The sequence below is a fragment of the Moschus berezovskii genome, chromosome 21 (genome assembly GCF_049115385.1).
Source record: "Moschus berezovskii isolate FMDL1 chromosome 21, NW_MosBer_1.0, whole genome shotgun sequence".
Lineage (NCBI taxonomy): Eukaryota > Metazoa > Chordata > Mammalia > Artiodactyla > Moschidae > Moschus > Moschus berezovskii.
Window position 1 is genome coordinate 70043208 of NC_142480.1, and position 72089 is coordinate 70115296.

The 72089-nt window shown below is 46.3% G+C and overlaps 1 long non-coding RNA gene and 1 pseudogene across 2 annotated transcripts; one reads left to right on the forward strand and one right to left on the reverse strand.

Moving 5' to 3' along the window:
- Positions 1–4459: 4459 nt before the first annotated feature.
- LOC129550195 (uncharacterized) lies at positions 4460–23094 on the forward strand. Of its 2 annotated transcripts, none has more exons than XR_008684778.2 (3): positions 4460–4851; positions 13726–13841; positions 22805–23094. It is a non-coding gene; the product is annotated as an uncharacterized LOC129550195 (long non-coding RNA). The 2 variants fall into 2 exon arrangements; XR_008684779.2 differs by lacking the exon at positions 4460–4851 and adding an exon at positions 13048–13130.
- Positions 23095–25914: 2820 nt separating this feature from the next.
- LOC129550738 (sodium- and chloride-dependent glycine transporter 1-like) lies at positions 25915–42369 on the reverse strand (annotated as a pseudogene).
- Between the last annotated feature and the right edge of the window lie 29720 nt (positions 42370–72089).

Genomic DNA, 72089 nt, shown 5'->3' on the forward strand with positions numbered 1-72089 from the left:
CCAGCTACTGTGATGGCCACTCCTCAGAAAATGCCAGTCACTGAAGGGACTTGAGTCAACAGAGCCACCACTCCCTCCACTCCAAATTCCTTTCTGGTGAATTGACACTCTGAGCGCTGGATGTTAGGAACCCCAGAGATCCAGACATGAGGTGCTCTGGGCATTTAGAGCCTCTGGGTGCTGTGCTGGGAACTCTAGGTTTTGGGTTCACTGTGATGTTCAGAGTTCTGGCACCCTTGGCGTTGGAATCCTGGGTTTTGAGAGCATGAAAGTATTTAGAAATCTGAACACTGAATGCTCTGGACATCAAGGGTGTACCCCCAGACAGGCCAAAGTCAATGTTTCCAATCTCTCCTTCTAATTATACCTGCAGCTGCCGAGATCCAGCCTGGGCCCCTGCTCTGATTCCTGTCATTAGCTCATGCTGCCCTCCTGCACCAGGGCCAGAGTATGGCCTGAAGGGGACATGGAGGCCCAGAGGCAGCTCTTGGATTTGGAACCAACCTAGATCCCTCCCTTGCATTGGGACAGGATAGGGAAGGTGCTAGGCACTGACCACTAGGCATTCAAGGAAGGAAGAATCTGAGAGCAGAGCCCAGGTGGGTTTCTGAAGCTCCTAAGGCTGGGGCTTCAATCCTGGTCAGGTCAGGCTATAACTCAAAGCTATGTCCACCCTCCCCCAACTTCTTTGCAGGGTCCCCCAGCACCCCTCCACCAAGTGCCCAGTGCCACCAGCTCCGACAGTGCCTTCAGAAGTGGCCCATGTCTGGCCTGATCCCTCATCCCACCAGATACACACCTAAGCACACTCTGTGCATCCCAAGAGAGGGCTTGCTTCTTTGGGCTGATGATGAAAAATGAAACCAGTCAGCACAAGGGGATCTGATGTGGACCCAGCCCTCCCAGGAAATAGCACTGCAATGGGAGGCTCCTGAGACATGCCTTAGACCACAGTGGGTGGTGCCCAGCCGCTGCCTGTCCTCTTGCTGCCCTGCCCAGGAAGAAGCCAGCCAGCGAGATGTCTGACCCCATCGGTCCTCCCCTCTGTCCTCTGGCCTGATCCCCCTTCTCTCCCCACGGTGGCTCAGGCTGGCCATGCCCTTCCCACCCTGTGGGCCAGCGGTCTGGGGTGGGGAGCTCATGGTGGGAGTGAAGCCATCTCAGCTCTGACCTAGGCTAGGCCCAAACTTGCCTCCCTTGGGGTCTTATTCTGGTTGGAAGAAAACAGCCACTTTAGTCTCTGATTCGTGGAGATAGGCAGTTTTTCAAATCAGAATCTGTCTCCTAAGCTTTTCCTCAGGACTCAACTCATTGTGCATCTGCTTGAAGCCCTTTCTAGATCAAAATGGACAAAATGCACAGATCTATAAGTCTCTGTATGTATGTAAATATATTTTGGGTGATGTCACCCATCTAGCAAAACCCATGTGGGCAACATCTCCAACTTCCCCAAATCTACAGGGAAAATCTATTTCCCCCACCCCATGGGCTAAAGTGTGAGACTGTCTCCCTGTCCCAGGATTCATCCCAAATGCACCTTCTTCCTGACTCAGGACTGAGCCCTGATCACTCCTCCCCTTTGCTTCTTCCAACCCCAGCCCACTCCCCACCCCCCACTTCACATGAAGTCCTTAGTGGCCATGTTGGTTCCAGAAGCTCACTGACACTCAGTGCTCTCTTCTCAGGTGCCCTCAGCCCCAGTCTACTCCTTCAAGGTGAATGGAGGCCATTGTCCCACCCCCCTATTCTTCCTTGTCCCCAGTCCTCCATGGAGGATCTTCCAGCTACCTCCACCCTGTCTTCCTTGTGTGATTGTCCTTTATGACAAGCCCCAGCAGGAGGGAGGGAGGGAGAGAGCAGAAAGAGAATTTATGTCCCAGCAGGAGAGGCAGAGGGAGGGAGGCTTGGATCACAGGGGCCCAGTCCCCAGTGTTGGGCACACATGCACACTGAGACCCAGAGCTGCTTCAGTGCACAGTCACTCCCGCCCAAAAACAGACCCATCTACACAAACTCACACGGGCAGGGGGCATGGTAGGCACAGATGCTCAGGAGGGGAAATGCACACGTAAGACATCTGAAGTTCATTCACAGAATACAAATCATAGACGAGCTGTAAAGCACAGTCACAGACAAACTGCAGAACACAAACCACAGACAAGCTGTAGAGTACAAACCACAGACAAACTCTAGAACACAATCACATACAAGCTGTAGAACAGTCACAGACAAGCTGTAGAACACAGTCACAGACAAGCTATAGAACACAGTCACAGACAAGCTGTAGAACACAAACCACAGACAAGTTCTAGGACACAAACCACAGACAAGTTCTAGAACACAGTCACAGACAAGCTGTAGAACACAGTCACAGACAAGCTCTAGGACACAAACCACAGACAAGTTCTAGAACATAAACCACAGACAAACTCTAGAACACAGTCACAGACAAGCTGTAGAACACAAACCACAGACAAGCTGTAGAACTCAGTCACAGACAAGCTGTAGAACACAAACCACAGACAAGCTCTAGGACACAAACCACAGACAAGTTCTAGAATACAAACCACAGACAAACTTTAGAACACAGTCACAGACAAGCTGTAGAACACAGTCACAGACCTGCAAGGATGGGGACAGAGGGAAAACAAAAATAATCTTGCTGATTAGAAGAAGGTCTCCAAATCTTCCTGGTTCTGACCAAGACTCTAGTGTGAATAGGTTGTAAGTTCTGAGTGATTAAACCCTGGAGAAGCGTGGTGGAATGGACTGGCGCTCCTTGGCAGGAAGTGTCTGTCCCTGATACCTGCTATCTTGCTCAGAGCCCATGTAAATTAATAAAGTGGAATCTCACTTGTAAACTGATCTTGTTTGAGTTTGGCATGTGTGAATCAGCTTCTTGGAGGCTGACTATCCCCAGGGAACAAAGAAAACTGGTTTCCTGGGCAGACAACAGTGAGGACAGACTCAGGGTGCAGAGAAGAGACTGGTCCCCTTCCTGAGCATATGCTGGGGTGACAATAGTCCCCTGACAATCAGTACTAACTGGCCCTTCTTGAAAGCTGGTGGCCTCAAAACAAACAAATATGGGAGCCCCTTTCCACCAACTGCCAATCTTTGCTGCTCAGAGGCAGCCTGGAGCAATGTATTTTGTTTATTTTATAGGACAGGAAACTGAGGTTCAGCAAAGCTCCCTTTTGCAAAATCTCCTTTAGCTAGGATTGGAATCTCCTCATGTTTTCCCAGGGCAAGAACACAGGGCCCAGTTTGGTGTCTGCAGCCTTTGTCATACAACAACCCCTGTGTGAGCTAAGTCATTTCAGTAGTGTCTGACTCTTTGCAACCCCATGGACTGTAGCCCACCAGGCTCCTCTGTCCATGGGATTCTCTAGGCAAGAATAATAGAGCCGATTGCCATGCCCTCTTCCAGGGGATCCTCCCAACCCAAGGATAGAACCCCAGGCAATGTAGGTTTGACCAAACCAATGATAGGGTCGTTGGAGAAAGGACCCTCAAACCCTCCAGTTCCAAGGAGTCGGACCCAGGCCTTACCCAGCTGTGTCCACAGTCCCCAGCGGCACTGATCCAAAGGGGATGGGATTTGCTCAGACTTCTCTCTAGGGTGAGGGCAGGAGCAGAAGGTTAAGTGCCCCAGGCCTTTCTGGTTTCATTCCACCCTAGCCCAAGGGAATGACATCTACTTCCCCCAAGGGCCCCAGCTGGAGGGCAGCGAGGATGGGGTGGAGCAGGGGGCTCCTTTGTGGAGCTCACTCCCAGGTTTTCATGGGGCTCCATCATTGGAAAGCTTGGAGCAACTTGTAAATTTATTCCCTGGGAGGAGGTGCCTGAGAAGTCGGCCTGGGGTGGGGATGAGAATGGGGTGAGGGTGGAGGGGGTGTGCAGGGCGGCCAGGGGAGCTGCTAGGAGAGGGGAGAGACTTGGCTAGGCCTCCCAAGCCTTCTTCACTCTCCAAACTTTCACCAAACTCTTGGCCCCCGCCTGCGCGAAACCAAAACACAACAAGCTCAGGAGGAGCAACAAGCAGCACCTAGGGGCTAGCCGACTTGCGGTGGCACAGGGCCTCAAGAGGCTGATTCAACTTTCCCTTTAAGAAAGCCAACTGGGCACACCGCGGTGCGGACCCAGCTCGCCTGGGCCGGGGGCTGCAGCATGGGAAGGGGTCTATGGGAAGGGGACACTGTGGCCTGAACCTCTCTATATCCTGCCGTGGGTCTGGGTGTTTGGTGGCTCCACGGGGCTGAACCTCAGGAAGAGCGAGAGAGAGAGCAAGTGTGTGTGTGTGATCATGCATGCGGGCATCTGTGGATGAGTGTGGGTGCACGTGTGGGGATGTCTGTCTGGCCGGAAAGGTTGGGTAGGTGTGTGCTCCTGGGTGTCACCACTGTCACCAAGGAGCTGCAGCGGGCGGAACGGCGGCAGCGGCGGGGGTTGGGCGGCTGGCTGCTCCTGAAGGAAGGGAGCTGCGTGCAGATGACGCTTTGGTCCCCACGGCGGGCGCGTGGCACTACCGGTAGCGCCGGAACCAGGGCGTCCGTTCGAGGCTCCAGTTGGGTCTGTGCGCTGGGGGCCTGCAGACGGCGGGAACCTCCAGCCGGCCTGCTTCCATATCTGCCCGCTAACTCGCCGGTCGGGTGCGGGTTCCTGCGCGCCAAAAGGTCGGGAACCCGCGCCAGGGAGTCTCGGTGCCCTCGGACCCTTGTCTCTGGCTCCCGGCTTTGGACAGGGGTTAAAGCAGCGGTGTTCTCGGGCGTTTGCTCTCCCGGGAAGAATCCGCGCGCTCCTCACCCCATCCGTCATTCCAGGTGCACTTAGGCGGGCCCGCGGCCGCAGGTAAGGGTAGGGGCCTATCAGCCCGGGGCGCCCACCTCCAACCAGTGTCCCGCACCCCGCAGACAAGGCCGGCGGGAGCTGACCGCAAGGCTGGGGCCCGGCGGGAGGGCTGCTTTCCCGGAGTGCCGGGAGGGGCCCGAGCCGGGCCGGGGGCGGGGACCTGGGCGCCTCGGTATTTTTCAAGGCCGGGGCTGCCTCCACACCAGCTGAGAGGCCAACTCGTGGCGGTTGATGTAACGGCCGCTCCCAACACCTCGCACCCAGATTAAGGGCAAGGCGCCGGATTCGAGGAGTCGGGGCTCTCCAGGCAGTGCTTCAGTTTAGAAAGCGACCTCGCCTTTTCCTGCGGTTTAAGGGCCTCTTCTCAGCGGACCGGCCGCTTCTTAAAGGAGCCGCGCCCCCTTTCGGCCAATTCTCCGTAGGCCACGCCCACTCGCTGGCCACACTTAAAGGAGCCGCGTCCCCGTCTCTCTGAGGCCTAGGTCTGTTTCTTTGCTCAAACAACCTTGATGTGCAGCTGCAAGAAGATAAACGCTGGGGGGGGGGGGAGGCAAAGAGTGGAGGAGAGAAGGGCCTGAGAGGTTAATGAACCCCAAAATGAGGGAGTGTCAGAAGATTGAAGGGTAGTGAATGAGGGGGACTGGTTCTAGGAAGGGAATAATGGGCGACACTAAGCATGCCTAAATCATTCCAAGAACCGCAAGAAAACGTCCCCTTAACTCGGCCTACACTGTGACTGAGGCTCAGTACCCAGTTCTGAGGATGCAGAAGAATCACACCTCTGCCCTGGGGTCTCTCCAGCTGGTGGGGAAGGCAGATTTGGACACAAGTAACCATGCTACAATGGCTGCGTGTGAGGAACGTGTGGATCAGATGTACACTGCGTGCATTGGGTGTAACCGGGGGCACAGTGGAAAGACTAATGCAAAAGCAAGAGAAAGGAAGGCTTTTTGGTTGTAATCGTTTTGGAACAGGTTTTGAAGATGGGTTGGGTATATACAGATGGAAATGGGGAGAAGGGTGCTCAAGGAAGAGGGAATTTCCTAAGCAAAGGAATGAAGGCAAGAACCCTCTGGGGATGCTGGATAGTCCCACATGGCCCACAGGTGGCCATAAGTGGCTGTAGGTAGCTGAGTTTGGCTCTAGGCAGAACTAAGGGCCCTTCCCCACTCCCACAGCCCCTCCGCTCTCTCCATCGCAGTGAATGGGATATTATGCTTTATCTTCTATCTTTCTCCTGAACTGTGAGGTTCTTGAAGACAGGGACAGAACATTGTCACCTTTCCATCCCCAGTAAGGACTTCAAGGCTTGGCCCAGATGGGCCCTTAAAATTGATTGACCTTACAGTCCTCTTTGGAGGAGAGGAAGATTGAGCAATGAGACAGTAAAGATGGACCAGGTCCTGTGACTATCCTCTCCCTATCCTCCCTTGGGTGGCTCACAGGCAACTTGAACCCAGGTCACCCAACGTAGCTCATCCTCTCCCAACTCCAAACCTGCAGCATCCCCAGCATTTATGTCTCTGGTCTCTGGGACAGGCACTGGCTTCTTCCTATTATACCATAGAAACCAGATACCCCTCCTTATCCCTAACCCCCAAGTCCAATGCATCACCAAGTCCTACCAAAGTTACCTTCTATATTCTTCTCAAATCTGTGCACCTCTCCGCACCCTTTCCCTACCTTCCTGAGTGAAGCCCCCTCATTCCTGTCCTGGCCTATTCCTAATCAATTTCCTTTCTTCCCCTCTTTGCTCCCTCCAGTTCTTTCTCCATACTAATCTAGGGTGGCGTTTTCAAAATGCACACACCGCCAATTGCTCCTCCTCTCAGTTACAGCTCTGATTTAAAGACCTCAGTGGTTGTCATTGTCCTCAGGATAAAGATCAAAACAAGGCCCCAAAGACCCTGACCCTGCTTATGCATCCACCTTCATCTTTGGCCACTTTCTCCCTCACTCTCTGAGCCCCAGGCTCCTGGTCTTTTTCTGTATTATTTCATTTGCTTGAATGTCTCTTCCTCTTCTGTTGCTCACTGTTGCCTAATCATCCCCCTCTGACTCTTAAACATCACTTCCTCAGGAAAGTCCTCTGCAACTCTAAGACAAGGCCAGGCCCCACTGGTGTAGACTCTGGTTAAAGAGGATCTTTCACTTTCCCACCCTTTATTGTAGGCTCTAATTATATTCATTTGAGTCACCTGTTTCACTGGTTTCTTTTTCCACCCGATCTGTAAGCTGCAGGAGGCCAGAGACTGAAGAGTTCATGGTTCCCAGCACAGGCCTGGCCGGGTGCAAGCCCAAAATAAATATTTGTGGGATAAATGAATTGAACTGTGGCCAGCTCTAACTGCCTGCTGAACGATTTAGGCCATATCCTGTTGTCTGTGGAAGACTATTGCAGGGAATCAGGGTTTTAGGACTTTGGAAGAATAATGGATTGGAGGGGAGGAGAAAGTGGAGGGCATGTAGAGTCAAAATTTAAGTGGAAACTTCAGAAGGTACAAAGGAAATATAATTAGCCCCATCTTCCAGACTGAGGATACCAAGGGTCAGAGAGGTTAAGTAATTTGCTTGAAGTCACATACCTAGTGAGTTGGCAAAGTCAGTTCCTCCTCCCAGGTCCCAGAGTCCAAGCTCTTCATCAAAAGCTAACCTGACTCTGACCCTCATTGCACAGACAGCATGTCAATAGTGGTCCATATATGGGTGATGGGCAGGTCTGGTATCTGGGTAATGTGGATGCGCAACCCCTATCAGAGGGCCTGACCTATCATAGGCTTTCAGGTGGTACTTTTTGAATGGATGGATAGGGCCAGTTAACAGAAACAGTAGAGGCAGGAGAAGTAGCAAAGCTTTACACTCAACTCACTGACTGAGAGCAGATGCCAAGCAGCCTTTTTGGCACCTTGAACACAAGGGCCATATTGCATTACTCAGTGGTATAAGCCTGTAGCCCAAGTTCCAGGACAGAGTGTCCTCAGTTTACTCATCTGACCAGCAGGCATGATGTCCAAGCCATGAGGTGGCTCTTCTTCATTACTATCATCATTGGCATTATTATTTGTTAGCCAAGAGTGAGAGCTTTGAAGACAATAAGTCTAGAGTTTATAGCTTGGAGGGAGGGATATGGTGAGTGAGAACAAACGTATGATCACATTTCCTCTTCTCCTGACTGCCCCCAGAAGACTAAAGCCAGGAGCAGGGACTTCTCTCGAGGGGCAGGAAACCTGTCCTGGGTGACCAACCAAAGGGAAATGGTCACAAGTCACACCCTTGCCTGGCCCTGAGTTTATGCATGACACCTGCTGCGCAGTGGAAAGGTCAAAGATAACCTAGGGTGGGATTTGATTTAGGTCATACTTGAATCGTCTAGTGCTTTTCCCCACTTTCTTCAGTTTAAGTCTGAATTTGGCAATAAGGAGTTCACGATCTGAGCCAAAGTCAGTTCCCGGTCTTATTCTTGCTGACTGTATAGAGCGTCTCCATGTTTGACAGCAAAGAATATAATCAATCTGATTTTGGTGATGTCCCTGTGTAGTCTTCTCTTGTATTGTTGGAAGAGGGTGTTTGCTATGACCAGTGTGTACTCTTGGGAAAACTCTGTTAGCCTTTGCGTTGATTTACAAAAAAGCAGAGAAATCACTTTGCCAACAAAGGTCCGTCTAGTCAAGGCTATGGTTTTTCCAGTGGTCATGTATGGATGTGAGAGTTGGACTGTGAAGAAAACTGATCGATGAAGAATTGATGCTTTTGAACTGTGGTGCTAGAGAAGACTCCTGAGAGTCCCTTTGATTGCAAGGAGATCCAACCAGTCCATTCTAAAGGAGATCAATCCTGGGTGTTCATTGGAAGAACTGATGCTGAAGCTGAAACTACAATACTTTGGCCACATCATGCAACAAGTTGACTCACTGGAAAAGAATCTGATGCTGAAAGGGATTGGGGGCAGGAGGAGAAGGGGATGACAGAGAATGAGATGGCTGGATGGCATCACAGACTCGATGGACATGAGTTTGAGTGAACTCCGGGAGTTGGTGATGGACAGGGAGGCCTGGCGTGCTGTGATTCATGGGGTCGCAAAGAGTCGGACATGACGGAGTGACTGAACTGAACTCTGTACTCCAAGGCCGAATTTGCCTGTTACTCCAGGTGTTTCTTGACTTCCTACTTTTGCATTCCAGTCCCCTATAATGAAAAGGACATCTTTTTTGGGTGTTAGTTCTAAAAGGTCTTGTAGGTCTTCATAGAACTGTTCAACTTCAGATTCTTCAGCATTCCTGATCGGGGTATAGACTTGGATTACCATGATGTTGAATGGTTTGCCTCGGAAATGAACATATATCATTCTGTCATTTTTGAGATTGCATGCAAGTACTGCATTTCAGACTCTTTTGTTGACTATGATGGCTACTCGATTTCTTCTAAGGGATTCCTGTCCACAGTAGTAGATATAATGGTCATCTGAGTTAAATTCACACATTCCAGTGCATTTTAGTTGGCTGATTCCTAGAATGTCCACCTTCAATCTTGCCATCTCCTGTTTGACCACTTCCAATTTGCCTTGATTCATGGACCTAACATTCCAGTTTCCTATGCAATATTGCTCTTTACAGCATTGAACCTTCTTCTCTCACCAGTCACATCCACATCTGGGTGTTTGTTTTGCTTTGGCTCCATCGCTTCATTCATTCTGAAGTTATTTCTCCACTGATTTCCAAGAGCATATTGGGCACATACCAACCTGGGGAGTTCATCTTTCAGTATCCCATTTGTTGTCTTTCCATACTGTTCGTGGGGTTCTCAAGGTAAGAATACTGAAGTGGTTTGCTATTCCGTTCTCCAGTGGACCACATTCTGCTTTGTGACATTGTAGAGGAGACAGGGATTGAGACCGTCCCCAAGAAAAAGAAATGGAAAAAAGCAAAATGGCTGTCTGAGGAGGCATTATAAATAGCTGTGAAAGGAAAAGAATCGAAAAGCAAAGGAGAAAAGGAAAGATAAAACTTTTTGAATGCAGAGTTCCAAAGAAGATCAAGGAGAGATAAGAAAGCATAATAGAATGGGAAAGATTATACATGTCTTCAAGAAAATTAGAGATAGAGGTACCAAGGGAAAATTTCATGCAAAGATGGGCTCAATAAAGGACAGAAATGGCATGGACCTAATAGAAGCAGAAGATATTAAGACGAGGTGGCAAGAATACACAGAAGAACTGTACAAAAAAGATCTTCACGACCCAGACAATCACTATGGTGTGATCACTCACCTAGAGTCAGACATCCTGGAATGTGAAGTCAAGTACGCCTTAGGAAACATCACTACGAACAAAGCTAGTGGAGGTGATAGAATTCCAGTTGAGCTATTTTAAATCCTAAAAGATCATGCTGTGAAAGCACTGTACTCAATATGCCAGCAAATTTGGAAATCTCAGCAGTGGCCACAGGACTTGAAAAGGTCAGTTTTCATTCCAATCCCAAAGAAAGGCAATGCCAAAGAGTGCTCAAACTACTGCACAATTGCACTCATCTCACACGCTATTAAAGTAATGCTCAAAATTCTCCAAGACAGGCTTCAGCAGTACGTGAACCATGAACTTCCAGATGTTCAAGCTGATTTTAGAAAGGCAGAAGAACCAGAGATCAAACTGCCAACATTTGATGGATCATCAAAAAAGCAAGAGAGTTCCAGAAAAAAACATCTATTTCTGCTTTATTGCCTATGCCAAAGCCTTTGACTGTGTTTATTGCAATAAACTGTGGAAATTTCTGAAAGAGATGGGAATCCCAGGCCTGGGATTCACCTGACCTGCCTCTTGAGAAACCTGCATGCAGGGCAGGAAGCAACAGTTAGAACTGGACATGGAACAACAGTTCAGTTCAGTTCAGTCGCTCAGTCGTGTCCGACTCTCCGCGACCCCATGAATCACAGCACGCCAGGCCTCCCTGTCCATCACCAACTCCCGGAGTCCACTCAAACTCATGTCCACAGAGTCGGCGATGCCATGCAGCCATCTCATTCTCTGCCGTCCCCTTCTCCTCCCGCCCCCAACCTTTCCCAGCATCAGAGTCTTTTCCAGTGAGTCAACTCATCGCATGAGGTGGCCAAAGTATTGCAGTTTAAGTTTTAGCATCAGTCCTTCCAATGAACACCCAGGATTGATCTCCTTTAGAATGGACTGGTTCCAAATAGGAAAGGAGTACGTCAAGACTGTATATTGTCACCCTGCTTATTTAAGTTATATGCAGAATACATCATGAGAAATGCTGGGCTGCATGAATCACATGCTGGAATCAAGTTTGCCAGGAGAAATAACAATAACCTCAGATATGCAAATGAGACCACCCTTATGACAGAAAGCAAAGAGGATCTAAAAGCCTCTTGATGAAGGTGAAAGAGGTGAGTGAAAAAGTTGGCTTAAAAACTCAAGTTTCAGAAAACAAAGATCATGGCATTTGGTCCCAAAACTTCATGGCAAATAGATGGGGAACAGTGGTAATAGTGACAGACTTTATTTTCAGTTCAGTTCAGTTCAGTCACTCGGTTGTGTCCGACTCTTTGAAACCCCATGAATCACAGCACGCCAGGCCTTCCTGTCCATCACCAACTCCCAGAATTCACTCAAACTCATGTCCACAGAGTCGGTGATGCCATCCAGCCATCTCATTCTCTGTCGTCCTCTTCTCCTCCCGCCCCCAACCTTTCCCAGCATCAGAATCTTTTCCAGTGAGTCAACTCATCGCATGAGGTGGCCAAAGTATTGCAGTTTCAGCTTTAGCATCAGTCCTTCCAGTGAACACCCAGGGTTGATCTCCTTTAGAATGGACTGGTTGGATCTCCTTGCAGTACAAGGGACTCTCAAGAGTCTTCTCCAACACCACAGTTCAAAAGCATCAATTATTCGGTGATAAGCCTTCTTCACAGTCCTTTTGGGGAGCTCCAAAAACACTGCAAATGGTGATTGCAGCCATGAAATTAAAAGACACTTGTTTCCTCCTTGGAAGGAAAGTAATGATCAACCTAGACAGCATATTAAAAATCAGAGACATTACTTTGCCAACAAAGGTCCATCTAGTCAAGGCTATTTTTTTTTTCCAGTAGTCATGTATGATGTGAGAGTTGGACTATAAAGAAAGCTGAGCACCGAAGAATTGATGCTTTTGAACTGTGGTGTTGGAGAAGATTCTTGAAAGTCCCTTGGACTGCAAGAACATCCAAATAGTCCTTCCTAAAGAAAATCAATCCTGAATATTCATTGGAAGGACTGATGCTGAAGCTGAAACGCCAATACTTTGGCCACCTGATTCGAAGAGCTGACTCATTTGAAATGACCCTGATGCTGGGAAAGATTGAGGGCAGGAGGAGAAGGGGACAACAGAGGATGAGATGGCTGGATGGTATCACCGACTCAGTGGAGATGAGTTTGGGTAGACTCCAGGAGTTGGTGATGGACAGGGAGGACTGGTGTGCTGCAGTTAATGGTGTCGCAAAGAGTTGGGCACGACTGAGCTACTGAACTGAATTGAACTGAACCTAGGGTGGATTTGCAATAGGGAAAGAAAAGCTGCTCCCTTCTCTTTTCCAGCTTTCCAATCACTTCCTGGGCTTGAGAACTCTTGAGGTGGCTGTCAGTGGGGCCGAGTGAGTCAGAATAGCCTTTGTGGTAGAGTCCACTCCCTGAGAGTACCCAGAGAAGACCCCAGTCCTTCCTGTGACCACATGCTATGAAGGGTGACTGTCCTTGTCCATCTGACCATGGGTTTTCCTCACATGAGAGCATTCCTTTCAGCTCTTGAAGTTTGGTTCCATTCCTGTGGCTTGATTCCATTCCTGTGGTGTGTCAAAAAGTACCTTGTCTTCCATCTGCATCTGTCCAACATCATATCTTCAGACACCAACAGACACATGGCCATGCCTCCTGTCAGTCTCTCTGCGCCACACCCCCGACTACCAGTCCTACTTAACTGTGAAACATCTCTCCAGCTGACCTGGATCCTGATTCCACAGCCTCATTGTTATCCATTTCCCTTCAACTCAGTTCCACCAACACTTCCTGCAAGCAGCGCTGGACACAGAGGGGTCAATAAAACACATCCAATCCTTCAGGGAAAGGCCCAACCCACAGTTGACAGACATAAGCAAATATGTCTAGAGTGAGCTTATAAGAACACTGATAACACAAAACACAAAAGAGGAAGCAATTTGTTCATTCTGGAGTGGAGTGGGGGCCGTGTCAGGAAAAGCAACAGAGGAGAAGTGACACTGAAGCAGGGTCCCAAAAGGTTTGTAGAATTTCACCTGGGGAGCAGGAGGGAAGGTGTTTGGCAGGGGCCTGCCTGAGCAAGGTCATGGAGGCGTGCCTGCACATGCTGTGTTTGCTGTACCCAGAGCTTCTGTTCCAAGCTAGTGATGTAACTCCAGATGCCTGGGGCCCAGGCTAAGCAGCATCAGGATAGGGAAGGCCCATCCTGGCCGCCTGTCTGGGGCTAGGTTGGGGAGCATGTGCTGCTCCAGGCTGCTTCCCCTTCAGGGGAAAGGTTGAGGCCATTCACACAGACGATGAAGGAATGAGACTCTGTCCCAGTTCTATGTTCATGGTTTTTTTTTTTTTCTTTTTTATAGAATTGGGGCATCTGGAGAGTCAAAAATAAACTTTTGCCCATTAGGACAAGAAGCCTGGAGACCAAGGGTTTCAGGGGAAGGGTTGGGAGAAGAGTTAAGTAGGAACTGGATTGAGGGTCATCCAGAAAGGAACAGGACTGCAGGGAAGAGTGGCAGGTGGTCCGGGCCCTGCACTACCTGTTCTGGAGAGCCACACACATCCTGCCCTGCCTTGTCCAGGCCAAATCCTCACCTCATTCTCTGCTCTCTCCACAGCTCTGGCGGCCTGAACTCTGAAAGGTGCTAGAAACAAAGCCTGTGAGTGTGATCCAAGACTCCAGAGCCCCTAGCCCACCACCACCATGGTAGGAAAAGGTGCCAAAGGGATGCTGGTGAGTACAGGGACCAGACTGCAGCGAGGGGGTGGGGAACATGAGCACCGTCTGTCCCTTCTGGGGCCTGCTGTCAGCTGCTGGCCCCAACAGGAGGGCCTAGGAGGCTCCATGGGACCCCATGTCTGGCACTGCCAGGACTCCTGAGCGCTAGGGCTATTGCAGGCCCAGGCAGACAGCCCCTCACACAGCAGGTTAGATACTGCCGCGGTTTGGAGCCCACAGCAGACGGATTCTGCGACAGAGCCCGAAAGTCATGCTGGAAAGCAGGAATCATACTCCCCACCCTCATCACAAGATACCCGGGAGAGCAGGTGACACCCCGGCACCCTCATCCTGTGCTCTGCCTGCTCTGGGGAGCATTCAGTAGGGGCTGATCAAGGAGTTCTCAGAGACTGATTTTTCTCTTCTTCAACTTGAAAAATAGCATAGGACATTTCATGTTGAATCCTTTAGTGAAGTCTTTCAGGAAACATCCCTCTCCCCTTTCTCCAGGTCACAGCGCTTCACTGCCCACTGCCTCAGAGCACAGGAGAGGTGGTACAAAGCAGAGGGCAAGAGCAAGGCCAGCTCATGGATGGGCAGAGCAGGCCAGCTCTGGAATCAGAAGCCAGGAAGATACCCCAAGGGCAATTGTTGTATTTCTTCTCTGGGGATATTGCCTCAAGAACCAGAGAGACTGGGCAGTTGCCTGGGGGAAAGCCAGTGGCTAAGCATGTCCCTTCCCTTGGCTCTTTTCTTCCCCACATGGATTCTCCTGTTGCTGTTCTCACTAAGTGAAAGACTGATTGACCTAGGGTCTCTTGCTGAGCCCTCCCCAATCAAGCCCTGTCTCTCACTGGGGATTTCTGGGACTCTTAATTCCTCAGTCCAGTGAAATGCTATTGAGGTGGGAGCCAAACAGTTTTGCTCAAGGCTCAGGACCCTCTATCCTGCCTGGTCCTGAAATTCCAGCATCCAGCCCCTCAGGCCCACTCTGGTCTTGCCCACTCCTGATTGGAACAAGTCTGAATGAATTGGGCTTCTCAAAGTATTCCTGAGCCAGACTGTGCTCTTGAATGCCCAGATGTGGGTAGAGATGGAGGTCTCAAGACATGCATACTTGCTAGGGGGGGTGTAGATTTCATGATAGGATCAAGACTGGCTTCCTTCCTCCTAGAGGTGTTGGAATTGTGATGGGCCTGTAGCAGAAAGTGGAGTGCGGCTCTGCCTCTCCCTCTAAGGAGATTCTGAGTCCCGCAAAACTTAAGAAACATTCTGAGTACTCGCTGGCTGCTCTGTTTTCTCTGGAGTGACCCTGAAAGGACTGGGGTGGGCAGGCAGGGGTAATGTGGGACCCACGTGGGCAGCAGAGACAGACTGAATCCCAAGGTCCCAGAACCTCTGCTGGCACTGAGCTTCCCAGACACCAGGCTCTGTCAGCTAACCCGTCAGTGGAAGGGAATGCCGCTTTGGGACGCCTGTTTCCAGCACCAGGATGTGCCTAAAGATAGCCAGAGTGTTGTTTCCTTTGTGCCCTTTGACATCTGCCCACTGCTGCTGTGTCTGAGGCTGCATAGCAGGTCCCCCGGGCACCTCCAGTGGTTGCTCGAGATCCTATTCCTGCTTCTTTCTCAGTTCTGCTTATGACCCTGGCCTACACTATTCTCAGGACGCAGTTGGAACCAGTGCTGCCTCCATGTAGCACTTGTCTCTGTGGAGTGCCATACCTGGGCAGCTGTACCTGGACTTCATTAGCTGCCCTGCCCATGGTCCCTTAAGGACGGATCATTAAGGATGCTCCTTCTCTAGAGGCCACAGTGGGGCAGAACAGAGGGAGCTGAGGGCCATGCGTGTAAACCAGGGGCACTTGGACCCTCCCAGGTCTGTAACTTCTTTTGCCATTTGTGTCCTGGTATGCAGGAGTACGCAGCTGGCCCTGGCCATGAGGTCCTCACTTCCATCCCCCTTTGCCCCAGACTTGAGTGTGAAGACATGGACCCCCTGGGTCTCCTCGGTGTCTACGATGTGTCATCCTTGGAGTCTCTGCTGGGATCTCCATGCGGCAGGTGCCCCTTGGAGGGCAAGCCACTTCCCAGCACGTACCAGGCCCACATGCCTGCCACACGTGTTCCTCCCACCCCCCACTCCAAGATGGCCTCTGCAAAGCCAGCTCAGTTGCCTCCCTCAAAGCCTCAGCAGCTCCTAGGACAGGGCTGTTCAGGAACCCCACTGGCCAGGGTGCTTCCAAGCCTGGGAGCAGCTGGGATGCTTGGCAGCACCAGGCGTGGGGGTGGTTACTTTCATGGAGACCTAGTGTCTCTATTTATACACATGTAGGGCCAGTTTGCCTGGGGCTCAGAGGGCAGGGAGCTGGTAGAGAGGAGCCTAAAACAGGAGAGCTCCACTGGGTCAGCTTTAATCCTATTGTCTCACACAAAGACCAATTCAGTTCCCTTCCCTGCGGAAATGGAGGAGCTCCTGGTCTGGGACTGACACTTCTACAGCCACCTGTGGTAGAGGTCAGCCCATGAGGGCTGCAGAAGACCAGGAAACATGTGCCAATCTTGGGAGCTTTGATTGAGCCCGGTTTTAGAGTACGAGGAACAGACTTCCAGACAGATACAAAGAGAAGTGCTTTTCAGGAAGAGGGAGAACTATTCACAGATCTACGTGGAAGGAAAGAACTCATCCAGTGGCCAGTTGTCCCTCAGGCTGGGATAGCCAGTCTGCAAGGACTGGCTTAGAAAATTCTAGGGACTGAATGAGATAAATGAGCAGCAGCATGTTCATCGGTGAATGGTAGCAACTTATGAAGGGGATGATGTCCCCATTTTGCAGATGAGGGTACTAAAGCTCAAAAGAGATGATTGACTTTCCCAGACTCACACACAGTAAAGGGTGGCAGATCCCATGTGCAATCCCAGGTTCCAGATCTCCTCCTTTTAGTACCATCTTGTGTTGCCTTTGTGAGAAAGCACAGAATTGTCTAGGAGATATGGTGCTTGTGTCCTGAAGGCCTGGGGTGAAGCAGCATGGAAGAGTGAGGTTGACTTCATGTTCCAGCAGCTGTCACCAGGACCTCAGCATCATCAAAGACAAGCTGAACATGTCCCACCCTGACCAGGTTGCTGGACACCTGCGGTGAAGCCCCCAAGTGTATGAAGTGGGGGTGGAGACAGGAAGGGTGGAACTGCGGATGGACCTTGATGTACTGAGACCACTGAAAGGAGAAGGGAGGGAACACACCTGGCCGGGAGACCCAGGAGAGGGGCTGAAAGGTGTCCCCCTGGAAGACCCAGAAAAAGCGCAGCAGCAGCTCAGAGACAGGGATATCTATGGACTTTAAAATCCTAGTGGTACGCTGTCATGGTCTTTACAGACTAGGAGCTGGGGACTGGACTCAACAAGAAGAGGGACGTGGGGACCCAAGTCTCAAGTGAAACAAGGGTGCTTTACTTGAAGAAATGCATGTTTTTATGTCTTCATACAAGGCAGCTTTAGGTAGTGAAAAAAATTGAGCAAAAACAAAGCCAAGCAAATAACAATCTTCAAAGGGCCAGAAAGCATTCCATATCCTGAGTAAGATGGGCATAACTGAATAGATTACATTTAAGTAAGGTCACTTAAGGGAGTCACTGAAAGGAATCCAAACAGGTGCCCTCTCTCATGATCTCAGTCCTGAGAACTGGGTCTCTCGTTCTGGGTCTCTCTCAACTCTGCTCGTTCCTGTTTTCCAGGAACTGATAAGGAATAGAGAATCCTTGAGAAATGGCACACAAAAGAAAAGAATAATATATTGATCCCTTAAAGCTGAACATCCCCTGACAATTTCCCCTTTTTTATTTTTTCACAATTGGGGGTGACAGTAGATACTTTCATGGGGTCACAAAGAATCAGACCTGACTGAGCGACTGAACTGAACTGTAGATAATTTTGTGAAGAAGGCCCTGACCAATTGAGTTTGTTTACTTTGAACAATTTTAGTTGAAAGGCATGGGTATACTACAGATACAATCACAAGGACAATTATCAGCATTATAGTTCCAGATCCAATACTATGTGTAATGCTTTGAAACCATCTTCGAGGGTCCATCCCAGATATTGATCAGTTAGCTGTTCAGCTAATATTTCCTAATTATTGGAAGAGGGTAGACTCTTAGAGAAGGTTTCAAATATTTTCTTTTGCAATAATTGTACATTTAAGGAAGGGTTATTATGTATATCTTGCAGATGAAGTTTGATTTGTTCCCAATTGTAAGCATTATGATTGAACCGAACAGGAGTGATACAAAATTTGAGTAGAAGTCCAATCACAATTTAATAATATTTGTTTTATTGTAAATCTATCAATTGGTCTCCAACCCATTGGATGGCTGATTTTAATTTCTGAATTTTATCTTGAACTGTTTCATCTATCTGAACCTGAGTGACCCATATAGTATGAGCATCTTTGGTCCAATTTTGAATAAAGTTTTGTGTTTGAATTAAAGTTTGAAGAGCAATGTCTGTGACAGCAGCAGTGGTGCAAATGGCTATTAATCTCAAAATGCCAAGAATTAGCCATCTAATGAATCACTTAGACTGTCTGAGTAATTTAGTGAGTAATTGGGAGGCAAGTCCTGTGATGGGACCCTCTTCTCAGGATCATCAGAGATCTACTGGCAACCACAGACTACATCGAGATCAAAGAAAAGGGATTTGTTTTTTAAAGTAATAGAGGGATTAAGACAAGTGTACAATCTGTAATCTGTACAAGTCACAGAATGTAAAGTCTTATTAAATTGTAAGTTTTCTATGGCTATAACAAAAGGAAGGGGAACACAAGCTTGTATAAAATATGAATGATTATAATGGAAGGAATAGTTACTATGATTATTACTGGTCTCTGTGAAATATCTAGTTCACGTTTCAAGTTTTTCAGTATTCACAGCAAGTTTCCAGATGTCCCATTGTTCAGGTCCAATCTGTTTATTGAGGACGATTTCAGGGCAAGGAGGTGCCATTCCATTGTCAAGCCAGCCAAGGAGTCCTTTGTCATGGAAGTGTTTCATTGAACTGTTGGTAACCCTCTATGTTACTTGAGTAACATAATCACACATAGTACTATTAATATCATCTGAGCAGTTAGATAACCATATACCATAGGGTCCCCAATCAACAATTGTGTAATTGGCCATAAACATTAATTTCCCTGATTTAGCTTGACATCTTTCCCAATAAATAGGAGTATATTTAACGTCCATATAAGTAAACCCCTTACATTCCAACTTTTGTCCTTTTCCTAGAGTTTTGGTAATATTGACATGGTTCTCATGAAAGGACAGGGCAGTAAACAGTCCAAGCAATGTGTGGAAGCTCTTTTTTGGAGGCAGGATGAAAGTCTACATTTGTTGATGAGCATTAATACATAATTCTGTTGGGCCCATGCATAAAGGAAGGATTTAATAGCCTAAAGAAATGTTAATTATTCTTCCTTCTTTCTCAGGATGAGAGGGTCCCTTCAAGTTCCAAGGAGGAGGATTATGCACTGAGTCATTAGTGGGTACGATCGGTCCTATGTCTGTCCATTTTATAACCTGCAATAAAGGGTGATTAGTTATATAAGCCCAATAAGTGTGATTAATCAAGTCAGCCTGAGCGGGGAAAGCAAAAACAAGCAAAGCAAGCACAGCAACAAAAATATTTTCAGGATTCCAAGGCATTCCCTGTTGAGAAACCAGATTTTCAGCCTGATTAGTAAGGGTTTTTATCTGTCCCCCAGTAGGGAGATCATAAGGTTGATGACGTTGAGTGCGGCTTTTCTTGGAAATTTTTAAAGCCGCCATGGTTTGTACTGGAAACTCCTTCTCCTGGGGATTTCGCCATTTCCTCTCTGTCTTGAATGCCAGTGACTCCCCTGAGGCGGATCTTATGAAGTGGGAACCAACTGATTTTGTTGGATCCATCTGGAGAAATACAAGCATACCCCTTTTCCTGTAATATTAATTTTACAGATTTCCATTGTTTAGTCAACCTGTCTTGATACTAAATGGGTAGAGGAAGGGAGGTGTCTTTCAATGCCTTGAAATGTTTTTCTGTTTTTGTTAAAATGTCTCCTTGCAGTAAGTTTAAAAAATTTAAAACAAATAAAGCTGTATTAACAATATTTATAGGCTTAAAGAATATATTGCATTGGAATCTAGTAAAGTCTGCTCTAGATAAGGAAGATTGAAGTGTTCCTGTATATTCCCCCTTTTTAAATTTTTTTTAAGTAATTAATTTATTTTTTATTGGAGGCAAATTATTTTACAATATTATATTGGTTGGTTTTGCCATATATCGATATGAATTCGCCCCAGGTTTACATAAGTTCCCCCTCCTGAACCCCCTTCCCACCTCCCTCCTCCCTTTATCCTCCCTTTGGATCATCCCGGCGCGTCAGCCCCGAGCATCCTATAACATGCATCGACCCTGAACTAGTGATTTATCTGTAGTTTCAGTGTGTGATGTGTTCATTCAACTATGCCCTGTGTTTGTGGATTACAAGGATTACTTGTAATACGTTTAATAGAAAATGATCGTAAAAAATGAATTGTCTAGAAATATAGGTAGGGCCATTGTCTGTTTTTATAGAATTAGGTGTTTCCATTAGTGTATATCTAATTAACAGGTGGGTTATATCATGTCACGTAGTTTCACCTCGGAGAGATGTGGCCCATATAAAAGAAGAATTTGTATTGATTGAGACATGTAAGAAGGAAAAAGAGAAAGTTCAGGGCAATGAGTTACATCCATTTGCCATAGTTCATTGGGCTGTAATCCTCAAGGACTGATACCCTGTGTAATGGGTCGAAGATGTCGGGGACTACAAGTGGAGCGATTATAAATGATTTCTTTAGCGTGTCGGTGTGGAAACTTCCAAATTTGATGTAATGAGCCAGCATTATTGTGTTATAGAGCATGTTGTTCTTTAGGAGTACCGAAAGAGACAGGTTTATCAGCTTGTTTATTGCCATGAGCGATAGGGCCAGGAAGACAAGATGTGCTTGAATATGGGTAATATAAATGGGGGAAGTGTGGTTCCTAATAATAGATTGTAGTTCGAGAAAAAGTTGTTGGATAATAGATTGATTAGAATTTATGGCAGAAGTTTCTATATTTCTTAATACAAAAACTGAATATTAGAAGTCAGAAACTATATTAATAGGATAAGAATGTAAGTGAATAACCTGAATGAGAGCATATAATTTGTTTTGCTGAGCAGAGTGAAATTTAGTGCAAAAGACTTTATATTTTTTCAGTGACCAGAATGAGGTTTTGGCGTTTTTATTCCTATCTATATAGAAAACATCAGTTTGAGGTATAGGTTGTGATGTGACAATATGAGAGATAATAAATTCAGTATTCTTGACGAAATTTCAGAGTTTGTTAGAAGGATAATGAAATAAAATTTTTCTAAAATATTTCAGAAAGGCTATTTGGAAACCAGTAGAAGTTGTAATGTGTTCTCGAATTAAGGTTTATTAATAGGTGTTAAAATTTTATGAGGACCTCAGTCAATTAGAGACTAAGCTCTATTTTTTCTCTTGATAATGATTAGAGCGATCAAATCAAGATAGGATGTAAGTGACATTGTCTCTTTAAAATGGGTATAGATCAATTTTATTGGGTGTTCTTGTTGGGCAAGATATCTTGTGGGAGAATGGAGAGAGGGGAGTATAAATAATTTTAGAGGTAAATCAAGTCTAATACGAGTAAGAAACTGTTTTTGTAATTTATTTTGTACTAAATAGAGTTTTTCTTGTGTCTTTTGTGAAAGTAAATGAGGGCTACTTAAATTGGTTTCTCTTTTTAAATTCTTAATTAGTCAGTTGATAATTTGTTATGTCTAAAGAGGGTCTAATCCAATTTATATCATCTAAATGTTTTTAAAAATCATTTAAGGTTGATAATTTATTAACATGAATCTGTGTTAGTGGGGGAATTATATGTTGTACAGTAACAACAAATCCTAAGCAATAGTAAGGTGTAGAGGTTTAAATCTTTTCAGGGACAATAATTAATCCAGAAACTTTTAAGCATTGTTGAGCTATGTCAAACATATGTTGAGTTTCTAATACAGATGGAGCTGAAAACAATATATCATCCATATAATTAAAACAAGAAAGTCAGGAAATTGCTTTTTCTTCAGGCTCAAGGGCTTTGGTTACATAATACTGAAACATGGTGGGAGAATTTATCATTTCTTGAGGCAACATAGTCCATTGGTACCATTTACCCAGATAATCACGATGGTGTGATCACTCATCTAGAGCCAGATATCCTGGAATGTAAGTCAAGTGGGCCTTAGAAAGCATCACTATGAACAAAGTGAGTGGAGGTGATGGAATTCCAGTTGAGCAATTTTAAATACTGAAAGATGATGCTGTGAAAGTGCTGCACTCAATAGGCCAGTAAATTTGGAAATCTCAGCAGTGGCCACAGGACTGGGAAAGCTCAGTTTTCATTCCAATCCCAAAGAAAGGCAATGCCAAAGAATGCTCAAACTACTGCACAATTGCACTCATCTCACACACTAGTAAAGTCATGCTCAAAATTCTCCTAACCAGTCTTCAGCAATATGTAAACCATGAACTTCCAGATGTTCAAGCTGGTTTTAGCAAAGGCAGAGGAACCAGACATCAAATTGCCAACAACTGCAGAATCATCGAAAAAGCAAGAGAGTAAAGGAAAAACATCTATTTCTGCTTTATTGCCTATGCCAAAGTCTTTGACTGTGTGGATCGCAATAAGCTGTGGAAAATTCTGAAAGAGATGGGAATACCAGACCACCTGACCTGCCTCTTGAAAAACCTGTATGCAGGTCAGGAAGCAACAGTTAGAATTGGACATGGAAAAAAAAAAAAAAAGAATCGGACATGAAACAACAAAATGGTTCCAAATTAGTAAAGGAGTATGTCAAGGTTGTATATTGTCACCCTGCTTATTTAACTTATTTGCAGAGTGCATCATGAGAAACGCTGGGCTGCATGAAGCACAAGCTGGAATAAAGACTGCCAGGAGAAATATCAATAACCTCAGATATGCAAATGACACCACCCTTATGGCAGAACGCGAAGAGGAACTAAAGAGCCTTTTGATGAAGGTGAAAGAGGTGAGTCAAAAAGTTGGCTTAAAACTCAACATTCAGAAAACTAAGATCATGGGATCTGGTCCCATCACTTCATGGGAAATAGATGGGGAAACAGTGGAAACGGTGTCACAATTTATTTTTTTGGTCTCCAAAATCACTGCAGATGCTGATTGCACCCATGAAATTAAAAGATGCTTACTCCTTGGAAGGAAAGTTATGACCAACCTAGATAGCATATTAAAAAACAGAGACATTACTTTGCCAACAAAGGTCCGTCTAGTCAAGGTTATGGTTTTTCCAGTGGTCATGTATAGATGTGAGAGTTGGACTGTGAAGAAAGCTGATCACTGAAGAATTGATGCTTTTGACTTGTAGTTTTGGAGAAGACTCTTCAGAGTCCCTTGGACTTCAAAGAGATCCAACCAGTCCATTCTAAAGATCAGTCCTGGGTGTTCATTGGAAGGACTGATGCTAAAGCTGAAACTCCAATACTTTGGCCACCTCTTACTAAGTGTTGACTCGCTGGAAAAGACTCTGATGCTGGGAGGGATTGGGGGCAGGAGGAGAAGGGGATTGCAGAGAATGAGATGGCTGGATGGCGTCACCGACTTGATGGACATGAGTTTGAGTGAACTCCGGGAGTTGGTGATGGACAGGGAGGCCTAGCATGCTGTGATTCATGGGATCTCAAAGAGTCAGACATGACTGAGCGACTGAACTGAACTGAAGCTTTTTTTGAACTGTGGTTTTTGAGAAGACTCTTGAGTGTCCCGTGGACTGCAAGGACATCCAGTCCATACTAAAAGTGATCCGTCCTGGGTGTTCATTGGAAAGACTAATATTGAAGCTGAAACTCCAATACTTTGGCTACCTGATGGGAAGAGCTGACTCATTTGAAAAGACCCTGATCCTGGGAAAGATTGAGGACAGGAGCAGAAGGGGACGACAGAGGATTAGATGGTTGGATGGCATCATCAACTCAATGGACATGAGTTTGGGTAAACTCCGGGAGTAAGTGATGGACAGGGAGGCCTGGAATGCTGCAATTCATGGGGTCACAAGGAGTCAGACATGACTGAGTGATTGAACTGAACTGAAGTATTTTTTAAATGTTTCCTCCAGACCTGGGAGCTCCTGGGATTGCACCAGCTCTAGGTCTCCAGTGTCCAGCACAGCACCTGGCAAAATCTGATGTGCTGATCTGAACTGACTTATTCAGGGAGGTGGGAACAATGGGGGAAAGGAAAGGGAGAAGTCCTGCTAGTCTATGGCTGCAGAGATGGCAGTGGACCGGGTGGAGGCTCTGAAGCCTAGAAACCATGACATGTCCTCTCAGAAACCACTTTGGAAAGAGCCGAGGGACACCAGAGATAAAGCCTATGTTTGCAGCAACACAAATACTACAGGAAGCAGAAAGATGGGCAGGTGGCTCATGGGCCACCTGGAAGGCCTGGGGACATGGGTGCTGCTTGACAGGAGGCCTCAGCATCCACCTGCCAAGCCTTCAGCCACATCCTGGAGCTCAGGCCCCTCCAGCCTTTTTAGTGACTAAATTCTAGAAGTCAAGAACCGCATCTAGGGGACGCTGCACTTAGAGGAGCTATAACTAGTTTCCTAAATGGAACTATAGCCTGATCTAACATGTGGACAAATTCTTTATTTGAGCTGATTCCGGCCTGGCTTTCTGAGCACAGAGAGGATGCTGTGGGCTTTGTCTCAGTTTCCTGGATACACCAGACCCAGGTTGCCTTCTGCCTTCTACTCAGCCTGGGTGGTGCCCTGGGTCTCCCCAGGGCAGCAGCTTTTTGGGAGCACTGGAGGATGAACTCCCCCAAGGCAGGTCCTGGGCCAAAGCCATAACCCCTGAGGGCACAGTGCTTGGCGGTGGTGACTGCCTTCCCCTGCCTCCCACCGCTTACAGGACATTCCACTCCTCCTGTTTCAAAGCTGGGCCAGTGGCCAGAGCTGGTGCCTGTGCCAGGCTTGGGAAGATCCCACACCCCATGTGATGGAGGCCTCAGCCCTAAGGGGCCTTTTTTTTTTTTTTTTTTTTCAGAAACATGAGCCAATCTGGAAATCTGGTGCTGTCCTCTCTATTCAACGGGGAAGTAGCATGATGGGAGGCATGACTCCAGACACTGCCCTGACCATCGGGATGACCCCTCTGTCACTCAGAGATGGCCCTGTCTCTTCTCTGTGGAGGGACCATTACACTAGCAAATCCCTCCCCCCACCCCCACCCCAACTTCTCACAAAATCAGAAGGTTTGTAGTCCACAGACCACTCCTCCTCCTAAACTTGTTTCTAGTGCAGCATGGGCCCAGCACACACGCTTCAGATCAGATCACCTGCTTCGCATGAGGGCTCTGACTCTTAGAAGCTATATAACCTTGGGTCAATTACTTAACATCTCGGGGCCTCAGTTTTCTCATCTGTAAAGTGGGGATAATAATGAAACCATGGAGAGTTGTATCACGAGCCTTAGTATATTGTTCCTTGTCATGGTGGACTTTCCCTCCACCAATTCCACTCCCTGCTGAGGGGTCTGTCTGTCTTCCAGGTGTTGAATACTGGTGGAAACCCAGAACGTCCCCTCCCAAGCCAGCCTATGCCAGGGTGGCTTAGGAGGGTGTCCCGGATCCTGAGCTGATACCTGACTTGCAAAGCCTGCTTCTGGAACATGCATTCACACCACATATCCTGAGCACCCCAAGCACCTCGGCTATGAGGGACTAGAGACATGAGCTCAGTGAGGCTGGCAGAGGCCAACGCCAAGGTCAGTCATGATTCCCGAGGCTCCTCTGGGGGGATGCCAGGTGGAAATACCAGGGCGGGAGGGCCGGCTTTCAGCTACTGCCAGCCTATTTTCCCCTTTTGAAGCTGGGCACTGTCTTCTGTCAGATACACTTGCTTTCTACCCAAGGTCAGGGCTTGGGTCGTTCTGAGTCTCTGCACCTATCTGACTCTATACAGCTTTGCTCAGACTTCTAGTGACCAGAGCTGTGGGTGCGGAGCCCCCAGGGGGAGCTCTGGTCTAAGGGTTGGGCTCATGCTCTTCCTTGGCTGGTTCCCAAGAGAAGGACGTTTTGCCACGGGGGCAGCATGGGAGGGACCAGTGAAGAACTTACAAAGGTGATACTTGGTGAGATGAAGTGCCAGAAGAAGCGGGGCAGTGGGAAGCCCAGCATCATCTGCATGTCCTCAAAGTAGTTCTGGTGCCCTGCAGAGAGGGACGTCAGCAGCCCACAGAACAGCGTGAGCAGGCGAGGGGCTGGTACATGGGAGGCCGTGGATGCTTGGGCACTTACTGTAAATGTACATGATGGACACACACATGACACAGGAGATGACGACCAAGGAGTAGCTGGCCACATAGTTGTCCATCAGCAGCAGCCAGTAGATGCCTGCCTACGGGCCAGTGAACAGCTGAGTCGGGGGTGCCTGAGTCTATGGTCCCCTTCTCTCTGCTGTCTTCTCCCCCCTCCCATTCCCTAGCAACTCTGGCCCAGTCTTTCCCATGGTTCTTACCTGGCTGGTAAGAGTGATGCCCGGAAGGAAGCCAGCCACAGCCATGGCCAAGGTCACATAAGTCTTTTTCTGCAGGATCCACTCATTCCCTACCTCATCCACAATGGCTGTGACCAGCATCTCTAGGAGGCAAAGCTGCAGGATATGGCCATCAGAGCAGGGGCCTATTCTTGGCCCCGCCTCCTCCTGCCCCAAGCCACACGCCTGAGTCCTGCACCTCGTACCCGAGTGCCCAGCCCCAGCCAGATGAGCATGAAGAAGAAGAGCAGGGACCAGAGTATGGAGATGGGCAGCAGTGTGAGGGCCTCTGGCATGCCATGAAGGCCAGGCCCGGGCCGTGGTCTGCCATGTGGGAAACGTCCACACTCAGGTGACTGGCCATGAAGTCCAGGATGGAGAAGATGATGAAACTATCATAGACGCTGGTGGCACAGTTAATGATACTGATGACGACATTGTCTCTAATGGGGAGGGAAACACGCGGTCAGGACATGCAGCTCAGTTCCTCCCTCCCAATGTGGGCCAGCAGACTTGGAGACAGGGAAAGTTCTAGGAAAAACAGTATCCCCAATCTCCTCTCTGGTCTGTTCTGGGACTCTTTAAGTGGGCGTGAGACTCTTGAGTCCTTACAGACCCCTGGGAGATCACTATCGTCACCCCTTCTCTCTTCTGCCTAAGTGTTCTCTGTTCTGCAGTGACTGGAAACAGACCTGGCATTGGTAGGATCTCAAGGCTGTGAGCGGAAGGGAAGATGCTGGTGGGCCAGAAGGCTGCACTGGATCTGGGGGGTCTGGGTGAAGCAGGGTAAGACTGCAGAAAAGGCAGGAACAGGGGGCAGCCCCAGCGCTGGTGGAGAGACTCTCACCAGTAGCAGTTGTTGTGGAACTTGTTGTAGGAAGCCACAGTCACAAGGCTGCCCCATGCACAGCCCAGCGAGTAGAAGATTTGAGAGGCGGCATTCCCCCATGCCTGCAGAAGGAGCTGCACTCAGAGACTGGTGCCTAACTGCCCTTCCCCATCCCTCCAGGTCATCTTCCATCCACAGCCCACCTTGGCCTCCAGGATCTTGTCCCACTGTGGGGTCAGGTAGTACTTGATGCCCCTGGAGTCTCCTTCCAGGGTCACGCCATGGACAAACAGGATGGTCAGCACCTTGCAGGGGATTGTGGCCATAAAGTAAAACACCTGGGAGTGAGAGGGGCCCCACTGGACCCCTTTGGGCTCTTCCCACTCCACCCCCCAACCTACCTGGGTCCTCTGGTCCCTATTTCCCTCCTACATGCTTTCATCACACCCCAACCGACCCCACCACACACAAAACCCAGGCGGGGAGGCAAGATTTTTCTGTGTTGGCACAGATCCTGGAGGAAGGGGGACTTAACTTTCCCTGAAGACCCGACCCCTCGGATAAGGCAGAAGAAGATGACCACCCAGGAGACACCGAGGCAGTTTCCAATGTCATCTGACAGCTTCAACACGGAAAGTCTTGAAGGGGATACTCTTGTCACTGAGGGCCAGCCACAGCATCCAGCAACACATTCCCAAGGCCCAGGGCCCAAACTGGCAGCTCCTTCCTTTCTCACGGAGTCCTAGTAGCTGGCTTGTCTGAGATAGGAGCGTTGGTGGGGCCCCAGCCCCAGCCTGCCCAGGCCTCTCTGCCTGCTGCCTCTCCCAGGATACTCGAGGGTGCCTGAAGGCCACACCCCAGGCCTGGGCTAGCTTCCTCAGCCCCTGGGGTGTGGAGGTCTCCCTGTCCCTGCTCAGACCCAGCCCAGGCTTTTCCGTTAGGAAGGCCCTCTCCTCCAGACTGGAGAAGGCACTGGCGACCCACTCCAGTACTCTTGCCTGGAAAATCCCATGGACGGCAGAGCCTGGTAGGCTGCAGTCCATGGGGTCGCTAAGAGTCGGAAATGACTGAGTGACTTCACTTTCACTTTTAACTTTCATGCATTGGAGAAGGAAATGGCAACCCACTCCAGTGTTCTTTCCTGGAGAATCCCAGGGATGGGGGAGCCTGGTAGGCTGCCGACTATGGGGTCACACAAAGTCGGACATGACTGACGCAACTTAGCAGCAGCAGCAGCTCCTTCAGACTGGATACACCCTATCTGGCATCACCTCTTCCAGGAAGCCTTCTGTGACCTTTTCACCCACACTAGTCCCCCAACTCTGATGAACAGAGGGAGGCAGTGGAGTACTGAGAAAAGATGGAGGCTTCCCAGGTGGCACTAGTGGTAAAGAACCTGCCTGTCAATGCAGGAGATGTAAGAGATATGAGTTTGATCTTTGAGTTGGGAAGATCTTCTAGAGGAGGAAATGGAAACCCATTTCATTATTCTTGCCTGGAGAATCCCATGGACAGAGGCACATGCAGGGCTATAGTCCATGGGGTCACAAAGAGTTGGACATGACTAAAATGAATTAGCACACACACTGGAGCACACAAGCCTAGACTTGAACCTGGATTCCTCTCCTGAGTATGCAGGACTCTCTCTGGAGCCCTGTGCCACGCCAGCTGTATATCTTCAATCTACTGGATGTTGATGTGCCAAGCCCTTGCTAGATGCTGGGCATATTGGCCTAAAGTAGGTATTGTGGGCACTGCTAGGAGTGTCTTAACCCCATGGGGAGGAGCACACTGGAAATATTCCTGAAAGATGGGATGCTTGAGCCAAAGTTTGAAGGATGGGGAGACACTGGGTGAAGAGCAATGAAAGCGCATGCCAGGCTGAGGTCATGGGTCAGGTCCAGGTCATAACCCAGCAGGACAGGATCAGGAACCACCTTGACATGTCAGTAACTCGGGAAGGCTGGAGGAGAAGGGGAGGGGAATAGAGAAGGATGAAGATAGGAAGGAACAAGATCAAGAGAAGTGAAGTCAAGATGGAGAAGTTTGGATTTTATTCTGAGAGATATGAGAAGCTTCTGGAGGGTTTTTAGAATAGGTCTCTCAGGGCCTCTCCTTGGCTCAAAACCTTGTAGCAGCTCCCATCTCTGGCCATGGAAAAACCAGTCCATACAGAGGCTACAAAGTCCTTCATGGTCCACTATCTCCTAACTTCCATCTCTCATATCTCTTCTCCTACTGCTCCTTCCCCCCTTACTGCTCCAGCTGCATTGGGTCCCTTGTTGTTCCTTAAATGTGCCAGGCCCACTCCCACCTCGGGGCCTTTATACATGATCTTCCCTGTCTGGCGTACTCTTTTCCCAGACCTCCACATGTCCACATGGGTGTGAGATCTGTTCAGGCACACAGGGCCCTGTGCTTAGAAGGGCCTTGTGTTTGGTTTAATGTCCTACCATTGCCATCTTGAAATTCTGAACACATTTGAAAAAGAGGCCCCATCTTGTCATTTTGCGCTGGGCCCCACAAATTATGCAGCTGGGCTTGTTGACATGGTTGCCTCCCTCCTTGCTTCCTTCAAATCCTTACTTGGGTGTCCTCTTTTCAAAGGGGCCTATTCTGGATACCCTGATTAAAACTGCAACCCCAGCCCCAGCCTGGCACACCTTACCCCATTCATGGCTGTATTTTCTTCCAGAGTATGTCTCCTATCATACTGTAGATTTTAGTATTCAGTTTGTTATCTGCTTTCTATGAAGGCAAGTGTTTTTGTTTGTTTTCTTCACTCTTGTATCCCTCCAGTGGTTCACAAAGTGCCTGGCACAGAGTCATGCCCAATAAACATTTGCTGAATGGATGAATGAATTAAAATCACGGAAAATGGACTGGGAAGTATAAAGGGGAGTATCTGGAGGGGGACTGGCTTGGCTGTTGGAGCTGTCCAGGCTAGAACTGATGAGCAAGAGACAAACTATTGAGCCTCAGTCTCCTCATCTCTAAATTGTGCATCATAACTTCAACCTAGGATAATTTGTAGATACATTTAGAAAAATACAGGCTCCTTTCTTTCCCCTCTTTCAGTGAAGACTTCTCAGCATAGCTCATAGGCTGTCCTCTAATCTTAGATATTTTTACTTTTGTTTTACAACTCAGTTCTCAAACCTCATGAAAACATGTTTAATACCTTGTGATGGGTGGTCACCCTGGTACCTCATGGGACATGTTGCCAGGTCTAGGATTTGTTTGTTTGGTCAGCCCACCGGACTGTCAGACTTGCAAGCACCTTAGAAGGCTCTGCCTCAAATCTTCTCCTAGACTCCCTTCATATTGTGACCTGCAGAGGGAGCTGTCCAACACATCCCTGCCAAACTCCTGCCTCAACAGGCATCAGGGTCAGACACTTTCCAGGCTCTCAGTCCATGGGGGGAACCAAAGATAAAGGGATAAATAAGACCAACCCCCTCCCCCCAGGAGTAGCTCCCTGGACCCTTGCAGCTGTCCTTTCCAAACTTTTTCACTTTGGGACATGCAGAAAAGAATAGTTTAGGCCCATGGGGCAAATAGATAAGGTCACTCAAATCTGAAGGCAGCAGGGCTGGAGTTTCTAGGCTGCCTAAGCCCGATCGGACTGGCACACTATTTAGGGCACATCGTGTTGGGAGGCTTTGCCTTGCAGAATAGCCACCGGGTCTTACTGCTGAGAGGTGATTTACTTTAAGCACCAGCATTCAAAGTAAAGAACCGATTCCTTGCTCAAAAGACTCTCTAAAAACTTTGTCTAGTTACCTATGTTCAACTGGTAGTGCTTTGTATTATTTTTTTATTGCAAGAATTCAGCATACAATACAAGGGTTTAAAGAGTTTGGAAGGCTAATCTTCTGAACTCTAGCTTTATTTATATGGCACCATATTTAATGTTTTGTTTTGGTTTTGGACTATGTGCTTTTGAGACCAAACAACTAACTGAAAAACTTTCGGAACCTCATGTATTTACAAGTTGGATTTATTCTGCATTTTTTTTTTAATTTCCCTAACCAGATGGTAAACGCCTTGAGAACAGGACACTCTCATCTATTTCACGGCATCTCCAGCAGTGGCTATCACTGTGCTTACTGAGCACCCATCACTGTTCTTAGTGATTTCTGATACATCTTTATAATAACAAGAATAATGTTGTAGCTACTCCCACTTAATGGATGAACAGTTGAGACTTAAAGAGGTTTGGTGACCTCACAAGGCCAAGCTGGTATGTAGCAGAGCCAGGATTTGAGTGAGGTCTGTGTGGCTCTAGAGCTGTCATGAAGACACTGAGAGAGGGGTGTTGGGATCCAAGTCCCATTGGGTGTCAGGTGTCTGCTGGGGAGATGAGAGCATGGTCCTGAGCTTAGGGCCTGCCTGGCAGGCATCAGAGAAGCTCTCAGAGGACTGTAAGGTAATGCTGTAAAGACATGGTGAGGGCAGGGAAGGCTAGAGGCCAAAGGGTGGGCAAAAGGCAGACAAGGGCTCAGAAATCTGCCCTGGGAGCTATTCTCCCTTTAGAGGAATCAATCTTTCTCTTGATTTTCTTTGTTCACTTGTAAATGGGGATATTTTATAAAACCGGCACACATTGTCTAATAGAGTTGCTGTGGGGCTCAAATGAGATGGTGCAGCTTTCCAAAGGGTCGCTGGAGACTGTGGACCCAGAATGCCTGCAGAGTATCATCGGCCTAATTCATATTAGGCATCAGGCACAGCGGGGCATGCATATCCTGACATATGTATATCCTGACACATGTATATCCTGACACAGCATTACAGCCTAGCTCCTTAACATCAGGGAATCAGTCTCTGAATCTGATAATGGGGATGATATCATGTAATATGTCTAGCACATAGTTCCCTGGTGGTTCAGCAGTAAAAACCTACCTGCCAATGCAGGAGACTGGGTTTGATCTCTGGGTTTGGAAGATACCCTGGAGAAGGAAATGACAACCCACCCTAGTATATTGCCTAGAGAATCCCATGGACAGACGAGCCTGGAGAGCTACAACCCATGGGGTTTCAAAAGAGCTGGACACGACTGAGCAACTAAACAACAAGAAGCACATAGTAGGTGCTGAGAAATGGGGGTGTTTGCTTACCTCATCTTGCTGAAGCCAGCTTGGGCAGCCCTCTCAAAGGTCACTTCCCTAGGATCTCCAGGAGAGGGCAGCAGGGAAGGAGTCCTGCCTAGGACTGCAACTCCTTAGGGAGGCCTGGCTCCAGCCCCGGAGTGGCTGTTCAGAGGGCCATCCTGTGGACCTCCTGACCCATGGCTAATTTACATGGAGGGAAATTCCCCTCTAACTGCACTGGAAAAAATCTGAGCTTTGCCAAGCAGCAGCCCCACCCTGGAAGACAGCCCCTGCGGTGATAATTTCTGGAGCATCTCCGGGCTTTGTGCTTCTGGAAACTTCCAGAAGGTTCTCCTTGGTCTAGATCAAGTTGCCCAGTCCACACCATGCCCCCAATATAGCAGAATACCTGAGTGGGTGGATTCTTTTGCTCCCCACTCTGTCCCTGCTCTGAGTACAGTTTTCAGAACCTACTTGGTGCTCAGGAAATGACCCGTCCAATGACTGAACGACTGAGTCTGCCCAGAGATGATTTTGCCCAAGCCTCACTGGGAGGCAACAGCCCTACGGTCTCCACCATGAGCCTTGAGGACGGTGACCACATCTTAACCGTCTTTGAACATCTATAGCACAGCACAGGGCCTTCCCAGGTGGCTCAGTGGTAAAGAATCTGCCTGCCAATTCAGGAGGTGCAGGAAACACTGGTTCAAGCCCTGGGTCAGGGAGATCCCCTGAAGTAGGAAATGGCAACCCATGCCAGTATTCTTGCCTGGAAAATTCCATGAACAGAGGCACCTGTCAGGCTACAGTCCATGGGGTTGCCAAGAGTCAGACATGACTGAGCACGTATGCAGCAGCAGCAGCCCAGGGACACTGGGTCCTGAGGCTCTGAGTGCTAGCCCTCGGCTTAGAGGACGTGGACTTGCTGGGACTTCGAGTGTCACTGGGACCTCCATCACTCAGCCCTGACTCTCCATCACAGCATGGAGAAAGCCTCGAACCCTCTGACCAGCAGGGGAAGCCCTGGGGCCTCCTCTGTCCCACTACTCTCTGCTGCCTTCTCCCAACCCCAGCTCCAGTCTGCCACCTCCTGGCTGCATCTCATCTGCCTATGTCTCCCAATCCTTCTATACTTCTTTTTTCCCTCCTCTGGGAAGTCTCGTTGTTTTTTTTTTGTTTGTTTGTTTGTTTTATGATTTGTTTTTTGACCATGTCATGCTTGGCATGTGGGATCTTAGTTCTCTGAGGAGTTGAACCTGTGCTCCCTGCAGTGGAGGCACTGGAAGCTTGAGTCTTAGACACTTTACCTTGAAGGAAGTCCATGGGAAGCCTCCTCAATTACCTTCTCTTGCCCTCACCACATCCCTGCATATACCTGCACTGAGAACCCTGCCCCAAATAGCTTTAACTACCCATCTTCCTTTTAGACTGTGACCTCCTCATGTCATGGTCTCAGGGCCTTTCATACCCCATGGGCACACAGGGCCTGGCAGACTGGACGTCATAAGTGTTTGTGGGATGAATGAATGAGGCCTGCCCACCAGCCCACAAAACCCTCTTCCCATGAGTTCCCCAACAGCGTGTGGGGAATTTCCTCCAGGATGTCCTGCTGTGCCTGCACACCCACCCAGCTGGGACAAGATGTTCCAAACATCCCCAGAAACAGCCTCCCTTCAAGCCAGACCCAGGGACTCTGTTCTCTGTCACCACAGAGCTCAAGGGTGCCAGGCTGTCCTTCCCAAATACTCCTTAATAATGACAGCTCTAGGCTCAGGAAACTTCCACAGCTCTTCTTTGATTCTAGAGGGTTAGGTCTACATTTCATTCTTGTAAGCCCTCCAAGAAGTCATGTACACCCTTTAGGCTACCACATGGCTGGTGAGTTCCCCACACACCTGTTACCCCTCATCACAACGGCTTTCTCTCAGGCTCATCTGGGACTAAGGTCCTCTGCTCATGCTCTTCTGCTTACCAGTAAGCCACCCCTCTTTGCCCCGACCCTCCTTGTCTGACCTGCCTGACTGCTGGAGCCTCAATGCTGCTGTGTAAAGACTCTCACAGACTCACAAAGCCTGTGTGTCAGCCTCTCCTGAAGTGGGCTGCGAGCTCCTTGTTTCTTCCCACACCCCTGCCCTGCTCCGTTCCAGGCACCATCCCTAGACTGAAGACCACTACCCTTTGGCGAAGAGGGAGGACTGAAGATAGGCTCCCAGGGTAACCCCTAGAAGCCCAGGTCCCATGGGGGCCTCACTTCCAGTACTCCTCACTAGGGCTTGTCCTCTTGAGGGTCTGGTTGAGCACCTGAGAGACGTTGCCAGGCAGAACAGGAGACTGCAAGATGTTGGTGATGTTGGGGTTATCCAGCATACTCACAGAGTCGGGCGTGTTACAAGGGTTATTGCAGAAGGTACAGGGAAACACGGGCCTCACGGACAAGAAGAAGTAGTAGAAGGTGATGCAGACAACCACGTTGTAGTAGATGCCGATGTATGTGGACACCACCATCATGCTGTAGCCCACACCTGGGGGAGGGGAGGGGAAGGAGCAGCGTCACACACCTAGCTGAAGGACGCGAAGCTAATTTGGGAAGGGCCTAAGGGGCAGACTTCGTGGAGGGCCACAGAAGGGGCAGGTCAAGACCTTGGCAGGAGCAAGTTGGGGGCTGAGTGGGGGGGGGTGAAGGGCTTTTGTGTATGCATGTTGTAGGAGGACAGAGGGTGGAGGCCAAGTAAACAATGGATGCCAACATGTGTCCCTGGCCTTGGCCATTGATGTGGACCTCGGGTCGACACCTGGGTTCCGTAGGAGTTGGCAGTCTGTATACAGATGGGTGAGTCAGCATGGCCCCCAGAGGCCCGTGTGTGTGTGTGAGTGTGTGTGTGTGTACTGCATCTGGACCTCACCTTTGAACTTGGGGCTGAACCTTCAGAGCCCCTGGTAGACCTGACTTGCAAACTGGCCAAAGGAGAGTTCCATGAAGAAGAGGGGGATCCCATAGAAGAAGAGCATGATGAAATAGGGGATCATGAAGGCTCCTGGTGGGCAGGAAGAGGGCAGGTTCAGGGCCAGCTTTGGGGGATCCCACCTTCTTCCTGCTCAGAACCCGACAGCAGAAGCTTTGCAATTGGCTGGGCTTCCAGGAGGGTGTGCAATGCTCTGGACAGGAGCCTCAGTCTGAGGCGCAATGCTCACGGCCTGTTTTTGAACTTGACAGGGATTCCCAGGAACCGTGCTCTGAGCTGAACACAGGTCCTGGAGCTGCCATGTTTGGGTGGGAATTGATGACTTAAACAAGCAATTTCACACACATTACCTGATGGAGTCCTCAAATATCCCCCGTTTCATTTTGGGGGCAGCTGTTGAAGTGCAAGGGGTATAAAACTGAGACTTGGGAGGTTTGGTTGCTTTCCTCTCTACCTTTACTCCTCTCGAGAGATCAGGCTGCCATGGTCAGGGGGTAAAGGGTACCTAAGCCAGGGGTGGGGGCAAAGGAGATTAGGGCTAGAGGCCAGCCTGTCTGGAGTGGGGTCTGTGCCAGAAGGGTCTGGCTCTGCCCTGGTGACTGGGCTCTATCCACGTGGGTGGTCCCTGCCCTGTGCCCACTAGGTACCTCCCCCATTGCGATAGCAGAGCTATGGGAAGTGCCAGACATTGCCCAGGCCCACGGCATAGCCCACAGTCGTCAGTGCAAAGTCAATCTAGTTTCCCCAGTTGCCCCGTTGGAGGCTGTGGTCCTTCTTGGTGGCCTCACTGGGCATAGCACCATTCTGTTCAGACAGGAGAAAATCTACCATCAGCAAGGCATTGGCATGAGGTGCCTGACCTTTCATACCTCCCCCAGTGGGGACACCATGGACCTTCAGGCCCCCACCCCTACACTGGACTTACCCTCTGCTGGCAGGAGCTGCAGGCAGGCCTGGCAGAGGAACACAGTGGAAAGAGTGGCTGCCAGAGGGTGCCAAGCAGTGCCTCCCTCACAAGCCCCCCAGCACCCTGTGACAACAGGCAACAGCCCACCTGAAGAGCTGCCCCTGCATCTGACAGGTGGGACACTGAGAGGGAGCCCGAGTTAACAGCCCCCCAGCCCAAGCCCCTCCAAAGCCTCCCCTCTCCCCTCTGGGTGAGGCTCTGGGATCAGCTGAGCCTCATACCAAGCAGCCAAGCTGGGCTGGGCACAAAAGGGCCTGTGTCCAGATAACGCAACCACTCGCCACCACCATGTCAGGCTGAACACACGGCCCATGGCAGGCGGCTTTGGGGGAGGGAACTCTGGACCCCTCCCCCAGCTGAAGGCTTTTTCTAGGGGGCGCATCGTTGTCAGGGCTGTAGGGTACAAAAAGGGGGAAGCAACTGAGCTGGGCCAGACCTGAGGAAGGCATTCTGGGACTCAGGATGGGAGGGCTAGGAGAGCCATCTCTAATTGCCCACTCTAATTGTGAGCGGAGCCCTGGGGAAGCTGACCTGGGCTGGGGGGTGAGGTTGCTGGCCATGAGTTTGGGGAGGAGACCAGAGTTGTAGGCACCATGCCATACTTGGAGGACAGACCCTGGGGAGTTCTCCTTCCAGTTCCCTCAGGAGAACTAGAGGGAGTGACTCTGAGAAAGGTTCTCTGAGCTGAGGGAGTGTGGGCTGCAGAAGAGGGGCTTGTCCCAAAGGAAGGATGCGGGCTTGCCGGGGAGCTGTGGGGCTGGACTGGGCGGGTGGAAGCCCCACTGAAGACCCCAGCCCCACAGTTAGAACTAACCCAATAAGTCCCTCTATAAATGTGAGCAGACCCGTCCCCCATGAGTCAGACACCCTGAGCTGGAGCCTGAGGGGTCAGAGGAGACTCACTAAGAGGCAAAGGAGGACCCTGAGAGTCACCAATAGAGAAGCCCAGAGAGTCCTTGAATGACAGAGACAGTCTCCCAGAGGTAGGCTGTTCTCCTGAGAGAAATGGTCGGGTGTCCCTGAGGACACTCAGGATCAGAGACATAGCCACACAACCTCTGAGGAACAGTACGGCAGTGACACTGACCCTCAGTTTGAAAAGACAGATTCAAGAAACACAAAAAAATAGACAAATGGGCCTGCTGCTTTCATGTGCTGCTAGACTCTGAAACTGACCGACAGGCACAGGGGAATGGTCTCACCGGGACTGCACCTTCCAGGAAGGCTGATTTGGGAAGGCAGGCCCAGAGGCCCCAGCACCTGATGATGGCCCTCCTAGCCACGCACACTTTGCTTTCAGTGGGCACATCTGGGGGGCGGCTCCGGGCTTGCAAAGCACGTGGGCACTACTGCACAGACACCGTTGTCCTGCAGAAAGGTGTCACCTCCCACCCAGCACTGCCCAGAGGAGAACCTGAGCCTCACATGGTCCTGGGAGGTTTGGGGCCCAGTACCAGGAACCCTTCACAGAGCACCCAGAGCTGGCCAGCAGAGCCTGTGTGCATTCATTCGCAGAGATTTACAAGCACCTACTATGTGACAGGCCCTACCTCAGTCTCAGGAAATTCAGAAGGGAACAAAACACACCCCAACCCACTCAGAGCTAGAAATCCAGGGGGAGAAAGCCATTAATGAGATAAACACATAATTTTTACATGCAACTTCAACATGACCACAAAGGGGGAATTTCTCAAGTCACTAGAGCATGAAAGGCTGACTAGGGTTGGGGTGGAAGCAGGGTGAGATCACAGAAGCCTGCCCTGATGAAGAGGCTTGAAGGCTACCTTGGCCCTGGAAGGGGGCAGCTCCTAGTTCTGGTGTGACAGGTCCCGACAGAATCCTGACTAAGACTGTCACCACCTCCTGGGGCATTTTTTGGGGACAAGCCTAGCAATAGTTTGAGGTCCAGGGGGCATTTTTTTCAGAGAGCATGAGGCCTGCCTGGAATAGTTTATCCATTCCCAAACAAAACCCAGACAAATAGGCTTCCTATATGTTGATCCTACAATAATGGTTTTATTCTGTCTGAGGCTTGTTTACTTAGTGGCACAATGAGGGATTGTAGCAGCTGCAGAGTACGTGGGTGGGGTCACGAAGCAGCAGTTATAGCTGTAAGAAAGACAACTGGAAGATCCAGGGTGGCCTCACAGGTGGAGCAAGGGTAAGGCCTTTTGCAGAGACCAATGTCCTAAGGTTTGCTGTTCAAGGCCTGACCAAGTGCAGTGGGACCAGACTTGGGCCTCTGAGGTCTCTGTTTCTTCCTTGGTGTGGAGGGGCCCGGGAGGGTGGCCAGCAGCGAGTCACAAGCTGACTGAGCCCTCAGGAGTTAGTGGTGGCATTCACGAGCAGCACACTACTGAGTCTTGCACCCAACAGTTCAGCCCTGCTGACTGTGCCCCTTGGAGGCCCGAGCCTGGGGGACTGGAGTCCAGAACTGGAGTTGGGGATGGGACTGTGGCAGGAAGTAACAGACAGCACGAGGGGTCCGCTCTGCAGAAGGAGGTTCAATGACGCCCTGAAAGTGGTGGGAGGAGCTCCCAGCAGAAGCAGCACCAGCCGCTGTTCCTTGGCTCCGTATCCCAGTCCTTCAGAGCCCCATTCAGGAGCTCTGGAGGGAATGCTGCCGTGGGGGCCTGGTCCACATCCAGGCCTCTGACTTTTTATTCCAGTGCAAGCTATGTGTAGGCAGTCTGACTAGTGAGGATGTGGTGCTCAGCAAAGGACAGAGGAAACCCACCGTCCTCCAAGGACACTGGAGGGCAGAGTCCCTCTTTGAGGGCTTCTGGGGGCTCTAGTTCCCTTCCAGCCCTCCTCTGGGGATGCCCCTCCACATCCTTCCTGAACAGCAATGCCCAAGGCTGGCGAGACTTTTCTAATGCTGCGCAAGTTTTTTTATCCTTGCATAACTTTTCTCATTCTAAGCCCTCCATTCTCTTTTACCTGCTGGGTGGAAGGCATGTCATTGATAGTAACAGTTCCTGCAGAGTTTGTTGGCTCTGAGGTACGCACAAAAGAATCTCTATGTGCTCATGGATTTGACCCAGACTAGAGGCCCGGCTGCCTAACCCAGCTCAGCCCTGCAGACTGGCCAGGCTCCAGGCTCCTGCTGCCCATCACCCATCTCCCACTGTCTGCTGCCCCTCGCTGCCCACCCAACTTCCCTCCCTCACTCACACCTGGGTGGTGAGTTAAACCAAAGTGGCCTGATGCCTTTCTGGGTTGGTCCCTCCTCCTTGGGCTCCCTGGATAGCCCCTAACCTCACCTCTGACTTGTCCTCATGGGCCTCATGGGTGATCTCCAGGGTAGGGATTGCCCTGCCCTGTGCCCAAGCTTTCTCAGGCACAACAGGATGCAGGCTACAGGGCGTGCCTTTCATGACTGTGTGGGTGGTCTGGCTGATCATCCTCCATGACATCCGTCATGCAGAGACATACACATAGAAGACCCTCAGCACCCCTGTCCTTAGAAGCAGTCATTGAGGCAGCAGTGTCCATGCCTGCACAAGGATCTGTGACCTGTCTTCGGTTCACAACCTCCCACCTATCCCTGCCCAAGGCAGTGAGCCACACTGAGCAGTTGCTTATGTAAGTCTTCTCCCTAGCCCTCTGCCCTCTCTTTATTCACTGTTCTGGGTGAGCTCCTGGAATTCAGGCAGTTCAGTTCCGAGGGCAGAAATCAGAGCTCCTCCCACACCTTGGGCTTGGCAGGGTGGGGATCTTACACTGGGGTTTAGCATCCTAGCATTCTAGAACCTGCACTCTCAGCAGTCCAAACCTCTTCCACTCTCAGCATTGAGAGAACTTAGCTATAAAATCAGGGGACAGACAGACAACTTCAGTAGATCTCCTTATATTCTGTAGCTCTGCCTTGCCTGGAATTGCTATTTCTGACTCTGTCCTCTATTTTCCATTAGTTCCCACTGGCTTTCTAAACAGCTTTAAAAAAAACGTTGTTATTTCTTTCTTTCCAATTATGAGCTTATCATTAAAAAAAAAAAAGAAACTACAGCAAAGTATAAAGAGGAAACAATGCTGCAGAGCCCGCTCCCGAGGCCACCCCACACCGCAGAGACACCCCTCCCTTCTTTGTGTCCAGACTCAGAGGCAGTCCAAGTTTCTACTCTGGGCGATGGCTGTAGTCAGGCTCCCAACTCCTGTCCTCTGAGAGCAGTGTCCCCTGGATATTTCTGTGAATTGAGAGTTCTCTCTTCTGCTCTCGGTGGACACTGAGGACTCCTGGAGCAGGCTAGCCAAGGCAGGCCCTTCTGGGAGCCAGAAGGCTTCTTGTCCATGACTATGAATCCCCAGGGTTTGCTCAAGGGATGAAGTCCTATCCAAACAAACTTTGCAGAGGAGAACAGGCAAGACCCTACATCCCAGACTGACCCTGAACCAAATCCAGATCCCTGGTAGCCTTCTCTGAGCTTCAATGGGGGAATTCAGGCAGAACAGCCATGACAGTAAACCATGGCTGCCTCGGGAGACCCCGTGACCTTATACCCCTTGGTTCTTGGTTCCCCGACTTGTCTTCCTAAGGCAGCACCTGCCCTGCAATGACAGAGCCTTCCATCCTTCAACAGACATGTGAAAAGGTCAAGGGCTGGACTGGAGGAGCAGGACCATGGGAACATCTACCCTAGACTTGAGCAGTATGCAGGGGCTATTAGTGTCTCCTGCCTCAAGGAAAACCTCATGGCACCTCTCAGGAGATCAGGCCCTCATATGGGAGGTGAGACAGACAAGAACGTGCTTGGTGCTGTTTCATCCCAGAGCCCTGACTGGCAGAGGGCTCTGTCAATATTGACCCACCAGTATTGTGGACAGCAGACAGCAGATGCAGCCCAGGCACGCTGGGATCCACTCCAGACGCTAAGAGTAGTGACGGGACCATTGGGTGGGCTCTGTCTCTGCCCTGGAACCCAGCAGTCCTGCCCCGCACTGTGGCAGCCGTGAGAAGTCTCTGCCCCAGTTGACTGGCAGTGGACTGGCATTTTGGAAGTGGCTTTGGTTGCCGACCCTGGCAGTCCTGAAGATGAAGGGAAGCCCTGCATAATGATACTCCCAAACCCAACCCAGGTCTCCCCAGAGGACATGCCTTCTCTTGCCTTCTGGAGGTCAAGTCAGGATGCGCTGCAGAGAAAGAAGGTGACTGTCTCAGTCCCCTCTCCCTCACTGCCATCAGCCACGTTGTGCCTGCCATCCCCGTCTATCCCTGGCTTCCAGGGATGCGGGCACACCGGTGGTGCCCACCCCACCTGGGCCCTAGTCCTAGACACTGGCGAATATTCCGCAGGGTCTGTCTCCTCCCAGCTGAGATGCTCGCCCACCCCCTTCCCCCATCCTCACCACGCAGCCCCTGTACCAATTCCCCTGCCCCCTTACTCACTGTCCCCATAGGAGTAACTGCCATGGTACAGACAGTGGGGCTGAATTGATTGGTACAATTCCTGGGCACCTCTGGCCTGTCTCCCCGGGAGCTAGGACAATGCAGCTTTGATACACAGAGCAGATTATCAGCAAGTCCTTGGGTTGGGGGAGCCCTTACACACTCGTTCTCCTCGCCCATGATCCCACCACACAGCTAACTCTTCCTGCTCCTTTGCACAGTTGCAACTTTCTGAGTCACTTTTGCTGGTGTTTGTCTCTCGGGCTGGCTGTGCCTGCCCCTCTCTGACACAGACCACTTAGTCCCTCTCCCCACATCCAGTCCTGCCTCCCAGTCTTCCTGGCACCAGAGAGGGGGCTCGACCTCCTGGAAAGTGACTGACCTGTTTTGGGGAGGAGGGATCCACAGATCTCTGAGCCGCCGCCATCCTGGGGTGAGCACCTGGAGCGGAGTGCAGGCATTTCCTCCATGCATTCACACCTCTGCCAGCTTCGATCGACACTAATGCATCCCCTGCCTCTTCCACTGCCTGCTGGGCAACATCAATTACTCTCACCTCATCTCTTCCCAAAGCTCTGCCTACCCCTTACTTTGCCCTCCCCCTCCAGCCAGTCCCCATGCAGCCCAGTGCGGATGCTCCACTGGGGCATGGGGCATAGAAGGGGACATAGACACAGGGCACTAGAGTGAGGCATGGGACTTGTTGTGTTTCTCCCTTGTTCCCAGCAAGTTATTGGAACAAAAAACACACACACACTCTCACAACCACAGGGTGAGGCATAGCGGGCACAGAAGAGAGAGGGTGGCTCATTCACATTCTAGAGTGGGGTCTGGGGCCCAGATGCTTCTGAGAGCACAGGCCTGGCCCTTGGTGGGCCCCTGGTAACGAGGCTGGGTACCACTGGGCTCTAGAGATGGTGAGGGAGCAGGGAGAAGGGGACATAGACACAGGGCACTACCAGAGCATCTCAGACTTCGCAGAGTGCTGTGGCCTGAGGGGTGATGGGCACTGGAGCAATTCCCCCAGGACTTGGGGATCTCCAGCCAGCCAAGATGGTAGTGTGTCCTCATAGAAGAATGTGACTGTCTGTGCAAAAGAGTTGTGGCCTGGTGAACTGTGCTGTCACCTGTCTGAAGAAAGATGGGATTAGCCAAGAGGGCAGCTACAGAACACAGACCCTTGAGGATTAGCTCTGTGTCACCTAGAACCTGAAGAGGTCCCTCTGAGAAAGTGTGTTGAGTGGTCTGCGGAGAATGTCACTCAGACCCTCAATTCCTCTTCTCTGAGACCACACTCACTGGTCAGTCTCCAGTGAGTGCTGAGATACCACAAACCAGTGGGCATGAGGAAAGGTGGGCACGAGTGTTCTGGTGCTGGGAAGACATAGCTTCCAGTTTTTGGAAACTGATGGTTGGGAAAGGGTTCTGGTACAGAGTAGGATCTTAGTAACCTAAGATCCATGAATTCTAATATAAAGGACAGCTTCCCTGTGAGTTTGCTGACCCCAGTGCGAACACGGCAGGGTGGTACTATTTTACCGTTTTTGTTATTACTACTTTAAAACCACTCACTGGCCTGCGTTGGGTCTGTGCTGCAGTGTGCAGGCTCTTTAGTTGTGGTGCGTAGCCTTGGCAGTTGTGGGGCAACAGCTTAGTTGCTCTGCAGTCTGTGGGATCACAGTTCTCTGACTAGCGGCATTGAACCCATGTCCCCTGCACTGCAAGGTGGATTTCTAGCCACTGGACTACAAGGGAAGCCCCAACATCATTATTTTTAAAGGGCAAAATCTTTAGTCAGACAGGTCTGGGTTAAAACCCCAGCTCTGGTGGATATCCATATATGTATCTCCTTAGGCAAGTTTACTTGTCTGGGCTTAGTTTCTTTATCTCTAAAATGGGGATCATATCTACCTATCTCTTTGAAGCTAGTAAACATTATAAATAATAGTGATAGATAATATATATTAAGTGCTTATTGTGAGCCAGATTCTGTCCTAAACACTTCATATTAATATATATTAACTCATTTAATCCCCCAACAGCCCCTCGAGGTGGGTATGCTACTATGCCCATTTTGGGAGAGAAGATGGGGAATGATCTTGGTTCAAGCAAGTCTCCCAGGAGAATGACCTCAGACCCTAGTGACTGAGCTGCTTCCAGGCCAGCCTCATGCAGCCAGGTCCCCAGACATGCTCTGCTGACTTCTTGCCAGTCAAGACTGAGGGCCAAGCTCCTGGTTGGGCCACTTGCTCCAGGAAGACCCAGTCACCCATCATGCCGAAAAGCTCACTTTCACACAAGGTGGGCTCTGGGTTTTGGCTGCCATGGCCTGGGTCAGGTGCCCAGAACAGGCAGCCCTGGCTGGACAGCTTTCTCTGGTTCTGCCCATGCGGACAGCAGGTGGCAGCAGCCCTGCTGGATCCTGGCCATACTGAGGCCTCATTAGTGGGATCCAGCTGCTCTAACCCCACTCAGGGAGGGAGGCTCCCCCAAGCCTGCCTCTGACTTTTCTTAATAAGAGTGGGTATTCCTCCAGAGGGCCAAGGAGTTGAGGGGCTTTGTTTGCAACCTGTTACTCTGAGGGAAGGTCCTGCTAAGGCAAGACTGCAACATGCTGGGTTAGTGGAGCTGCTGGGAAGCTGTGTGAGGGGAGGGGAGGCCACAGAGCTGAGTCAGTGGGCTCCAGGGAGGCCAAGTGGAATGGAGGGTAGGTCCTAGGACCAGAGAGGAAGCCTGAGGAGGTTGGGCTTTTTCTTTTGGATCTAGATATTATCCATTTCACTGGGGAGGATGTGGTTGTGAATCTAGGATCATCCAGTTATTGTGCAGGCTGGCCTGGCTAGGAGAGCACCTCCTCTGTGCTAGTCCTTGTCATATAAGGAGAGTGCGACTGTGTGTTGGTGTCTAAGATAGGAGAAGACCTACTGTGTGACAAACCACACTAGGAAGGCACCCAGTGTGTGCCAAGTAAAGTGCTGGGAGAGTACCCGCTGTGTGCCAGCCTCATGCCAGGGAGCCCTGGTGGTTTGCTGGGTCCTGCACGAGATAAGTGCCCCAGTTCAGTTCAGTTCAGTTCAGTCGCTCAGTCGTGTCTGACTCTTTGAAACCCCATGAATCACAGCACGCCAGGCCTACATGTCCATCACTAATTCCAGGAGTTCACTCAAACTCATGTCCATAGAGGCGGTGATGCCATCCAGCCATCTCATTCTCTGTCGTCCCCTTCTCCTTCTGCCCCCAGTCCATCCCAGCATAAGAGTCTTTTTCCAGTGAGTCAACTCATCGCATGAGGTGACCAAAGTATTGGAGTTTCAGCTTTAGCATCAGTCCTTCCAATGAACACCCTGGATTGATCTCCTTTAGAATGGACTGGTTGGATCTCCTTGCAGTCCAAGGGACTCGCAAGAGTCTTCTCCAGTACCACAGTTCAAAAGCATCAATTCTTCGGCGATCAGACTTCTTCACAGTCCAACTCTCACATCCATACATGACCACGGGAAAAACCATAGCCTTGACTAGACGGACCTTGGTTGGCAAAGTAATGTCTCTGCTTTTTAATATACTATCTAGGTTGGTCATAACTGTCCTTCCAAGGAGTAAGCGTCTTTTAATTTCATGGCTGCAATCAGCATCTGCAGTGATTTTGGAGCCCCAAAAAATAAAGTCTGACACTGTTTCCACTGTTTTTCCACCTATTTCCCATGAAGTGATGGGACCAGATGCCATGATCTTTGTTTTCTGAATGTTGAGCTTCAAGCCAAACTTATCACTCTCCTTTTTCACTTTCCTCAAGAGGCTTTTGAGTTCCTCTTCACTTTCTGCCATAAGGGTGGCATCATCTGCATATCTGAGGTTATTGATATTTCTCCCAACAATCTTGATTCCTGCTTGTGCTTCTTCCAGCTCAGCGTTCCTCATGATTTACACTGCATAAAAGTTAAATAAGCAAGGTGACAACATACAGCCTTGACGTACTCCTTTTGCTATTTGGAACCAGTCTGTTGTTCCATGTACAGTTCTGACTGTTGCTTCCTGACCTGCATACAGGTTTCTCAAGAGGCAGGTCAGGTGGTCTGTTATTTCCATCTCTTTCAGAATTTCCCACAGTTTATTGTGATCCACACAGTCAAAGGCTTTGGCATAGTCAATGAAGTAGAAATAGATGCTCTTCTGGAACTCTCCTGCTTTCTCCATGATCCAGCGGATGTTGGCAATTTGATCTCTGGTGCCTCTGCCTTTTCTAAAACCTGCTTGAACATCTGGGAGTTCACAGTTCACATATTGTTGAAGCCTGGCTTGGGGAATTTTGAGCATGACTTTACTAGCGTGTGAGATGAGTGCAATTGTGTGGTAGTTTGAGCATTCTTTGGCATTACCTTTCTTTGGGATTGGAATGAAGACTGACCTTTTACAGTCCTGTGGCCACTGCTGAGTTTTACAAATTTGCTGGCATATTGAGTGCAGCACTTTCACAGCATCAACTTTCAAGATTTGAAATAGCTCAACTGGAATTCCATCACCTCCACTAGCTTTTTTCGTAGTGATGCTTTCTAAGGCCCACTTGACTTCTATGCCAAATTCTGGGTGGGCCAGGTGAGGACCCCGGATATGGTCAGCCCTGAGCAGAATGAGCATGCACTATGCAACTGGCATTGTGCTAAGTGAATGCCCAATATGTGCCATGTCATATGGCTGAGCACGTGTCATGTGCCAGGACTCATGCTATGAGAATGCCTGGTAAGTGACAAGCCGTCTACCAAGGGAGGACCCAGTTTATGCCAAACCCTGTGCTTGCTGAGCACCCAGGATGTGTCAAGCCTACACTGGTTGAGCATTTGACACATGCCAGGACCCGGACTGGGTGAGCATCCACTATGCATCAGGCCCTGTGATGGCTGCTGCAGACAAGAAGTATCTAAACACTTTTGTCAAAGCATAACAGAACAGGTCAAGACAGGACAGCCCCAGGCGGCCTGTGGTGCTTTCAAAGCCTTCTAGGATGATTTAGATGCTCCGGCACCTGGAGCCCTAGGTGGGTGACTCTGCTTTTATTCATCATGAGGCTTCCCAGTAGCAGAGGCACCCAATGCAGCAGAGATGTGGGGAGAGACCAGTAAGACTCACCAATGTCTATCTGCCCAAGATACTCTACGAGTGGGGAGCAGGCATGGGGGAGGGGACTGAATTGGATTTCGTGTGAGACTGTGGGATTAAAGCTGACCCATTGGGGCTCTTGGAGAAGGAAATGGCAACCCACTCCAGTATTCTTACCTAGAGAATCCTGTGGTCAGAGAAGCCTGGTGGTCTGCTCTCTATGGGGTCGCACGAAATCAGACACAATTGAAGCAACTTAGCATGCATGCATCCCACGCCAGTATTCTTGCCTGGAGAATCCCAGGGACAGAGGAGCCTTGTGGGCTGAAGTCTAAGGGGTTGCATAGACTTGGACACGACTGAAGTGATTTAGCAGCAGCAGCAGTAGTGGGGCTCTCCTGTTCTGGGCTCCTCTCTCCGACCTCCCTTTACTGTGAACCCCAGGCAACCTGGCCCTACATGTGTATAAATAGAGGCACTAGGTCTCCATGAAAGTGAAAGTTTGCTGCTAAACCTCAGAAAAGACGCCAGGATTCTTGGCCTCTAGAGCAGAAGAATTCAATCCGTGTCCAGAGACAAGGCTTGATCGCTCAGAGTTTTTGTGTAATAAAGTTTTATTCAAGTATAAAGGAAATAGAGAAATCTTCTGACATAGGCATCAGAAGGGGGCAGAAAGAGTACCCCCTTGTTAGTGTTAGCCATGGAATTATATACTGTTTAAGTTAGTTATTGCAGTGAATCAAAAGAATGTCTGGAGGTTGTAGACCTCACTAGACTTACTCCCATTATTTACACCTTAAGATAACAGGATTAGCCAGAAGGTTTTTTCCAGAGACTCTTCAAGCAGGATACATGATTGTTATATAATCCTAAGGAATGTAGTCTGAATATAAGTTAAATAAGCAGGGTGTCAATATACAACCTTAACATATTCCTTTTCCTATTTGGAACCAGGCTATTATTCCATGTCCAGTTCTAACTGTTGCTTCCTGACATGCATACAGGTTTCTCATGAGGCAGGTCAGGTGGTCTGGTATTCCCATCTCTTTCAGAATTTTCCACAGTTTATTGTGATCTACACAGTCAAAGGCTTTGGCATAGTCAATGAAGCAGAAATAGATATTTTCCTGGAACTCTCTTGCTTTCTCCATGATCCAGCGGACGTTGGCAATTTGATCTCTGGTGCCTCTGCCTTTTCTAAAACCTGCTTGAACATCTGGAAGTTCACGGTTCACATATTGCTGAAGCCTGGCTTGGAGAATTTTGAGCATGACTTTACTAGCATGTGAGATGAGTGCAATTGTGCGGGAGTTTGAGCATTCTTTGACATTGTCTTTCTTTGGGATTGGAATGAAGACTGACCTTTCCAGTCCTGTGGCCACTGCTGTGTTTTCCAAATTTGTTGGCATATTGAGTGCAGCACTTTCACAGCATCATTGTTGAGGATTTGAAAAAGCTCAATTGGAATTCCATCACCTCCACTAGCTTTATTCATAGTGATGCTCTCTAATGCCCACTTGACTTCACATTCCAAGATGTCTGGCTCTAGGTGAGTGATCACGCCATTGTGCTCATCTTGGTCATGAAGATTTTTTGTACAGTTCTTCTGTGTATTCTTGCCACCTCTTCTCAATATCTTCTGCTTCTGTTAGGTCCATACCATTTCTGTTCTTTATCGAGCCCATCTTTGCATGAAATGTTCCCTTGATATCTCTAATTTTCTTGAAGAGATCTCTTGTTTTTTCCTATTCTGTTGTTTTCCTCTATTTCTTTGCATTGATCACTGAGGAAGGCTTTCTTATCTCTCCTTGCTATTCTTTGGAACTCTGCATTCAGATGCTTACATCTTTCCTTTTCTCCTTTGCGTTTTGCTTCTCTTCTTTTCACACCTATTTGTAAGGCCTCCTCAGACAGCCATTTTGCTTTTTTACAATTCTTTTCCATGGGGATTGTCTTGGTCCCTGTCTCCTGTATAATGTCATGAACCTCCGTTCAGAGTTCATCAGGCACTCTATCAGATCTAGTCCCTTAAATCTATTTCTTACTTCCACTGTATAATCATAAAGGATTTGATTTAGAGTACGTCATGAGGAACGCTGGGCTGGAAGAAGCACAAGCTAGAATCAAGATTTCTGGGAGAATTATCAATAACCTCATATATGCAGATGACACCACCCTTATGGCAGAAAGTGAAGAGGAACTCAAAAACCTCTTGATGAAAGTGAAAGAGGAGAGTGAAAAGTTTGCCTTGAAGCTCAACATTCAGAAAACGAAGATCGTGGCCTAGTCCCATCACTTCATGGGAAATAGATGGGAAAACAGTGGAAACAGTGTCAGACTTTATTTTGGAGGGCTCCAAAATCACTACAGGTGGTGAGTGCAGCCAAGAAATTAAAAGATGCTTACTCCTTGGAAGAAAAGTTATGACCAACCTAGATAGCATATTAAAAAGCAGATACATTACTTTGCCAACCAAGATCCAACTAGTCAAGGCTATGGTTTTTCCCGTGGTCACATATGGATGTGAGAGTTGGACTGTGAAGAAAGCTGATCGCCGAAGAAATGATGCTTTTGAACTGTGGTGCTGGAGAAGATTCTTAAGAGTCCCTTGGACTGCAAGGGGATCCAACCAGTCCATTCTAAAGGAGATCAATCCAGGGTGTTCATTGGAAGGACTGATGCTAAAGCTGAAATTCCAATACTTTGGCCACCTCATATGAAGAGTTGACTCACTGGAAAAGACTCTGATGCTGGGAGGGATTGGGGGTAGGAGGAGACGGGGACGACAGAGAATGAGATGGCTGGATGGCATCACCGCCTCTATGGACATGAGTTTAAGTGAACTCTGGGAGTTGGTGATGGACAGGGAGGCCTGGAGTGCTGTGATTCATGGGGTCGCAAAGAGTCGGACACGACTGAGTGACTGAACTGAACTGAAGGAATGTAGAGAGACAAAAAAAGCTTGTCTTTACTTCCTTCTTGAGAATTCCAGATCCCTCTCTCCTTGGGGACCTCTAGACTTCTTATCAACTTGCCTAGGAAATGACTCTCTCTTTCCCCCCTTTTCTTTTAAGAGACTTATTTTGCCAAGGGAAAGGAGCATCATTTTTATTCCATAACTGCTTCTGAACTGATAAGGGGTATTGTCCTTAAATTATCGAGACAACATATTTTCCTAACCCTCATATGAGGGTCTCTGATCCATTGGCCCCACGTAATAGTTGAAGGAGGCTGTGGCACTCATAGGAGCTTGGACAACCATTTGTAAATTAAAAACTTTTAGACGGTTAGAAAACCCCATTATACAGTTACAGACGTAATTCAAAATAGTCATTAAACCAAGTTAAAATCAAAATGAAAAGTTATATATGTCCATAGTTACATCAGTCTATCTTAAGTTTGTTAGATGTCATCAGATGTAGAAGAGGCATCGTATATGATTGTTGTCGAAGGTATTCTCAGACTTGGAGAAAGTTTTATTTTTGAAGTGGAGATGTCCACCATGGGAATTGTTTCACTGATGAAGAGGGGAGCGCTCCAGAGACCCAGCAGTTAGACCAATTGTGAAATGTGTAGGAGTGAGCCCAGGTCAGGAAGGCATTGTCTTTAGGATCAAACGGCAGACCCAGGATTTTTGGAGTCAGCAGAAGTGGGCTCACATAGATTATCAGGCCCATCTGAAAAGTACAAAGTCAGAGCATAGAAAGTAAAGACATAAAATGAAGTCCCTTAGTACTGGTCAGGGTGCCACCTCTTAACTTGAGTGTGATGTACCTATGAATAAATTCTTGGCACTTTGGCAGCTGTGGGATAAGAAAGAATAACCTGATAAGGCCCTTCTCAGAGGGGCCCAAGAGATGGGACCCTGTCAGGGAATCTTTAACAGGAGGATTCCTACATGCTGTTTCTCACAGGTCCTTTGTGTCTTCTTAAGCGGAACAGCACATTGTTCCCAGGAACTAAGATCATTGTGTGAAACAGGCTTGAGTCTACTTTAGTAAACATTCTCTTTACAACAAAACTGCTTAGTCTCGATCCCCTTTCTTGAGATATGGATTGTCTCCTGACCTTGTGACTATTATTAATCCATTGTTCCCTTGGTAATGGTTACTGTACATTTGGTTTTCTGATCTTTATCATTGTTGACAGAAATTTATTGTACCACAGCCTTTATATACTCACAGAGAAATCATTAAAGCACCTTTGCTCCATCAGAGCTTGGGTCCCCTTATCTTTCTTTCTCTCTCTCTCTTTCTCTCTCCTCAGCTGATTCCTTAGAGCATAGAGACTCGTCTTGCCCACTCTCCTGCCTGGGCTTCTAAGACTCTCTCGAGAAGCCACCCTGTGCCTTCACTCCCCCTCAAGAAAGTGCCCGATGCCTTCATGGGAGACGCTACTCCTGTGCCAAGGACTTCATTGGTTTTCTGCATAAACTAGGGAATATCAGCCTCTTTCTCTCTTTCACTTTCTTATCATCGTCTCTGGACCACTAGGTCTCAGTCCATTAAAGGACCCCAACTATTGGTGCCCAGAACACGGACACTGGTACACGTGGCATTTTGGCCAGAGAAACATCAGGACCTATTGAGATCGGGGCCTAATGAGGTCGGTAAGTACTAAGACATGTGTTATACGGCTGGAAAGCCCCATCATTTCTCTATTTTACTTCACCATTTGTTTAAAGCTCAGGGACTTTTGGTTTCATGCCAATGAATAGAGGCTTGCTTTCAAACAGTGGTTAAATGTAGTCCTTGCTTCTCTGATAAATGCAATTTTGATTTAGAAATTTGGCACCACGTCAAAGAAAATGTTGAACCAGCCACCAAGCAAGGAAAAAATATTCCAATTGATTTCTGGCCATCTCAAGGTGAATTATAGCCCTCCTAATATTTGACAATAGACAAAACACTTGTTGCATGAATATTAATTAGACGATAAAAATTTACAAAAGGCCCAATTAGAACTACATAAAATATTTCAAAATTTTCCTACTAGTCCTGCCCCGGCTGCTCCAATTGTTCCTTTTCTGCCAGCAGGCATGAATTCAGAAGTCTCTCCTTTGTTAGAACTTAATGATTCTGATAATGACTCTCCTCAGGCATTTTTTGACACCAAAACTGGCAATGCTTTTATGGACAATTATGATAAGTCCTTGACACAGACTAATATTTGCAAAAAATCACATGTATTCGCTCTCCTCCGCAACAGAGGCTCTTTGAATTACTGGCTTTGCAATCACAATTTTCTGACGCTAATGATTTTTCCGTTTTTCCAATTTTAAGAAATGCCGACACTCAAGGGCACATAATTCCTCAATATGATGGCATTAATCTTTTTCACATGCAACAAATGAAAAAGGCTATAACTATGTATGGACCGCATTCACTTTTACTAGAGAGCTTCTAAATGTTGTGGCATCTTCTATTGGAAACTTTATTCCCTATGATTGGTGAACTTTAATAAAAGCTCTCCTTAAACAGGGAGAGTATCTTCAATGGACAATGTGGTTTTATGATATAGACAGAGATCATGCTAACAAGAATGCTCGATCTGGCACTTCCCAAAACCAAATTACTTATGAAATGTTAACTGGCTCCAGACAATTTGATACCATAGAAGCTCAAATACAATGTTCTCCCTTGTTGCATGAGCAATTAAAAACATTGGCCCTTGAAGCTTGGGATAGAATTGCTCCTCAAAGAGAGCCTACAGGTAGTTACACTAAAATATTCAGTTCAGTTCAGTTCAGTCGCTCAGTCGTGTCCGACGCTTTGTGACCCTGTGAATCACAGCACGCCAGGCCTCCCTGTCCATCACCAACTCCCGGAGTTCACTCAAACTCATGTCCATCGAGTTGGTGACACCATCCAGCCATCTCATTCTCTGTCGTCCCCGTCTCCTCCCACCCCCAATCCCTCCCAGCATCAGACTCTTTTCCAGTGAGTCAACTCGTCGCATGAAGTGGCCAAGGTATTGGAGTTTCAGCCTTAGCATCAGTCCTTCCAATGAACACTAAAATATTACAAGGACCTAATAAAAGTTATTCTATTTTTTTTAGCTAGATTAGAAACTGCTATTTCCTGTACTGTAATCGGAGAAGAAACCAAAAAACAGCTAGAGAAATTACTTGCTTATGAGAATGCAAATCAGGAATATTAAAGAGCTATCACTCCAATTCATGAGACTGGGACTATTATTATTTGAAGGTTTGTTGCAATCTAGGATCAGAAACTCAAAAGATGCAAATGCTAGTTGAGACAATGGCTGCTACCTTTAGAAAGGGAAATGAAAGATGCTTTATAAGTGGAGATAAAAGGGTCGATGCATGTTACAGGATGCTTGGGGCTGGTATGCAGGGATGACCCAGAGGGAGGATAAGGGGAGGAGGGAGGTGGGAGGGGGGTTCGGGAGGGGGAACTGATGTACACCGGGGCAGATTCATGTCAATGTATGACAAAACCAACCAATATAATATTGTAAAATAATTAGCCTCCAATAAAAATTAAAAAAAAAAAAAAACATTTTAAAAGGGACCGCCCTAAGAAGGCTAATAAAAAACCTCCAACAATTTGCCCTCAGTGCCATAGAGGAATGCATTGGGCCAAAGATCGTAAATCTAAACTTGATATTGATAGAAAACCTATTCTGGGAAACTCCAAACAGGGAACCCCCCAGGTTCCCTACCACAAAAACAAGGGGCAAATTCTATCTTTTCCCTCAAACCCACAACATCCAACAGTGCTACCGTCAATATACCAGCCCTAAATGATTTTTTCCTTTACCCTTAAGCAGTCTCTTCTAGAGTACTTACCAGACTTTTTGGACCCCTGCCCCCACAAATCTTCATTCTTTTATTTGGCTGATCTAATTTGGCTTCTAAAAGAATTACTGTTCACCCTGGAATAATTGATTCCAATTATAAAGGAGAGATTCAAATTATGTTGTTATCTCAGATTCTATGGTAATTCAAAAAGGGGACAAATTTGCTCAGTTACTTCTTTTGCCTTCCATTTCTATTAACTCCTCTAATAATGTATGGACAGACAGTTTCGGCAATACAGATCATAAACAATCCTTTTGGACATCATTGGTATCTGAATATGCCCGACCAAATATAAATATCAAAATTAATAATAAAAGATTTTCTAGTCTCCTTGACACTGGATCTAATATTACTATTATTTCCAAACACTTATGACCCAAATCCTAGCCTATACAAAAGATCTCTTGCCAAATTGCAAGAATTTCTCAAACCAAAGTACAAGAAATTTATCAGAATGTTTAGATCTACCCACATGAAAGACCAAAAGCCCAGCCTACAACATTAAGACCTTGTATGATAAACGCACCCCTTAATTTAATAAAAGAGACTTATGCAATGGCAAACTCAGATATACATTCCACGTTTTTCCTCAGGACCAATGCTCAATTAACAAATAAAGCAATTATTAAAATAACTGATGAATATGACGAGCCTATTGGGACAGAGCAATGGCCCCTTACAAAAGAAAAATTACAAGCTACTAAAAAACTTGTAAACACACAATCAGAATTGAAACATATTGAGAAATCTTGCTCTTCTTGGAACTGTCCTATTTTTGTTATAAAAAATGAAATCTAACAAATGGTGCCTTTTAACAGACCTTAGAAAAGTTAATGCATCTATGAAACCTATAGGTACGTTACAATTAGAGATCCCGGCACCTATTACTATTCCTCAAAATTGGCATATTATTATTACTGATTTACAAAAATTTTTTTTAATATACCTTTACACTCTTTAGACTGGGAGAGATTCACTTTCTCTCTCCCTTATCCTAATCATATCGGGCTCATAAAAGGTTTCAATAGACTATGTTACCTCAAGGTATGCTTAACAATCCTAGTATTTGTCAAAATTTTATAGCCAAGGCTTTGCTTCCTATATGACAGAAATTCCTTCATGCATATATCATTAATAATATATATACTGTAACTACAAAAAGGAGAAATTATATTTTTGACACTGAATGGCCATAATATTCTTTAGACTCTAGAGAAAACTGATTAAAATAAAATCCTGTTTGAAATTGCAAAACTGGTTCTTTTGACACATGCAGTTAAGAAAAGTTTAACTTGTTAAAATACTTTTTTTGGAGCTCCAATTCTGCCTGGGAAACAAAAACAGGCCTAAAAAAAAAAAAAACTATCATGTCCTTGGGATACACAGCCCACTCTATCCAGGACTCCAGACATAAACAAACTGGTAGAACTCAAATAAATAAATAAATAAGTAAATAAAATAAAAAATAAAACAAAAAGATATTTTGAATTTCAAACGGAAAACTAGGCCTATCTATCTAAAATTGCCTATGTCTCCATATATGTCTTTGTTTTTGGATAATATAAAATCCTAACATACAAGACACTTCATAGTTGCTAAAGAAAGTAAAACATATATTTTAATAAAAAGATATAAGAAATGGCAAATAAAATGATGAATACAAAAATATGAAAAAGGTTTATGACAAATGAAAGAAAATTTTATGACAAATGAATATAACTCTTTGCCCTGAACTTTCTTCCTCTTCCTTCTTACATGTTTCATTTGATTCAAATTCTTCTTTAATATGGGCCACACTTCTCCAGAGTGAAACTACACAGCATGTTATAACCCATCTATTGGGGGCGGGAGGAGAAGGGGACGACAGAGAATGAGATGGCTGGATGGCATCACCGACTCTGTGGACATGAGTTTGAGTGAACTCCAGGAGTTGGTGATGAACAGGGAGGCCTGGTGTGCTGTGATTCATGGGGTCTCAGAGAGTCGGACATGACTGAGCGACTGAACTGAACTGAACTGAAAGGCAACAAAGATTCTTTGCTGGACCAAACTTTAGTCAGGTTACTGAACCTTCTCCGAAGTTCATCTGTATGTTTCCTTATAATGTCCAGTTTTAGCAGGAACCCTGCTCAGTCAGTTTAAGCAGAACCTCTCACCCTTGATGTCTGATCACCCTCAGTATCTGATCAGGTTCCTCAGTCTCTACCATTCTGATCACCCCGGCATATGGCAAGCCACTCCAGTACTCTTGCCTAGAAAATCCCATGTATGGAGGAACCTGGTAGGCTGCAGTCCGTGGGGTCGCTAAGAGTCAGACACGACTGAGCAACTTTACTTCACTTTTCACTTTCACACATTGGAGAAGGAAATGGCAACCCACTCCAGTGTTCTTGCCTGGAGAATCCCAAGGAAGGGGGAGCCTGGTGGGCTTCCATCTATGGGGTCACACAGAGTCGGACACGACTGAAGTGACTTAGCAGCAACATTGGCTTGCTTGGCAATAGTGAGAACACTTAATTCTATAAGAACAGACAATGACCCTGCCTATATTTCTGAACAATCCAAACGATTTTTGCAGTCATTCTCTATTAAACAGATTACAAACATTTCTTATAATCCACAAACACAAGACATAATTAAACAAACACATTACACACTGTAACTGCAAATAAAAAATTAAATAAGGGGATATACACAGGAACACTTTTATCTTCCTTATCCAGAACATAATTTACTAGATTCTAATGTAACATAGTCTTTAAGCTTATAACTATTATTATTATAGCTTTATTTCTGTTTCCAATCTGTAAGCTTTTTAAAACAAAATAACATCAACTTTAATGCCTGTTTCATATTACAAAATAAAAACAACATAAAAAAGACACCATTTCCCAAATAAGCTATTTGTTCCTAAGAATATAAAAAATGCAAAATATTCACCTTCTTTTCAGGTTTCTCTTGAAAGTATAATCATCTTCCTTGACACACTGAACAGAGAGATTCAAAAGCTTCCAGGCTTCATTGTTTTTCCAAGGACAAGGTCAAATATATTTGGATATGAGCAACATTTCATTTATCAAGTTGTTCTGCATCAACTTTTCAATGATTTCACTTAGGAAAAAATATTTGAGTGCTTGCTCCTAATCCTTTCTCCCAAATAACATAAACCATTTAAAACACAGTCAGATCCCATTTCTTTTTATATCAGGAAAAATGTATATACTGTATGAAGAGAAAATCAACCCATTAATTCAAAACCACAGCCAAATACCAGCCCCAAGCAAATTTCTAGATAATTTTTTCTCTCTTTTGGACTGAAATATTTCTTAAGAATGTCTTTATCATTATCAGTTTCCTTTCTTTCTATTGTTAATATAGTTTTATTTGTTTTAAATTTTTTAAACTTACCACAATGAGATATTTTGATAAAAGCAGAAAACCATTTTAAAACATTAAAAGACACCCTCCTTCCTTTGTCCATTTGATATCTAGACGAGCTAACTAATCAATAGAAATCTAAGAAACTAATCTTACAGGGAAAGGGGTATACTTCTATTTCTCCAGATGGATCCAACGAACTCATATGACTTCCTCTTCAGATGATTCAACCTAAGGGGGGCCCTAGCATTCAGACTAAAGACGATACAACAAAAACCTCAGGAGAAAGGAATTCCAATACAAGCCATGGCGACTTTAAAAATTTCCAAAAAACACCGCACTTGACGTCATCGATCTTACGATCTGCCTGCTGCTGCTGCTGCTGCTGCAAAGTCACTTCAGTCGTGTCTGACTCTGTGTGACCCCCATAGACAGAAGCCCACCAGGCTCCCCCTTCCCAGGGATTCTCCAGGCAAGAACACTGGAGTGGGTTGCCAGTGCCTTCTCCATGATCTCCCTACTTGGGGACAAATAAATACCCTTACTAATCAAACTGAAAATCTAATTTCTCAACAGGGAATGCCTCGGAATCCTGAAAATATTTTTCTTCACTATGCTTGCTTTGCTTGCTTTTGCTTCCCCTGCTCAGGCTGACTTAATTTATCACACTTATTGGGCTGATATACCTAACCCCTCTTTTTAATTATAGGTTATAGAATGAACAGATATAGGACCAATCATATCCAGTAATGACTCAACACATATGCCCCCTCCTTGGAGCCTGGAGGGGCCCTCTCATCCTGAAAAAGAAAGAAAACTAATTAACATTTCTCTAGGCTATGAAATCCTTTCCTTATGCATTGGCCCAACAAAATCATGTATTAATGTTAATCAGCAAACATGGGCTTTCATCCTGCCTCCAAAAAGGAACTTCCACATGCTGCTTGGATTATTTACTGCCCTTTCTTTGTCCATGAACCATGTTTAAACTACTGAAACTTTAAGGAAAGAGTTAAAGAAAGAACAAAGAACACTATGCAAAGGATTTACCAATAAAAACTTTAAATATATTCCTGCTCATTGGGACAAATGTCAGGCCAAACCAGGAAAATTAATGTTTATAGCTAATCACACAGTTGTCGATTGGGGACCCCATGGTATATGCTTATCTAACTGCTTAGATGATATTAACAGAAATATATGTGATTATGTTACTCATATGGCATAAAAAGTTACCAATACTACTATAAAGCATTACCATGACAGGAGACTTCTTGGATGGCTTGACAGTGGAATGGCCTCCCCTCGTCCATGAATCATTCTTGATAAACAGATTGGGCCTAAGCAATGGGACATCTGGAAATTTACTGCAAGCACCAAGGAATTTGGGAATTGGATTGGACATTTCACAAGGACTAGTCATAGCCATAGCAATTATTTCTTTTGCTATAATCAATCATATTTTATACAAGCCTATGTTCCACTTCCTTTTGTTATAGCTATAAGAAATTTACAATTCAGTAAGACTTTACGTTCTGTAACTTGCATAAATTGTAAATTATGTACTTATCTTAACTCCTCTATTTCCTTGAAAAATTACTCCCTTTGGTTCTTCGATCTCCCATGGCTGGACTCGCTTCCCGGTTGCTCACTAAATTGTTCCAGTGATCTAAATGATTCATTGGATGGCTGATATTTGGCATTTCGGGATTAATAGCTATTTGCAAAACCACTGCTGTCACTATTGTTGCTTTACAAACCTCAATTCAAACACGTAATTTCATTCAAAATTGGACTTAAAATGCCCATACTATGTGGACCACTCAGGCTCAAATAGATGAAGATTTTCAAGAGAAAATACAAAAACTAAAAACAACCATCAAATGGGTTGGAGATCAATTAACAGATTACAAAAACAAATGATGCTAAAATATGATTAGAATTCTACTCGATTTTGTGTTACTCCCGTTCATTTCAATAATAATGTTTACAACTGAGAACAAGCCCACACAGATGGTTTCAAAGCATTACTCACAGCATCGGGTCTAAAACTGTAATTTTGATAATTGTCTTAACAATTATATTTCTCATCTACCATTGCCTTCATGCCAAAATTATAGAAACTAAACAAACTCTCATGGTCAAAACACTTTTTAAAAATATTATAAATAAATAAGGTGGAATTGTCAGGGAATGCTTAATAGGAGGATTCCTATGTGCTGTTTCTCACAGGTCCTTTGTTTCTTCGTAAGCGGAACAGCACACTGTTCCCAGGAACTAAGATCATTGTGTGAGACAGGCTTGAGTCTACTTTAGTAAACATTCTCTTTACAACAAAACTGCTTAGTCTCTTCCCCCTTTTCCTTGAGATATGGATTGTCTCCTGACCTTGTGACTATTATTAATCCCTTGTTTCCTTGGCAACGGTTTCTGTACATTTGGTTTTTCTGATCTTTATCATTGTTGACAGAAATTTCTTGTACCACAGCCTTTATATACTCACAGAGAAATCATTAAAGCACCTTTGCTCCATCAGAGCTTCAGTACCCATGTTTTTCTTTTTTCTTTCTTTCTCTCTCTCTCTTTCTTTCTCCTTGGCTGATTCCTTAGAGTGTAGAGACCTGTCTTGCCCACTCTCCTGTCCGGGCTTGCAAGACTCTCTGGAGAAGGCGCCCTGTGCCTTCACTCCCTCTCGAGAAGGCACCTGGTGCCTTCATGGGAGACGCAAGTCTTGTGCCAAAGACTTTATTGGTTTTCTCCATAAACTAGGGACTATCAGCCTCTTTCTCCCTTTCACTTTCTTATCATCGTCTCTGGACCACTAGGTCCCGGTCCATTAAAGGACCCCAACAGGCCCCTAGACCCCAGTGTTTTTATGAGGACCTTGGTTCCTGGCTCAAATAGAGGCTTGTTTGACTCAGGTGAGGAGTTGTCTCCTTGAGTTTTGTTAATGTCTGTTGAAAAGCTGAGAGCTGAGTTACATAATTAGTTGATTTCAAGGCTTCAGAGTCTATAACAATGTCCGTGCATAAGAAAGGCCTTCCATAAATACACATAAAGGGGGACAGTCCCTCTTTTGGGGGGTCAGTTTGAGCCCTCATTAAAGCTATGGGTAGGACTTTAATCCAATTGTCCTGTGTCTCTTGAGTTAATTTGCACAGATGTCTTTTGATATTGTCATTAGCTTTTTCAACCTTTCTTGAGGATTGGGGTCTCCAGAAACAGTGTAAGTGATATCTTATTTCTAGAGCTTTAGACACCCCCCTGAGTTATAGCAGCTTTAAAAGCAGAGCCATTGTCACTCTGAAGGCTCCGTGGCAGCCCAAATTTGGGAATAATTTCATGGATTAAAATCTTTATAAACTCTTTATCTTCTACGCTTTGACATAGAAAAGCCTCAATCCATCCAGTAAAATTATCCATTCAAACTTGTAAGCAAGAATACACGTTAGCATTTGGCATATGAGTAAAATCAATTTTCCAGTCTTCTCCAGGATACTTCTCACTTCATTGTAATCCAAATTTTGTTAGCTTTTTAGTTTTGGGCTCTTTTTTTTTTTTTTACAAACCTCAAACCTTTTGATAATGTTCTTTAAGGTTTTTATTACATTTTTACCTTTAAACAAATGAGAAGCCATCTGGTGAGTACTCTGTGTACCCAAATGAAATGTCTGGTGTAAACCCTTAAGAATTTTCCATCGAGCACTTTTAGGAATTATTAATCATCCATCTTCAGACTGTAACCATCCTTTATCAGTAATCTTTGCTTCTCTTTTCTCATATCTTTCTAATTTGTTCTCAGTATATTGTGGTTTTTCCTGTTCCACAGGACCTGTCCTGATCAAAGGTGTCTGTAGTGAAGGGGTTTTGTAAAGTGTTGCTTCTCTGGCTTGACAGTCAGCCAGCTGAGTACCTTCAGCTACTTTACTCCTATCCCTGTTGTGTCCTTCGTAATGCATAACAGTTATTTCTTTAGGAAAATATATATCAGTTAAAAATCTCTCAATCTCTCTGAAATGTTTAATATGTTTTCCTGTTGCCATTTTAAACTGTCTTTTTGTCCATATCTCAGCATGAGCATGTAAACTTAAATAAGCATACTTAGAATCACTGTAGATATTTACCTGCTGTCCTTTGCTTAACTCTAGAGCTCAGGTCAGAGCCACAAGCTCTGCTAACTGAGCACTGGTTCCCTGGGGGAGAGATTGTATTTCTAAAACCTGTTCAGCAATCAGCATAGCGTAACCTGCTTTATGCTTTCCATCCCGAACAAAGGAAATGCCATCAGTAAATATTTTCATATCAGGATTGTCTAATGGGGTATCCATTAGATCTTCTCGAGCTGCATAGTATAAAGTTAGAAATTGGGAACAATCGTGATCAGGTGTTTCCTTTTTCTTTTCAGGAAGGAAAGTGGCAGGACTTAAATTTCAACAAATTTTAAGCTTAGTTACTGGTCCTTCTAACAACAATGATTGATATTGAAGAAGCCTACTGTCTGTCATCCAAATATTAACCTTAGAACTTAGGATTTCACTCACATCATGAGAAGCCAGTACAGTAAGGGTTCATCCATTAATTATTTTTAAAGCTTCATGTGCTAATAAAGCTGCTGCCCCAATTACTCTTAGGCAGTGGGGCCACCTACGTGAAATTACATCTAATTTTCTGCTTAGATAAGTAATAGGTTGTTGGTGAGGCCCTCGAGGTTCTGTCAAAACTACCAAGGTCACACCTTTTTTTCAGTGACAAACAAATTAAATTCTGACCCTGTGGGCAAGCTGACAGCAGGAGCTTGTAGGAGAGCAGTCTGAAGAACCTTAAAGGCCTTTTGAGTATCTGGAGACCAAACAGTTTTGTTGGTTTGGCCCTGCTGAGTTTTAGCTATAAGTTTATATAAAGGCCAGGCAAGTTCCCCATAAGCCGGAATTCAAATGGGACAGTGGCCTGTGATTCCCCAAAATCCTCTTAATTGTCTTAAAGTCATAGGTAGGGGATGATTTAGTATAGGTTTAATTCTCTAGGGGCCTATGGCCCTAGTCCCTTCTGATATGGTTAGGCCCAAATATCTAACAGAGTGTTGACAAATTTGAGCTTTTTCTCTTGATGCCTTGTAACCACAGCCTGCCAGAAAGTTTAAGAAATCTTCTGAGGCTCACGAATAAGCTTCCTCTGTCTGAGCACAGATCAAAATATCATCTACATATTGTAACACCACTGCTTTGGAGCTATTAAAGTTTTGTAGATCCCGTGAAAAACTTTGCCCAAATAAGTGAGGACTGTCATGAAATCCCTGGGGCAAAATTGTCTAGGTTAACTGAGAAGCTGGATGCGTAGGGTCTTCAAAGGCAAATAGAAATTGACTTTCTTCTGCCAAAGGCACTGAATAGAAGGTATCTTTTAAATCAATTACTGAGAAATATTTGACTCATTCAGGAATTTCAAACAATAGAGTATAAGGATTAGGTACCACGGGGTGTAAAGGAACTACAGCCTCATTTATTATTCAGAAATCTTGAACTAGTCTCTATTTGCCATTTGATTTCTTTATACCCAGAATAGGAGTGTTGCATGGACTGTTACAGGGGATTAATAGTCTCTGCTCTTTTACAGTCTCAATGATGGGTTTTAACTCTCCCTTAACCTCAGGTCTCAGTGGATACTTCTTATGTGGAAATAGGTGTGGGTCTTTGAACTTGACAACTACAGGGATATCATTTTGTGCTCGACCCACAGGTTTTCCATCAGCTCATACTCTAGGATTTACATTTTGCTCAATTAAAGGGAGAGAAAGGGCAGGCTCCATATTAATGAAAACGGAGGCATGGACCTTGTTCAGTATATCTCTCTCCAAAAGTGGTGAGGGAGACTCTGGCCCAATCAGAAACTCGTGTGAAAATAGCACAGAGTCTCAGTTATAGCTTAAAGAACAACTGAAGTAATACTTTTTGTCTCCTCAAGACAGTCTCATTGTGGAAGTGGATGGGAAAGAAAGTGGGCCAGTGGCTTCAGTAAGCATGGAATAAGTTGCCACAGTATCTAAAAGGAAATCAATGGTTTGGCCCCCCACAGTTATTGATACCCGGGGTTCCTCAGGTGTAATTAGGACCCCTGGGAACCTTTAGTCCTGATTGTCTTGAGAGTCCGACCACCTATGCCTCTGGGGGCAGTCTCTATTCCAGTTTGGTCCTGTGGAGATCGGACGTGGAGCTGGGGGTGCCTTGGATGCCTGAGGGCAATTTCGCTTGAGGTGCCCGTCCTTTCCACAGTAATAGCAAGCCCATCCCTTTTCACCTGGGTCTCTCTGGGCATTTTTCTTAGGTTGTTGAAGAACGTTTTTCATAGCTATTGTGAAGGCTTCCACCTTTTCCTTTGTCTTTTTCTGACTTTTTTTCTTTTCCTCATATTCCATACCATATAGACTGTCTGAGCCAGTTGTAACAGAGTATCTAAAGACTGATTTGGTCCATACGCCTGTTTTAATAGCTGACGGTGGATATCTGGAGCCGACTGAGTGAGAAATCTGTCCTTTAAGATCACTTTTCCCTCTTCAATTTTGGGATCAATCTCAGTGAATCTGTGAAGGGCTTCTCTCAGTCTATCTAAGAATTTATCAGGAGCTTCCTTCTCCTGTTCTATGTCTGTCAATTTGCATAGTTTAAAGGCTTAGCATGCCCCTGCCTGAGTCCTTCAAGAATACATCTGACAAAATGACTCTGATCCCATCTTCCTTTAGCTGTGTTATAGTCCCAGCCTGGTTATGTAGTTGGGACCACCTGATTCCCAGTGGGGAGGGCAGTTATCTCGTCCTCTCTCTTCCCTACTAATTCATTACCAAACCATTCATCCCTATAGGCAACAGCTTTTCCCAAAACTCGACATTTTGAGTTGTGAGTCCGCATTTGTCCCAATATATACATCACATCCTTCCAAGTAAGGTCATAAAGCATAGTAACATCTTTAAAAACTCTAATATATTTTGGGGGGTCCTCTAAATAGTCTCCCAGATCTTCCTTGATTTTTTGTATTTTTTGATAAGAAAAAAGGCTTATAACTCTCATAGACTGATTATTTCTTCATGAAGAGGCAATAGCTTGTGTGGCTGTTCCTCAGTCACTCTGGCTGCTCTGTGCATATGATCCCAGGGATAGATTGGAGAAACCTGCTTTTCTTTATCTCTTTGTCTCTTGTCCTCCATCTCATCTAGCAAAGTCCAAGGACAGGAGGGAGCTGCAGGTGTAACACCCAAATCTATACCCTTAGGACACAAGTCTGGCGTATTTCTCAGAGAGAAAAAGTGCAACACATATGTTACTTTTACCCATTTTCTTTGTTTTCTACAGAAACAGTCTAATTGTAAAACAGTATTATACTTAAGAGACCCACCAACCGGCCACTGTTCACTGTCCTCCAATGGATACCGTGGCCATACAGTATCACAGAGGAAGAGCAGGTGTGTCTTCTTTAAGCCCTGGGGATCAAATCTATCCAATTTTTTAAAGATACAGTTCAAAGGAGTGAAGCTGTAATTATTATCTCCCATCTGTAAGAGAGGAAAAAAAGCAACCAGTGCCCTCTATCTATCAGAGGCATCCCTCCCTGCTCTAAATGGGAGTATAGACAGATTTTACACCAAAGTTTTTCTTTCCTGGTCGGACTTAATCTGTCCCATACTGATGCAGGTGCCATACTCGTCACTCCTGGTTCTACCACCGAAATGGGTTGGGATGCATCAGGGGTAGACCTGATGGCATCCCTAACTAACGTCCAGCTCTTCACAATTAACTCTGATGCCACCTGGGGTGCAATCAGAGTAACCTACTGGAATGCCCCCCAGGCTAAACGGCTGGGGGGAACATTCGTCACCTGAGTGCTTGTGCACAACCCTGAGTATATTTCTGACTACAATAAGACCGATATGCACATACAAATGAGATGTTCCTTTTAAGCATCACAACACCTGTATAAGAGTCTACTCTGGTCCAATAAGAGCCAGCACTACCAAAGGGGAAAAGAAAAAATCCATTGCAGTTTCAATCCGAGTAATCTTTAAATTCAGAGATGCTTTTGTAGCTAGAGCTCCATATAGCTTCCGAACTTTCGGTTCCTAGCGAGGCTAGGCACTTCCTGACTACTAACCCAAGTTTGGGACTTAAGTCATAGTACACAATAACAGCATAGATCACAAGTCCCTTGAAAGTCTATGATCTGATAGATTAGGTTCAGTTCAGTTCAGCCGCTCAGTCGTGTCTGGCTCTCTGCAACCCCATGAATCACAGAACACCAGGCCTCCCTGTCCATCACCAACTCCCGGAGTTCACTCAAACCCATGTCCATCGAGTCGGTGATGCCATCCAGCCATCTCATTCTCTGTCGTCCCCTTCTCCTCCCGCCCCCAATCCCTCCCAGCATCAGAGTCTTTTCCAGGGGGTCAAATCTTTGCATGAGGTGGCCAAAGTATTGGAGTTTCAGCTTTAGCATGTCTTTCCAATTAACACCCAGGACTGATCTCGTTTAGAATGGACTGGTTGGATCTCCTTGCAGTCCAAGGGACTCTCAAGAGTCTTCTCCAACATCACAGTTCAAAAGCATCAATTGTTCGGTGATCAGCTTTCTTAACAGTCCAACTCTCACATCCATACATGACCACTGGAAAAACTATGTAATTTCCAAGGAGTTATGAAATGGTCAGAGACCGAAAAGTTTGACTGAGAAAGGAGAATTCGGTCCACAAGCTCTGCCCATTTCTGGTCAGTCCCAAAAGGAGATATTGGGTGCCTCTTGGCATTGGCAGGTCGGTATAAACCCCTGACAGGTTTTTTTTTTTGCCATAAACTGTATGAGGTCACCATGGAACCGCATAGCAGGTCTCCTCACTTGCTTCTCACAGGGTGTTTAATTCATTCATGCAAGCACACCGTAGACTTAGTGAAGTACAGCAGAAGACGTGTCCACTAGGAGAACAGAGAACTAGAGCTCCAAGCATCCTTACCTTGTCCTGTAGAATCCCAGATGAGCCCCCAAGATGAAAGGTTGCTGCTGAACCACAGAAAAGACCAGGATTCTTGGCCTCTGGAGGAGAAGAATTCAATCCGGGTCCAGAGACAAGGCTTGATTGTTCAGAGATTTTGTGTAATAAAGTTTTATTAAAATATAAAGGAGATAGAGAAAGCTTCTAACATAGGCATCAGAAGGGGGCAGAAAGAGTACTTACTTTTTCTTATCCACTTACTTTCTTTAATAGAGAAAAGCCTGTACAGATTATATATTCTCTTTGTGTGAGTCTTGGTAGAAAAGAGTTTTGGGAAAAGAAAGACCTGCATCCTCAAGGAATTGACCCATTTTCTCTAAGTTATCAAATTTTTAGTCACAAGTTTGTTCTTTATATTCCTTTACTACTCACAACATCCATGGGAGGTGTAGTGATAGCACCACTTTCATTTCTTATAATAGTAATTTCTATTTTCTCTCTTCTTCTCTTTACTGGCTTGGCCAGAGGTGTATCCATTTTATTGATCTTCTCAAAGAATTGGCTTTTGGTTTTGCTGATTTTCTCTGCTGCTTTCCTGCTTTCAATTTCACTTATTTCTATTCTAATTGCAATCTGCCTTCCAATGTAGGAAACTTAAGAGATATTGATTTGATCCCTGGGTTGGGAAGATCCCTTCGAGGAGGGCATGGCAACCCACTCCAGTATCCTTGCCTGGAGAATCCCATGGACATAGAATCCTGGTGGGCCACAGTCCATAGGGCCGTAGAGAGTTGGACATGACTGAAGTTACTGAGCACACATGCATGCACAGTATAAGCTTAGATTACAGGTTTTAGATCTTTCTTCCTTTGTAATAAATGTATTCAGTTCAGTCGCTCAGTCATGTCCGACTCTCCACGACCCCATGAATCACAGCACGCCAGGCCTCCCTGTCCATCACCAACTCCCGGAGTTCACTCAAACTCATGTCTACATAGTCGGTGATGTATTAAATAGTATAAATTTCCCTTTTTGCACTGCTTTCTCTGTATATGATAAATTTTGATAAGTTGTGTTTTCAGTTGGTTTAAATTTTTAAAATCTTCTCTTGAGACTTCTTTGACCCATGTGGTATTTAGAAGTGCATTGTATAGTCTCCAAATAATTTAGAATTTTTCACCAATCTTTTTGTTATTGATTTCTAGTTTATTTCCACTGTGGTTTGAGAGCATGCTTTGGTTTCTCTCTCTCTCTCTCTTTTTTTTTTTTTAATTTGTTAATGTATGACATGGAAGCTACCTATGTCCACCGACAGATGAGCGGGTAAAGGAGGTGTGGTGTATACACACACAATGGAGTGCTGCTGCTGCTGAGTCCTCAGTCAGGAAGGATGGAATAAGGATGTTGGCAGCAACATGAATGGACCTAGAGATGATCATACTAAGTGAGGTAAGTCAGACAGAGACCGATATTGTATGATACTGCTTATAGGTGGAATCTAAAAAAAAAAAAAAATGATACAAGAGAATGTACTTACAAAATAGAAATAAACTCATGGACAGAGAAAACAAATTTATGGTCCTAAAGGGGAAAGTGAGGGAGGGATAAATTAGGAGTTTTAGATGATCATTAACTATTGTATATAAAATAAGTAACAAGGAGCTACTGTATAGCACAGGGAATTATACTCAGTATCTTGTAATAACGTATAATGGAAAAAGAATCTTAAATAGAATGTATAGTTTTCTCTTGATTAGTATTAAAGTGGTGTATCTTTCTCCATTTCTTGGATTTAAAAAACTATTGTATCAAATCTATCACTAGTAAAATTATTTCTTTGAAGAATGTAACCATTCTTGCAAAAGGCAGGATAGTAAGCCATTTTCAGTCATTCACACCTTAGTATAAGTCAGTGAATAAGCTCATTTCAGTAAACAGATAAAGACAATTTTATGTGGAAGGAAATGGAGAAGCTGTAAGAGATGATGAGTCACTGGCTGCGAAACGATGAAATCCCTACAGAGAGAAAGGAAAGGTAGTCAGATGTAAAAGGCAAATCTTGTGCTCGTTAAGATTTTTGCTCAGGGCTAATAGTACCTGAATGTGTAGGAGCCTTCCTTTCTAGGTGAATTCATCAGTAGCTGTGTACTGTGTGTGGACCTGGATATGGAGCAGGAGCTAGGAACACACGCTGTCTGTCTTAGAACTTGCTGTGGTTTTTCTCTCTTGGTATATGAATTTTAAGGGAAAACAAAATTAATTACAGGCTTATTCCCCAAGGTTCCTTTTTTGCTTCCTTTCTTAAGCCACATCATCTCAAACCCTTTTTACTTGGACTGCATCACGGTAGCCTAGTGTTCCCAGTTATGCTCAACTCCATAAAGTGGGATATTCTTTCAAAGCCCACTTCCTATCAGAGTGTTTCAGTCTTGAGAGGATCTGTCCAGGCAGGACTAGCCCTTTAGCCAAGCTGATTATGTGGTGTGTCTTGATGGTGTGATTTGAGTAGCGCCAACATGGTTCCCACATTCAATTTTTTTTCCCCTACTCATGCCTAAAATCCTGTCCTTGATGATTCATACCTGTTGTTAACACCTGGTGCCTAGAAGGGAAAGACACCTGGCTGTTTACTTCCTAATTTTGCCTGGCAGTGGCCCAGGATTAGGGTCATAAAGGGACTTCTGAGTGTATGAATTGGAGTGTCTTGCAACTTCTTGTAAATGCTAACAAAATTCAGTATGAGGTCTCAAGGCTTTGGGGCAGGGCGAGAAAATCAAAGAGGATTTAAGTGATTATTTCTTAGGAAGCAGGTTCAGCAATGGGCTGGGTTTGACCAAACTTAGGCTGGATCATGGCGTTCTACACATGACCCATTGTATACCCTTGTTTGTATTCACGTCATGTGAAAGAAGATTGAATGTTGGCATCTATTCCACTCTGTCTTTATTGGACTAAATTTATTTTATGGTAGTGATTTGTTAGCTTGACTAAAGCTTTGCTGAGTACAAATAATCACTTACTCTAATTTCCCTTCTTTCCATTTATACCCATTCTTAGGTTTTATCTATTTATTTATTTTTTATCTTTTTGGCTGTACCAAGCGACATGCAGAATCTTAGTTCCCTGACCAGGGATTGAACGTGTGCCTGCTGCATTGGCACAAACTCTTAATTACTGGATTATCAGGGAAATCCCTTTAAGAACATTTTTTAAAATCTTATCTTCCATTCTTCTCCACTCTTCTCTCAACTAGTTAATATCCACATACCCACAGCGGTATCCACACCATTTTACTTTCTCAGCATGACTGCATGTGGACATTTACGGGCATCATATGTGGACCCATTTTTGTCTCCCCTGGGGAAAGCCCTGCCTGTCACTGCAGGCTTCCTGGAGCCTCCTAAGTAATCTATTCAGGCTCTGCTCCCTTCAGTCCTCCCACTTCCACGTGATAGTCCATCTGAGAAAGTCTGTCATTCAGTGGGGCAAAGTGGAAACATCCTGGACACAGGCCAGAGGTTTGATCTTGAACTCCTGTTCCATCATTTTCCACTTGTAGATGATTTTGTAAGATAAATGGCACTTAGCCAGTTCTATCTTAGTAATAAGATCTGAGGCAAAAACGTGACGTGTTAACCAATGTTCAGAGCAGAATTATTCACAATAATGCAAAGGTGGAGGCAAAAACGTGACGTGGAGGCAAAACCGTGACGTGTTAACCAATGTTCAGAGCAGAATTATTCGCAATAACGCAAAGGTGGAAACAACCCTCATGTATATTAACATATGAATGGATAAACAAATGTGGTATATTCACACAGTGGAATATTATTCAGCCACGAAAAGGAACAGAATTCTGACACATGCCACAACATGGATGAACCTTGAAAACAGGCTAAGTTGCAGATACCAGATACAAAAGGACAATTATGGTATGATTGCATTTATAGAAAATACCTAGAATAAGGAAACTCCTGGAAACTGAGTAAATTAGACAGATGTTAGTGGAAATTGGGTGAAGTAGAGAGTGGGGAGTTATTGCTTAATAGGCTCAGAGTTTCTGTTTAGAGTGATGAAAATTATGCAACTAGTGGTGATGATTGTATAATTTGTGACTGTCACTAATGCCACCAAATTCTACACTTAAAAATGGTTCAAATGGTGCATTTTATATTACATGTATTTTGCCACAATAAAAGATAGTAAAAAGAACAAACCCAAAACCTGGGAGTTTAATAATCAAACTATTTATGTGACTCAAGATTCCTGGCATGGGAAGAGACCCATAGAGCTAGGAAAAGAGTAAAAACTCAGGGAAAACAACTATTAAGGCCTAAAATCAAGCAAACATGGCTTGTTTGGGAATGACAACTTAGATAAAGTGAAGATACCAGAAGTAGGGAGGCAGATACAGCTGGTGAGTAGATGCTAGATCAGGAAAAGCCTGTGTCTTGTGCAAAAGAGTGTCAACCAGACCCAAGGAAGGGCTTTTAAGCAGGAAGGAACATATATGTATCAGCATTGCTCATGGGAAAAATCACCCCAGCAAAAAGGAGATCAATCCTGAGTGTTCATTGGAAGGACTGATGCTGAAGCTGAAACTCCAATACTTTGGTCACCTCATGCGACGAGTTGATGCATTGGAAAAGAGTTTGATGCTGGGAGGGATTGGGGCAGGAGGACACGGGGAAGACAGAGAATGAGATGGCTGGATGGCATCACCGACTCGATGAACATGAGTTTGAGTGAACTCCAGGAGTTGGTGATGGACAGGGAGGCCTGGCGTGCCGGGATTCATAAGGTCGCAAAGAGTTGGACATGACTGAGTGGCTGAACTGAACTGAACTGAAGGGTGCGGGATTATTGTACAAGAACAGCCTTAAGGGTACTTCCCTGGTGGTCTAGTGGCTAAGAATACACCTTGCAATGCAGGAGGCACAGCTGTGATCGCTGGTCGGGGAACTAAGATCCCCCCTGCCGAGAAGTGGCTAAGCCTGTGCACCACAACTTCTGAAGCCCAAGTGCTTTGGAGCCTGCGTGACACAACTGGGGAGTCCATGTGCCCCAGTAAAAGACCCCGCGTGATGGAGTAAAGAGCCTGCGTGCCACCACTGAGTCCTGACATGGCCAAATGAATGACTGAATTACCAAAAGGACAACCCGGAAAGTAAAGTCAACTTCTGGGTTAGGCTGTAGGGCAGGAGCACCCCTAGTCTGCACTGTAAACAGATACAGAGCCCTTGAGAGACAGCTGGAGTGACAGGAGACCCAGTAGTTTCTCTTGGTTGTCTTACCCTCCTTTAGTTTATTTCACTTGCTCTGTCATGTCCGATTCTTTGTGACCTCACGGACTGCAGCAGGCCAGGCCTCCCTGTCCATCACCACCTCCCAGATCTTACTCTGATTCACGTCCATTGAGTCGGTGATGCCATCCCACCATCTCATCCTCTGTTGTCCTCTTCTCCTGCCTTCAATCTTTCCCAGCCTCATGGTCTTTTCCAAATGAGTCAGCTCTTGGTATCAGGTGGCCAAAATATCCGAGTTTCAGCTTCAACATCAGTCCTTCCAATGAACATTCAGAACTGATTTCCTTTAGGATGAACTGGTTGGATCCCCTTGCAGTCCAAGGGACTCTTAAGAGTTTTCTCCAACACCACAGTTCAAAACCATCAATTCTTCAGCGCTCAACTTTCTTCACAGTCCAAATCTCACATTCATACATGACTACTGGAAAAACCATAACCTTGACTAGATGGACCTTTGTTGGCAAAGTAATGTCTTTGCTTTTTAATATGATGTCTAGGTTCGTCATAACTTTCCTTCCAAGGTGTAAGCATCTTTTTGTTCCATGGCTGCAGTCACCATCTGCAGTGATTTTGGAGCCCCCAAAAATAAAGTCTGCCACTATTTCCACGGTTTCTCTATCTATTTACCATGAAGTGATGGGACCAGATGCCATGATTTTAGTTTTCTGAATGTTGAGCTCTAAGCCAACTTTTTCACTCTCCTCTTTAACTTTCATCAAGAAGGTGGTGTCATCTGCATATCTGAAATTATTGATATTTTCTTCCAGCAATCTTGATTCCAGCTTGTGCTTCATCAAG